Source organism: Cornus florida, unplaced genomic scaffold (genome assembly GCF_030987335.1).
Source record: "Cornus florida cultivar Cherokee Brave unplaced genomic scaffold, ASM3098733v1 CherokeeBrave_3.0.0_Hap2_Chr10, whole genome shotgun sequence".
Taxonomy (NCBI): Eukaryota; Viridiplantae; Streptophyta; class Magnoliopsida; order Cornales; family Cornaceae; genus Cornus; species Cornus florida.
This window is the reverse complement of record NW_026775580.1, coordinates 75,782,401-75,852,334: the sequence shown is the minus strand read 5'-3', so window position 1 is coordinate 75,852,334 and position 69,934 is coordinate 75,782,401. Positions and strand designations below refer to the sequence as shown.

General features: G+C 34.9%; 9 protein-coding genes across 14 annotated transcripts; 4 read left to right on the top strand and 5 right to left on the bottom strand.

Annotated features, from left to right (window-relative positions):
• The first annotated feature begins 1,585 nt into the window (after positions 1-1,585).
• Positions 1,586-8,792, top strand: LOC132275968 (probable prolyl 4-hydroxylase 3). The gene is made up of 8 exons (XM_059777193.1): positions 1,586-2,036; positions 2,140-2,230; positions 2,778-2,875; positions 3,038-3,135; positions 4,368-4,497; positions 4,629-4,816; positions 6,485-6,573; positions 8,260-8,792. Exons 1-7 carry the CDS (start codon positions 1,834-1,836, stop codon positions 6,556-6,558), a joined length of 882 nt encoding a protein of 293 aa, XP_059633176.1. The 5' UTR covers positions 1,586-1,833; the 3' UTR covers positions 6,559-6,573; positions 8,260-8,792.
• A 974-nt stretch (positions 8,793-9,766) lies between these two features.
• On the bottom strand, positions 9,767-16,693 carry LOC132275966 (RNA pseudouridine synthase 2, chloroplastic). Of its 3 annotated transcripts, XM_059777188.1 has the most exons (8): positions 16,168-16,690; positions 15,108-15,251; positions 13,861-14,121; positions 13,522-13,724; positions 12,276-12,354; positions 10,777-10,952; positions 10,547-10,649; positions 9,767-10,455 (listed from the first exon to the last, which is right to left on the bottom strand). In XM_059777188.1, the coding sequence occupies exons 1-8, from the start codon at positions 16,540-16,542 to the stop codon at positions 10,447-10,449; spliced, it is 1,350 nt and encodes a 449-aa protein (XP_059633171.1). In that variant the 5' UTR covers positions 16,543-16,690; the 3' UTR covers positions 9,767-10,446. The 3 variants fall into 3 exon arrangements, 2 of the variants coding, with proteins under 2 accessions (XP_059633171.1, XP_059633172.1); XR_009470809.1 differs by lacking the exons at positions 9,767-10,455; positions 10,547-10,649 and having other exon boundaries at positions 10,934-10,952; positions 13,526-13,724; positions 16,168-16,693; XM_059777189.1 differs by lacking the exons at positions 9,767-10,455; positions 10,547-10,649; positions 10,777-10,952; positions 12,276-12,354 and having other exon boundaries at positions 13,518-13,724; positions 16,168-16,693.
• Positions 16,694-18,683: 1,990 nt separating this feature from the next.
• Positions 18,684-23,576, bottom strand: LOC132275967 (probable nucleoredoxin 2). 2 transcript variants are annotated; one of them, XM_059777192.1, is made up of 4 exons: positions 23,191-23,576; positions 21,793-21,901; positions 20,413-20,913; positions 18,684-19,545 (listed from the first exon to the last, which is right to left on the bottom strand). In XM_059777192.1, exons 1-4 carry the CDS (start codon positions 23,226-23,228, stop codon positions 18,916-18,918), a joined length of 1,278 nt encoding a protein of 425 aa, XP_059633175.1. In that variant the 5' UTR covers positions 23,229-23,576; the 3' UTR covers positions 18,684-18,915. The 2 variants fall into 2 exon arrangements, with proteins under 2 accessions (XP_059633175.1, XP_059633174.1); XM_059777191.1 differs by lacking the exon at positions 21,793-21,901 and having other exon boundaries at positions 23,191-23,571.
• Positions 23,577-31,571: 7,995 nt separating this feature from the next.
• Positions 31,572-32,327, bottom strand: LOC132278710 (E3 ubiquitin-protein ligase ATL23). The gene has a single exon (XM_059780568.1). The coding sequence runs from the start codon at positions 32,157-32,159 to the stop codon at positions 31,755-31,757; it is 405 nt and encodes a 134-aa protein (XP_059636551.1). The 5' UTR covers positions 32,160-32,327; the 3' UTR covers positions 31,572-31,754.
• Positions 32,328-34,856: 2,529 nt separating this feature from the next.
• Positions 34,857-42,822, bottom strand: LOC132279202 (pentatricopeptide repeat-containing protein At1g20230). The gene is made up of 6 exons (XM_059781133.1): positions 40,359-42,822; positions 39,374-39,435; positions 38,341-39,047; positions 37,204-37,737; positions 36,310-36,554; positions 34,857-35,518 (listed from the first exon to the last, which is right to left on the bottom strand). Exon 1 carries the CDS (start codon positions 42,713-42,715, stop codon positions 40,442-40,444), a length of 2,274 nt encoding a protein of 757 aa, XP_059637116.1. The 5' UTR covers positions 42,716-42,822; the 3' UTR covers positions 34,857-35,518; positions 36,310-36,554; positions 37,204-37,737; positions 38,341-39,047; positions 39,374-39,435; positions 40,359-40,441.
• A 1,320-nt stretch (positions 42,823-44,142) lies between these two features.
• On the top strand, positions 44,143-47,732 carry LOC132277277 (uncharacterized). The gene is made up of 4 exons (XM_059779090.1): positions 44,143-44,476; positions 45,820-45,922; positions 46,943-47,104; positions 47,327-47,732. The coding sequence occupies exons 1-4, from the start codon at positions 44,214-44,216 to the stop codon at positions 47,486-47,488; spliced, it is 690 nt and encodes a 229-aa protein (XP_059635073.1). The 5' UTR covers positions 44,143-44,213; the 3' UTR covers positions 47,489-47,732.
• A 758-nt stretch (positions 47,733-48,490) lies between these two features.
• Positions 48,491-50,009, top strand: LOC132277276 (BTB/POZ domain-containing protein At5g48800-like). The gene is made up of 2 exons (XM_059779089.1): positions 48,491-49,224; positions 49,520-50,009. Exons 1-2 carry the CDS (start codon positions 48,622-48,624, stop codon positions 49,898-49,900), a joined length of 984 nt encoding a protein of 327 aa, XP_059635072.1. The 5' UTR covers positions 48,491-48,621; the 3' UTR covers positions 49,901-50,009.
• Positions 50,010-50,306: 297 nt separating this feature from the next.
• Positions 50,307-50,828, bottom strand: LOC132277885 (secreted RxLR effector protein 161-like). Its single transcript, XM_059779728.1, has one exon. The coding sequence runs from the start codon at positions 50,826-50,828 to the stop codon at positions 50,307-50,309; it is 522 nt and encodes a 173-aa protein (XP_059635711.1).
• Positions 50,829-65,002: 14,174 nt separating this feature from the next.
• LOC132278478 (uncharacterized) lies at positions 65,003-69,319 on the top strand. Of its 3 annotated transcripts, none has more exons than XM_059780266.1 (9): positions 65,003-65,103; positions 65,348-65,470; positions 66,520-66,600; positions 66,700-66,788; positions 66,934-67,008; positions 67,478-67,539; positions 67,628-67,696; positions 68,112-68,297; positions 68,957-69,319. In XM_059780266.1, the coding sequence occupies exons 2-9, from the start codon at positions 65,348-65,350 to the stop codon at positions 69,046-69,048; spliced, it is 777 nt and encodes a 258-aa protein (XP_059636249.1). In that variant the 5' UTR covers positions 65,003-65,103; the 3' UTR covers positions 69,049-69,319. The 3 variants fall into 3 exon arrangements, with proteins under 3 accessions (XP_059636249.1, XP_059636248.1, XP_059636250.1); XM_059780265.1 differs by having other exon boundaries at positions 65,010-65,103; positions 65,345-65,470; XM_059780267.1 differs by having other exon boundaries at positions 65,014-65,214; positions 65,345-65,470.
• The last annotated feature ends 615 nt before the right edge of the window (positions 69,320-69,934 follow it).

The window sequence follows — 69,934 nt, the reverse complement described above, 5'->3', positions numbered from 1 at the left end:
TTTGGTTGAGAGGGTTGGTTTGTGATTTGGGGTTGTAGTATAGCTCAACTTTTTAAAATCATTAAGTTAACCTATATAAAAATGCTAACCTACATAATAGTTTTTTCTTTCTTGTTTTTTCACACCAAATTGAATACCGATAGATTAAGGGAAAAAAACGGAGCATCTAATACCTACTGGGCCGTACCCTCCACTCATAATCATAATACTCGACTTCAAAAGCCATTTTTAGTTGGCACATGAGCAACAACATTACCTCCACCAGGCATCCAAGCCAAAGCCTTAAAAGTTTTTAAAGCCAAAGCCTTAAAAGTTTTTAAAAGAGAGAGAATATCATGAAAAAAAATAACACAGGGAGGTTGACCTATATGATAGTACAAGATAACACAGATAGGTTGACCTATCTGGTAGTGCAAGAACCATAAAAAAAAAAAATGCTAAAATTTGCCTTTGCTGAATATATCATTCTTACTGATGTAGTCTAATTATAAATGTACAAATAATTTATAATTAACTTTTTAAAAAAGAAAAAGAAAAAAAAAGTAGCATGTAATTACAAAATTAAGAAAGTTATAAAAAAGGACATTAAAGAGAGTGACTAAATTTATTTTAAATTATTTATTATTTTTTTAATTTTTTAATTATAAATTATTTGTGCATTTGTAATTGGATCCGTCACTAATCAATAGACAAGTCTCGTCTGTGTATTAAATTTAGATAATCTCGTTCATTTGTCAATTTTTTTTCTTTTTGTTTCTGATTAATCAAAGAAAAATGATCGTCACCGAGACAATCAACAGAAACCATAGTCTGCTGTAGCCATATGATGCAATAGAGTTGGACTTTCGTGGATTAGAGATTGTGTCATGACAGATAATTCAACAGTCAGAATATTAAATGATTTAGAAGGCTAGTTATAGACTTGGTCCGTGTTTACACCAATTTTTTTTTTTTTTTTTCAAATTGTTTTGATTTTAACAAAGAAAACCCAAGCAATAAAGGATTTTATTACTTTTATTCAATATCACTGTTGTATTTAAGTTTTTTCCTTATTGCGGTTCAAAGCACCCGAAAATGGAGTGTGATATTACAATTTTTTTTTTTTTTTTTTCTTTTCCTTAACAATTGATTAAGCTTTAAAACTTATACTTTGATTGGAACTTCGGTTTTGTTTGGAATCAAATCCTTTTGAGATTTAAAATTAGAATTGAAAAAGGAATTGGATTCTAGTTAAAATGGAATTCCATTTTGGGTGTGGAATAAACTTAAATTCATTTAAAAATAAATAAATTTTGCTCCATTTTACCCCTCTAGATATGTGTTTATATTTTTTATACCTAAATATGTGTTTATTTTATTTTTTATTATTTCAAAAATATGTGTGTATAATAATTTATTTTTGCATCAGTTTGCAAAAATCCCTTTTTTCCAAACACAACGTTTGTGATACTTATTAATATATTGATTTTTTTTTTTTTATAAAAAAGAAAAAAAAATAAAAGAAGACTAAATTCATTATTCAGGGGTGTATTTGTCATTCTAATCTCTCCGTTTAATTCTCCTCCATCTCATTTGTATGAGTCTCACCAGACCGACAAAAGGGGAGTTGGATGATCTGGGTTCTGCTTAAATTAAACTGCACACTTCGATGCGCACCTGTTACTACTTAAAACCGAACCACCTACCTCCCCATTGTTCATAGCTGTCCATACATACACACACATTACACACACCAGGGGAGTCTCCTTCTCGCCCGAAATTAGGGTTTATCCGATTGATCGATTGATCCATTTGTTTCTACTTTCTTGACTGATTTCACCTCCCAACGGATCGATGGCGAGAGGAAGGAGCACTCACAGTGCTCGGCTTCAAGGCAAGAGATCGTCGATGGTAGCTCTGGTCCTCGCAATGCTTCTCATGTTAACCATTGTTCTTCTAATGCTTCTCGCTCTCGGAATCCTCTCCCTTCCCATCAGCTCCGACGATTCTCCGCCGATCCATGATCGCATCAACTTCGGCCGTAAGGCCGGTGCACTGTATGCATTGTATCCATCATTTTAGATTCTTCATACTCATCGCACATATATATATATATGGCATATGGATGTATTTGATGATGTGTTCTTCTTTTTGTTGCAGAGATGACAGTGATTCATTGGAGGTGAGACCAGAGCAGTGGACCGAAGTGCTTTCTTGGGAGCCTAGAGCTTTTTTATATCATAATTTCTTGGTGAGTTTTATACGTTTCTTTGCTGAATTTTGAAAATGTGCACACAGTTCAAATTGCCTTTCTTTACTGATTTTTTTTTTTTTTTTTTTTTTTTCCGGATTGTTCAATATACTCACATTTGATCTAGTTTGAATTTACAGCTGTGCATATTGCTAAGGACTGGATAGATATTAAATTAAGGAATTGGAATTTAGGTGTAACTGAAAATACTTCAGATTTTTCTCACTGCAAGAAGAGGTTTTCATTTTTTTTTTTTTTTTTTTTTTTTTCCAGTTAGGCATCCAATGTTTTTATAAAGTACTCTGATTGGTGAGGTAGAATATTTTAAGGGGCAATGTTTTCTTGATTTGCTTGCATGGAGAATCAGTTAGGCATCCAATTTTATTTTTATTTTTATGTTAATAGAGAACAACAAATACTTTTGTATTGAACATTTATAGGAATATATTTCTTACTGTTAACATTTTGCTATAAGTGTTAAATTGTGTGTATATATATATTAATTCTATGGTCTGAAAATGCTGACTCTGGATGATATTTTCAACAGTCCAAGAAAGAATGTGAGTACTTAATGAGTCTTGCCAAACCTCACATGGTGAAGTCAACTGTTGTTGATAGCAAAACCGGTCGGAGTAAAGATAGCAGGTTCGGTTGCCATCCTTCTCACCAGTTCTCTTATTTCATATTCAATCAATTATTTTACCATGCACATTCTTGTTCTTCCTCTTGTTCATCCTATTTCTATTTTAACTATGGTGTTGTATATATATGTATGTATAACTGTATCTAACTTTATCATGTTTGCAGGGTGCGTACAAGCTCTGGAATGTTTTTAAAGAGAGGAAGAGATAAAATCATCAGGGACATAGAAAAAAGGATAGCATACTTTACCTTTATTCCTGTAGGTATGAGAATCAAATAAAATTTATACAAGTTTTGTAATTTCTTCTGGTATTTGTTTCAATGATCACGTGCACAAAAAAAAACCAGAGAAGTAGTTTCCTTTTAAACTATATCAACAGCATCTAAGACAACACCCAGAGAGAACTTTTCTGCAAATTTGAGAAGACAGATTAACACAGTCAGATTAGAAGTATTTTATGCCATCATTAGTTATGCGCCATTTTGTGATTATAAGTGATGTCCTAAAATAAGTGGTTTGGCCCTTGGTTGTCACTTGTCAGTCAGTTTCTGGTTGTAACCAATAAAGACCACTGGGTTTCTGACTCCAAACATTCATTGGTTAAAAATCACACTAATTCAGTTATTGAACTGCATATCATCATGTAATGATAGTTGGAAGCATACTCAACCAGCTCAGGAAGCACATAAATATCTCATTCACAATTTGTCAATCTAAACGAAATATTGGTTACAAAGGGTTATAGTACGTTCTAGAATATACAGGTTGTCGTAACATTTTTGCCATTATCTGTTATAAGGATATCATGTATCATTGTTGTTTATATGTTCCAGAATTTATAGTTGGTGTCTTAACATTTATGCCATTGTCTGTTACAAGATTATCCTGTTGTGGATCCTTGAAGCATCTTGTTGCATTTTAGTATTAGTAGGAGGGGTACACATATAAATGAAGTAATGCAAATACCGGTGGATTTCAAGTAATCTTAGTTTCTTTGATGTTACATTAAGCCATGTTCATTTAAAGGGACTGTATGAAAGACTGGGAGTCGTGACTCATAAAGGCAGTAAAGGCCCTTAATTATGAGCAAGACGAGAGACAAGTTCCCAATATATTTAGTATGTATTATTTTTAGAGAAAACTTTAGAATGTATATTCTTAATTTATATAACAAGTTCCATATGACTTTCTTTGATGCCGTTATGATCAGTCATATAAAATTGTTCCCTCAAATTGAATTTAGTTTTTCTGAGAAGTTACATTATTTATTAAATAGTTTTGTTTCATTTAAATGTTTTCTTTTCCAATTTTGGGCTAAAACGTTAGATCTCAGCATTCTTATAATACATTGTTTAACCATATTTGCATCTTTGATCCTACCCCCACCCAACCCCCGGTTTTCTGTAGTTTTCAGTTTGCATTGAATTACTTGATTTCACAGTTCCCCCTAATTAGGCTAACATTTCTATTTATGGATGCCATTACGATTTACAGAGCATGGAGAAGGACTGCAAGTTCTTCACTATGAGGTTGGACAAAAATACGAGCCACACTATGACTACTTCGCTGATGAGTTCAACACCAAAAATGGGGGCCAACGTATAGCTACTGTTCTCATGTATTTGTAAGAGTTAAAACTTCCGTTCCTCATATATTGGATCCGTGTAGGGCTAAAATTTGTTTCTAAAAATATCTTAAATAGAACCATTTGAATCAATGCTTCAATTTCTACCTTTCATTTGGATATTGATGCAGGTCAGATGTTGAAGAAGGGGGTGAGACCGTCTTTCCTGCTGCTAAAGGCAACATCAGTTCTGTGCCGTGGTGGAATGAGTTGTCTGCATGCGGTAAAAAGGGTCTCTCAGTGAAACCGAAAATGGGTGATGCGTTGCTTTTTTGGAGCATGAGGCCTGATGCCACATTAGATCCATCTAGTTTGCATGGTTAGTTTTCCTTGGATTCTCCCAAACAATTAATAGTGAATGGTCATGAAAAATGGAAGAAAGGGAAGGGTGTATAATATTTTCACGTATTGGTAGCAGGGGAAGGTGAAGAAATGGATAGATGGAAATGACGAATGTCTATATGAGTCCACCATATTCTTTCCTCCCAAAATGGGAGGAATGGATGACAGGAAGGCCTTTTATTTATTTTCCTTTTTTTTCAACATCTTTCTCCTTTGCAAGGCTCTCCCTTTATATGCAAGGGTATGATGGTAAACTCACCAACACCCTTTCCTTCCTTCTTTCCTCTACTTAATTACCAAACAAAAGAGATAGATGGTGTAAAAGTGGTTTCTTAATATTCTAAAAGTAAGCACTAACTTTATTAAAAATGGTCATTATTAAGCCAGAGTCGTATCGTAGGGTGACTCTGATTTTCATGGTTATTTGGGCTTTTCAATTTTGTACTATTGTGGTTATGGAAACGTGTGATCCATATGAAGGAGTGACCTTTGATCATCTGCATTGTAAATGGTTAAAAGCTTAAAATGCTTCAGGCCCATCTCTGCATGCAAGCCACTAGAGTGGTGATAGTTTCATCTGGGCCTACCATATTATTTTCTTCCAAAAGTGGAGGCAAATATCTAAGGGTGTAATGCTAAAAGTATGAATACATCTTTCTTACCTTTCACTTTTTCTTTGTTCTCAATCAAACAAAATGAGGAAAACACCCATTCATTTCCTTGGGGGTACCTTTTCCATCTTTTCTACCTTTTTTTCTTTCAATTTTTCAGCTTTCAGACTGAACACCGATAGGACTCGAGGCTGCACCTTGAATTGGGCTAGCCCAAAATTGGCAAACTCAACCTGGAGTTTTGGCTTGCCTTATCCATTGATTTTTAGATCTGGGTTGCACTTGGTCCTTATTTTTAAGCTCAAAGTTAAGTTTGGTTTATTTATAAATAAAAAAAAAAAGTTAAGTTTGGTTTGGGTTTTAGAAATATGCTGCCCAGTCCAAGCTCAGTCAATGATCCCAAACATTATTTTAGGTAGTGGAAGTATGGTGGAATCAGAAACAAATTAATTACCTCAATAAGGTATTCTAATAGAGAGTGCATTTTGGATTATGTATTCATTTTGTTTCTCCTTTCATCAACATATCACATTGGAAAGAAATAAAACTTTGTTAGCTTTGTAATTCATTGCCAAATGACTTTAAATACATGACCCGTCAGCTTATTTCCGTAATTTGTAAGAAATGTGTTACTGAATGTGTAGTTTGCTGGCCTAAACCTAATCAAATCCAGTGAATGTGGGACAGTCTGGGTTTGGGCTTAGCAAATTGGGTTGAATTTGAGCTGGTCCTAGCCCAAAGTGGCCCAAAGTCAAATTAAACATATTGAGTTGGGTTTGGACTTACCTTAAACCCAACTTCTTTTTCCCTGAATGCCTTAAATCCATCTAGCCTACCTGATTCTCAATCCTGACACTGAAACCTGCCGACAATTTTGCAGTTTGGTATTTTGTTATAAAGGATTGACCTATTTCTGTATTATTGAACTACATATTAATAATTCTGGTGGAATCTTCGCATTATTAGGAGGTGTCTCTTAGTCAATCTAACATTAAATGATCTATGAGTTAAACTAATATCATAGCTTATACCAGGTGGTTGTCCTGTGATTCAAGGGAACAAGTGGTCGTCTACTAAGTGGATGCATGTTGATGAATATAAGCTCTAAGCCGTTTTTTTCAAGGTATCTATCTCTTTTAACGTTTTTTGTGGCTACTGATAATGTGTGAAGTCATCATTTGCAGTTCTCTACAACTTCCATTTCTTATTGTAGTCACTACACTTTTGGTGGTTTTTTGTTTTAAACAAATACCTCAAAATAATAATAATAATAAAAAGGTTGAGGGAGCTCGCAGAAGGAGCTGTAACTAAGATTCTCCAGTAATGTTTTGTGAGAGTGAATATTTTTGAGTTTCCAGCTAACATAAGTTGCATATAGATGTGTGTCTAGATGCATTAATACAATTTTATTTATTTATTTATTTATTTAAAAGGAAGATATAATAGATTGTTGACATACAGTTACTAATTGATATTTCCTGACCCTCCTCCCTACCTCCACATTCTTTGCATTATATCTCATAATTTCATTTATCTCTACCAAATATAATTTACATGTACAACCTCCAAAATTGTTTTCTTTCAAATAAAGTTCTTTGTGTAAGTAATCATTGGATTTTTTAGCTATTGCTCATCTAAGTGGCATTGTTGCTTGAAAATGGCTTGCACATGCTAATGAGGCAACATTGAAATCAATTAAAGACCAATTTTGAAATGACAACTAAGTTCTTGAACTGATGATGTCAACTTATGTTATTCACTTTAATCAGTTTGAATTATGAGTGCTGTGAATTCTCCGACTCCACCACCCCAACGCCACCATTGTCTGCGTTATTTATTTTAACTTCATTTTTCTCTACCAAAGATAATATACATGTACAACCACCAAAATTGTTTTCTTTCTGATAAAGTTCCTTGTATTTCTCAGCCATTGCTCATCTAAGTGGCATTGTTGCTTGGATGATGCCTCGCACATGCTAATGAGGATCCACCGTTCTTGCAGACCATAAGCAATGTTGTAATTGATTAAAGATCTATCTTAACATAGACTGCAAAAAAAATTTGAGCATTACGCATATTGATGGTGATAAAGTTGGTTTTATAGAATACATGGAGTCCCCTCATATTTAATCAGTTATACTTTTTTTATTTAAAAGAACTCTGTTCACCTAGATTTTGTCCCACTTACGGTTGGTGCTGAGTGGTATGTCAAAGGGGGAAGTTAAAAAATTTTGATGTCAAATGAAACACGAACACTACTGGTTCATAGTGTTGACTACCATCTACTTTAAAAGCTCAAGCAGTTAGAGAGAGTGTAACTTTTAATATTTAAATCCTTCAGCACGCCCCCTCACGTGTGGCCTTTTTTTGGTCCAACGCGTGTTTTTCAATTTTTAATTGGGGTGACGGTAAAGTTTGAACTCGAAACCTTTGGCTCTCATACCATATTAATTACCATCTACTCTAAAAGCTTAGAAAATCATATATAAAGGTACGTCAAACAGAAACTAATATTTTAAATTCACACACACTGTCAGTTAGCTAATATATCAAATCTAGGTGTTACGGAGTTCTTTTAAATAAAATAAGCAGTATTAACTGATTAAATAAGAGGGGCCTCCATGTATTCTATAAAACCAACTTTATCACTGCCTTGAAATAACATTTTACGTCATCCGTCTCTCTAATATTTGCTGAAGAATAGTTCTTTTTCAATTAGCATCATGAATATTTATATTGCTACTATATTTTCTGTCTTGCAATTTTTCATATTTATTGGAATTGCATTTTAAAAATATTCTTCTGGCAGGGTACATAAACATTTGTGTGGTGACGGTTTTAGAAATCCTAGCTGATGGTGCTTTCCTCATAGCTACCACATAAAACTTTACGACTCAGGTGCCTCGATGCTTGTAAATTTCAATGAGCTTCTGTGTCTTTCAAACGGTGCTCAGGTCAGGACTTGTTTCGTTCTTTAAAATCTGAAGAATAAGTCTAGTTTCTTGCCCGGTGAGAATATATTCTTCATTTTAATCATAGATTTAATAGAGATTAGAAGATGAGGAGTAAGTAGTCATTGACAGCTAATTGTAACTTTAAGGTATGTGAAATACTAGCTATGATGATCTTTATAGGTTTGTTTAGTCCCATTTCTTTGATAGTTTATGAAGAATGTTCTGTGGTTTTATAAACCAGCGCGTCACTGTTTTAGTAATGATGCTGGACATTCTTGAAGTCTAGCACTCTAAAACATGTTTGAGGCACTCCATTTACTCATGGTATATCTCAAGAATTAGAATGTAGCAAGTGTTTCTTTGAAGTGCCAATACCATTTTCCGTGTATGTGTTCAACTTTTTCCTACATTAGTTTTGCACCGGACTTTGGAATCTCTGTTCAGCTGGAAATGTGTGCCACCACCTGCCTAGATCAAGCGCTGTATGAGAAGGTAAGAAGTGCCACTACAATACTTAAAACTACTGGTAACATCGTGCACCATGTAATCCACACTAGGGGTAACATGCATAATAATTTAGAACAAATATTTTTTTTTTAATGGCTAAGATGGCTGTTTATAGATACGGTTTTAGCTACGTTCGGTTATTTTGGGACCTTGAACAGAGGAAAGTCAGGATGACTGCCTCCAATCCAACTCTCCTTGAGCTTGATGCAGATTGAACCAAAATTATCTCACCAGAGCCATGGAGGTGAATCACTCTGGAAGTATTTCAACAATTGACAGAATTTGAAATTTGGTATATTCGTTTGCTATCAAAGAACTGCTAGATAAAAGTGGTTTAAATTCAGATCACTGAATTCCTGTTCGACATATCAGCACAACGTAACACCTTTTTGTCGAACTAAGCAATAAGCTTGGCATGGAATTCCAAATTAGGCTTTGTCTTCTCCAGGTGGTGAGATGGCAAAGGCTCCATGAACACAAATGGAAAAATGTGATTGGCATTTTGTTCCTGTTACCTTGAATAACAATGGATCCACGAGATCAAATTCTTAAACATCTGTTTGGTGCTGTGAATTTTCATTCGTGACAGAATCCACAGGCATACTACAAGTGTTGTCATCCATCTGGCCCGGTGGGTGGCAACCGTTCTTGTGGCATTGATCACTCTAAATTTATCATGATCAAATCCAAATTTATCATAACTATCACAAGAGTAATGATACAAAAATCGAATCAGTTTTTGTGGTAATAACAATGATTGTTATTTGAGTGTTTTAGCTACATAGCTGGCACACGTCATCCGCAATTATATGATTTTCCCCGTCACAAACCTCAACATTAGCCATGAGAAGCATCAAATTATAATAATACTACGTATATCTCTAGTTGCAATTATTATTATTATTATTGGGGAAATGAACAAAGGTACCAGTGAATTTCGTCCCCCCGTCTAAAAACATGAATCAAATGATAGATGTACGCCTAGCAAACAACCGCAATGTTGCTTTTACACTACTACTCTCCAAACAAAACCAAATCAGTTTTACAATTATGCGTCCCAATCAAAAAATGGTGTACTTACCTCGTCACCTGTGTTGTCTTGAGTGTATCCAGTAGGAGCGAAACCTCAATCACAACATTGGACTACCAAAAATCAGCCACAATACCGGAGTGCAATTCACCACCCCAGAAGGAAGGGCAATGTGCACAACAAATAGCAGATTAACATGGCATACTCTATTGAAATTTGCAATTATTTTACCCCTCCTTCAGTCCATGTGGATAGAGACGACACCATGCAAATGGGTTCTTACTTCTTCGGTGAAGATATTTTACCCCTCCTTCAGTCCATGTGGATAGAGACGACACCATGCAAATGGGTTCTTACTTCTTCGGTGAAGATGAAAAGAGCCAATCCAATCCATGACAATAGACACATCTCTTTCTGATTGTTAGGCTGAGAATCCATTATAAAGATGGTTAATATGATCGGAACCACTAAATTAGTTCCTGGGTGAGGTCTCAAAAAGATTTGCCTAATGGACCTGCACAAAGGCCACATCAATGTCATATTTAAGTTATATCATTATTTACAAGGACCATATAAAGAATTAGATAAGTCCTAGAGGTAATCACCTTTTCTGTCCTGATTTCACGAAGCCCACTCAAAATCTCAGCAAAATCTACGGGTGGCAGGCAAGAAAAGTGCATGTTCTCCCCAGTACATGGATGCCTAAACCTACGAAACAAGGGATATAATCATCATGTACCAACAATGGTACTTGTTGAACCTAAACTGAAATATTAACACATATAGCAGGATACGAGATTCACAGAGAAGTAATAATTGAAGCTTTATCTTCTACCCGAGAGCCAAAGCATGGAGGCTGGGTCTCTCTAATCTAGAAACCAGTTGCGTAAGTTGGCTGTGGAAGTTGGTCGGAGTCCTAGTCCGAAGCAGTGACATGGCCATGGACTTAGTCCCTCCATACACTTCATCTCCCAATAGAGGAATTCCAAGGTACTTCGCATGTGCACGAATCTACATCAAAATAGCAATCCAAGACATGTAATAGAAAGTTTTGATAGGTTGTGAAATGCTTGCAGAGATTAGTAGTATTGTGATGCAAAACATTGCAGGAAGCAGCTACTTGTCGTATATGGTGTACCTGGTCCAGCAGAGTTCACAGGCTATGCATGCCATCGGAAATAAAATAAACCATAATCAAACAATGCGGAAAGCTACCCTCAATTTTTTAAGACTACCCTTCCCATGTCTCCATTTAAGAAATAAACCTCCTACTGCTATTGGTTTGTTTCAGCTCCCAATGGGAGATGATGCATTAAGATCTAGGAAGCACGGATATGGATACGGGACACTGGTACGACATTATATAGACACAGCAATACGAAAAATCTCAAAAAGGTAGTACACGGTTATGGCATGGATACGTCAAAAAATAATAATGTAATATATTATTATATATATATAAATAATATTTTTTGCCATTTTATCCACGTAATCATGATTAAAATCACTAATTTGAAATTTAGATTTAGATGCTTGTTTTTTTTTTTTTTCCTTAAATTTTATATTATTATTCTAATTAACCCAAAATATATTTTAAATTGCATTAAATCACATTTGTCCAAAAAAATAATAATTACAAAACCACCCCGCCATATCCTGAAAGTGGTCCAAAACGTATCCTTGCCGTGTTGAACCAGAAATAAAATATTCATTTTTCAAAATGTATTCTAGTCATATCCGACTCATGTCCGAGCCGTATCTACGTATGCGAAAGTGTCTGATACCGCCACAGCACTGTAAGAAAAGTATTTGTGCTTCCAATATTAGATTAGGGGTGGCAATATACATTACATTGCGTCTACCCACCCCTTGGTGACCTGCCCCAACGAGACAAATATGGGGAGGACTTAAAATGGGGCACCAGAGCTTTGGGTAGAGGCACACTGACCTAGCTTCAAGGCAAGGACAGGGTTAGCATGATATAAGCCTGATACAACAATAGGGTGGGTCTGAGAGGAAACAGTTTTGGAGCATTCATTTGGGATCTGTAAAGAACAAACATTCGATGCCCATCGAGGGTACCATACCCACACATTTCCAACCCTAATTAGGATGGGAAGTTTCTTCCATATAAGGAAAGCCTATTTTTAATGATTTAGTCAAAAGAAGTCAGTGTGTAACTAAAAGATGTCCTACTGAAGGTAAAAGAAACTATTTCTGGTGCATTATACATGCAGTAAAAGGTTACAGACATAATGCCACTTATTCCGTGGATGCAGTCATTCAAAACCATTAAAGATCATAATGAAGCATCTACTATAGGGAATACAGCACCTGATGTGTGCGCCCAGTTTCTAGTCTCCACTCAACCAATGCAGAACCACCACCAGCAAGTATTTCTCTTACTCTGTACCTGATGAAAATTCAACGCATTGGACATGGATCACAACCAGAAAAACATAAGAACTTCATTATCGATTAAGAGCTTATGCATTCATTTACAACAGATAGTAATGAAAAAACAGAAAAAACCAGGATATACATGTAAGCTCTTCAACATGTGATCTTTAGGACCCTCATGGAGGCTACTTTCAATTATGAGATATAGCATCGCAAGAATATTAGATCCGTCAATAAAATTTATTGTAGAAATGATGAGTTTTTAATGCAACACACTGCACAGGTGAAAACTACTTCCATTCATACAATCAAATGTATATGGTATTATACATATTTAATTTGAGAGAACAAATTAGGGTTTCAAGTTCTCTCTCAGCATAAAGATTTACAACAAAGCAAACATGAATTAAACTTTGTTATTCAGCATAAAGAAAGTTCAAAATTCCAGTAATGTTTTACCACAACAAGAGTCCAATTTTCAATGATTTTCCCGGTGCCAACTATAGTACAAAGTTTCACTATTTTAAGCATAAAAAGTTCAATTCTGAACAAATAGACAATTTTTATAAGCTCTCAAAACCAGCAAAGTGGCTTCTAAATGCCATGTTACTCAACTATCTAGTATCAACTGTTATAAGTGATACAGGATCATCAAACCAGCAGTATCCTACTCCTTCCATACTGTAATCCATAGTCTTAGCTGCAAGAAACCCTGTGATCATATGCTTAATGATATTTTAAAGAGAAACTCAACCAAACTTTGGGTTTCTTTGCTGATTTAGTGATATTGAAATAGTATCAATGCAAATAAATAAATAAAACAAAAAAATAAAAATAATCACCATTCTCTATCTATTGTTCCTTGGGGTTTTGCATCGATAATCCGCATCTAGTGTTTTGCATATATATGCTATACCCTCACTGTGCATTTTTTGTATTTATGCCTTTTTCTCTTATACTCCAAGATTTATAATTCCAATACCAAGTTTGATCAGAACCAATTTTACTCATTTTTCAAATTTCTTCCAATTTTACCATGAAAGGAAATGACCTACACAGAAACTAAAATGAGGATATCTTAATAACAAAGGATATTTTCTGGGCAATTGGGTGTGAACCCCACCTTAAACTCCTCTTTAATCAGTAAACATAAATATAATAAAGGAGAACCTTAAATCACCTACTAGCAGCATGACGGGCTTGTCCACGGGTATTAGATCCAGGAACAGCAACCATGCGGATCCGATTGTTCAAGTCACGACCTATTGGAATGTCAATACGTCCTGAAAGTGGTGAGGGCAATCCACACGTAAGACTGATGTATACTCTCTGGATAGTGTGTTTCTTGAATTGTTCAGATAAATGAGAGTGAGAATGCTCATCCTGCAATCAGTGCGGAAAGGAGATAAATTTGATGAGATTGTATTTTAGCCAAATGGCAAATCAAAGTGCAAATACATGAAGTGCAACTTGGACTTAATCTACTCATTTCTGGAGATTCGGAGAAAGAAAAAATCACCTTTGCAACAACAAGCAATCCACTGGTACCTTTGTCTAATCTATGCACAATTCCAGGCCGTATAGATGCCTCGCAAATGCCAAAACCAATACCTTCATTATGAATTTGTTCAGGAGAAAAGCTACTAAACTCGTCATCAGAAATCTCCTCTTCCTCACAAAGTACTTCCTGGTTAGGTAATGCAACCATGGGAAGACTGCAATGGTGCAGAATGCCATTTACGAGAGTTCCAGTAGCATTGCCCGGTGCTGGATGAACAACCTAGATCATAAGAAACCATTTTCAAAGTTAGCCAAAGGTTAGAGTGTTAATTGCAAGCAAAGAACAGCCACAGTTCAATATATATTGCAATTTACTATTGTTGTGTCTAATGTGAGAATAACCCAGTGGCACAAAATTATTAAGTCCCAAGTCCAGGGTTAGCTTCCCATAGAACTTGACTCAGTAACTATGTTTTTAACTGTAAATTTTAATGTTTAAGTTGCAGTTACTAGAAAAGATGCTTCAATCAGTAACAAAATCTTGTAATTCTAAAACAATTACTGAAACCGTCCAATTCAATAAGACTGCGTAAGGAGAACCGAACTTCACGCACAACCTTATTCTGTATTTTTACAGGTGGCATAGCCAGACTTATCATAAGAGACTAACACTAGGGAAGCAAATATATTAGATCAAAAGATGTTACATTGAAGATAACACCATTTATGCGTGGTCCAGTCAACAAATCCACCAAACCTAGTATCACCGGCTCTATGTATGGCTGTATGTGTGAACAAGCACATGCATGCATTCAGTGTGTGTCAAATTTGTGACAAATACCTAATACTAAGGGTAAAATACAAGAAAAAATTCATGTTTGCCTCATATGACATACGAATATTATATTTTGACCGATATGTCTTTTTTGTGGATTAAATTACTTTTGGATAAAAATATATGGACTCAAACACGGAGAATTTTGTCAAATTATTTCAACCGTACATCCTGTGGTTTTAACTTAATTTTGGACAATTTTTAAAAAATCATTTTCTTAACTCAAAACTTTCATTTCTACATAAGGGCAGTTGTGTTATTCATTACTATGCTCACAGCTAAATGATGGAAATGGGGTGATTTGCAAATTTTTAATAATTTACAGGGATTTTTTGAAGTTCAGGCATGTTATTTGCAAATGCGATATATATCACACACAATGATAATAGAACAACATCAAACTCAAATTAAATATGGAAGTAGACCCTTACCATGTGCGCAGGCTTATTAACAACTAGCACATGCTCATCTTCGAAAACAATATTCAAAGGTATATCTTCTGGTTCAGCCCTTAAGGGTTGCAACTCGGATATTGTGCAATTAACCTTATCTCCATCTCTGACCATGTAAGCAACCTGCACAGCCATATAAATCATATTTAGAATAGCCCAAACCCACAGGCTTATCTATGGCAGGAAGAACAAGCACCAAAAAATACCTAGAAAAACATGTACCACAAAAGAAAAGTACGTTTTAGGCAGGTAAAAAAGCATAATCTCAAAATTATTAGTTATGACTCTCATTGTTTTGATGGAGAACATCTCCTAAGAAAAATTTTGCCAAGAGCATTCGTTTTCTCAAGACCCCATTTATCTTGATGGACATTTTGTGATCAAGCCTGAGATAGTTCCTCTTTTAATTAGCTTCAGTTAAAGCATCACTTTAAACATAAAATCCTTTCTTTTTTTTTCATTGTTAGAAACAAAATTTCCTGAAACACTTCTCACATAGAGTCTAAATCAGAGCTCCAATTGTCAAAATAGTATTGATCAAAGCAAAACCACGCTCTGCTGGGTGCCATTAATGATAATATTCTCAAAGCTCCCAAGAATCAAAAGATTGATCAAAGCAATATCAGATATGGAGTGTCCAGGTTGCTCTTCTGTTTACATACATTAGATTATTATATGTACAATTGCCAGCTTTCACCTTAAAGATAGAGTGAACTCTAATGTAATTTTATTTGCTAAAGAACCAGGGGAACAAAAATAGTAATTAACTTTATACTTAATTTACTTTCATTTCATGTAAAAATCAAAATTATTTAAGCAATTTAGTTTCTTTTGATGCAATTTGCTAAAGTTAATACTTGTTTTCCTGAAACTTTTACGACAAAGAAAGATGAAAATGTCAATATTCTTAGCCTAATTTTCTCGGCCAACAAACAGAGACACATTTCCGGATTTAAGTGAAATTCTTCACGATTGAAATTTAAACAAAGCCAAATATAAATATATATTCAATCAATCAGCGATATGAAATGAAAGTTACCTTATCGATAACACGGCCATTAACACTGACCAGTCCTGATCGAATGCTCGACTGCACGCGAGCTCTGCTTATGCCATTTATGCGAGAAGAAATCCATGAATCGAGCCTGAGCTTCCCAGATTTGGTGTCTACGTTCTCCTCCAACCGGACTCCTGCGTAACTGGTTCGCTGGACGGAAGGAACTTCTTGAGCTTTACAAGAACGGATGATTCCCGGAACCCTAGAGAAACTTCTAGGGTTTCGACGGAAGAAGCAGAGAGACGAGGAGCAGTTTAGGGCTTTTATGGAGATAACGGAAGTGCAAGAGTGGAGTGAGAGCATCTCATTCGTTCTCAGTTTTGTGGATTTTGATAGAGACCTGTTTTGAAACTGCATTTGGTTAGTTTTGGGTGGTGTCCATTGCTTGGCACTCAAAACAGAACTCTCAGGCTCAGTTTGGTGGAGTGGGTTTGAAAGGAAAAGGAAGGGAAGGTGACGGAGGGTTATAAAAAAATTGTGTTTGGGTTAGGTGAGTGGAGGAAAAGGGAAGGAGAGGGAAGGGTTTGGAGGGGTTCTTCATAATAATGTACAGTAATTTCTTTAACTTTTCAAAAAATGGGAGGATAAGGAAGGAAAGGAAAGGCAATAACTCATATAATATTTGTCATGTCACTTTTACTCTCAAAATTGCACTTGATATTGGGCATGTATTCAGCGTGGGAAGCTTGCAAATGGCGGACGACGAACCTGAACTGGAACAGCGCAGGAAACTGAAAGATGTGGGTTTTGATTTTTTGAGGCGAACGGCGAACCCAAACTGGAATAGCGATGGAAACTGAAAGGAAAAAAAAACACACACTTGATCTTTATTTCAGTAGCTAAAATTGGTTCCCAAAATAAATTTTTTTGAAATGAGCCGCCTCCCATTTTTGGGAGCCTGCTCTATTCATATTGGAGTCTCCTCTACTTAAAGTAGAGCCTGCTCCATTCATATTGGAGCCTCCTCCACTTTTACTTGAGTCGGCTCCTCTTGGGACAAAAATGTTGTTGCATATTTAAATCTCAAAATTCATCTTTTAAAATACAAAAAGGGCATAGTAGTAAATTTATTATTATCCTTCCTTTTCCTTTATTTTCCCAAACATGATTGTTATCATTCCTTTTTTTTTCCTTCATTAATTAACCAAACACGATTGAGGATTAAACTTATCCTTCCCTTCCCTTCCCTTTTCCTCATAACTAATGTTATCCTCTCCCTTCAAGCCCATTCTACCACATATAGCCTCAGTATCAGGCCATGTAGACTTTCTATTACTATTATTATTCTATTATTTATTTACAAAAAAATAATAATAAATAAATAAATTCACAATATTTTTGAAAGATTTAAACCTGCTTTTCAGTTTAAATTTAAGAGTAGTTAATTTAATGATCCAACTGTTGGCAAATCTGGAAGGCTAGCAATGATTGGCATTTCAATTCCACTCGCTGTAATCCCAAAGCTATTCTGGACCGAACCATACTTTAATGAATTCTCTAATATCTCCACCTTGGACACTCGCCTCCATGCTCATCTCCGCCCTTCCTCTCCTCCTCAATGGATTCCTCCTACTGAAGGATTTTTTAAGCTTAACGTTGTGCCTTAAAGGATTTTTTTTTTTTTTTTTTTTTTTTTTCTTCATAAAGCAACAAGAAAGGAAACTAAGGAACAGTGATGTTCAAGACCCCAAGGAGTTGTAACTCCATTGCCCACTCTATCTGCAAATGGGCTCTCAATTCCTGCAGCAGTGATGTTCACTGTCCTGTGTGGCCTTCTTGGTTTATTTAAGCTCTTGAGGCTGAAGCTTCTTTATTTTCTGTTCCTTAGTTTCTTTTCTTGTTGCTTTATGAAAATATATATATATATATTCTTTTCTTGTTGCTTTATGAAAATATATATATATAAACTCTTGAATTCAATTTATGTAGGAGGATAGTAGATCCCATCACATGATACATCAATTAAATTCAATAATCTTATTATTTTAAATTTAAATATCACTAAATCTTATAAAAATAACACTATAATAGTAGTTCATTTAGCTCATTACACCACTGTTTTACTTTCCACTTCTTTTTCTTCCTAAAACACATAAAACACCAATCAGTTTGGTTGGAGGGTGATGGAAGGAAAAGAAAGGAAATGTAATAAAAGGTAATAAAATATTATGTTTGGCTACGCATCATTGAAGGAAAATAAAGGAAATAGAGGAATTTAAAACAATTTAGGCATCTTCACTTGTTTTGTTATTCTTTCAAAAGTTGGAGGAAATGAAAGAAAAGGGAAAGAAAAATAATAATTTTTAATAAAATTTTATTAATACCAATTTTACCTTTATTTTTATAGAAGACAAAATCAATAAAAACCAGTATAATAGTAAATTCATTAAAATAGTTTCATTTCTCTTTTTTTTTTTTTTTTTCATGCTTTTTTTTTTTTTTTCATGCTTGTTGAGAAGGATTGTGTGACATATTTTTGGACCATTTAAACCCTGTGATGAGATTCAATAATTCTCCTTAATTCAACCCATAAGCATCAGGGCAAGAATCCATTAAGATAATTTTCAAAGTTTAACTACGTGCATAGAATCCAATTCCATATACATAAGCAACTAATTTTTTCTTAAAAGGGAAGACACAATCCCTTGTACTTAGGTTAACAGATAAAACCCCGTTGATTTAGCTTCAAGAAGAAAACAAACCAGTAGGCTTAATTAACAACAACATCAATCACCTATCACCAGTTTGACTATGATCCTTGGACCTCACACACTTGGGGTGCACCTCGTACCCACACTCCATGCACTGGTACGCCCAACCGGACCCTTGTTCATCACAATCACAACATATAAAGGGGCCTCCACCCGTGCCTTCGGATACCAATGTGAGCTCATGGTGGTGCCCGGCATGGTACTCCAATAGGGGGAGGTTCTTAGCCTCTTCATCCATTTGCTTCACTAGTGCCTCCACTCTGGCCTCAGTGAAAGGGTATGCATTTTCTTTATACAAGTTTACGAGGTTCCTCCCTTGCTTGGTTATGGTTTTGCCATCCCCGCCCAAAATTACCAAACTTGGGATTCCTTGAATGTTGAAGTACTTGGTGAGGTTTTTGATGGTTGGGTCACCAAAAGGCAATGCCAGCCATGGCATGGCACTGAAGTACGTGTCGAATGCCATTTGGTCACGATCACTTGACACGAACACTATTTCGAAGTCCTCATCACCTTGACCCTTTTCCAGCGTTTGCTTAATCTTATGATAGATGGAGATAAGTTTAGGAGTGAACTTCATTCCTGGAAGGCACCACTGAGCTGAGAAGTAGAGTCCAACGGTTTTGCCCATTAACGAAGCAACTGGTACCTGCACTACAGAGACATCCGTTTAGTCAATCAAGAAAAATGCATTTTTTTCCGACCATCCCAACATTGTGGTCATCATATACTCAATTTTAGCTATACTAATATCATCATAGAGATTCTTGGGACTTTATCAAAATATAGAAAATCCACAATGAACTTGTACTATTGAAAATTTATTGCTTGGTGACTAGTATGTCATGAACCCTTAATTATAACATATTTTCATGCCAGAAATGGGGCATCTTCAATAAAGCTTCATGGTCACGCATGCAAGAAAATGGAATTTTAGACCCCATTGAGTACCTTCCCTACCTTGTACAGAGTTGATCACAGGTGGCCGTTCATTCAAGAAAATAAAATTTCCATGGCTCTTTCAAGAAAAACAAGTTTCATTGGCTATTAGAAGAGCGAATTCTAAATTTTATAGCAATAAACAAAAGTTTTGAGTTGGTAAACCAACAAGTCTTGGATGAAGCCAGTCTATAATGAGTCCAATAGTACTTTAATATGTGCAGGCAAGAAGTGTCTAGAGAATTGACTGATCAACGGCGATGCAAAGCTCTTAAAGATTTTGGTAGAATTTGATAGATCGGAAGCAGAGATAGGGTTGGTAAGGAGTTGATAAGGAATGAATGGATGAGAAATCTTTTTCTTCTTTCTGGTAACCAGTGTCATGAACATCACAAGCTAGACCTGTTCTTTTAATTTAAGGTCTTGAGAAAGCTAGAGTAAAATTGAGCCAATTTGTCCTCCAGTTTCTCATGAAATTAATTAGTACTGTAATTTTCACTAATGATTACAGATTGACTCAAATTAGAGTTAATTTAAGACCCAAGTCAAGTAGAAGCTAAGTGATACAGAAACTGACCTGCTTAGGTGTGGGATGACTCAAGAGGAAGTCTCTATCATGGTTTGTTAGCAAACTGATTACGGTCTGCTTTTCATGCTTTTCCCTCTCTTCCTTCTGCAATTCCTCCAACTTCTCCTTAGTAAATGGAAATGCTTGTACCCCATACCGGTAAATGAGTTCAACTCCATCATATAATGTTGAATCGTCTTTGGTCCAGTTCGGTTGGAGGATGATTAAGCAAGGAATGCCTTCGATATCAAACCTTCGGTTCAATGCTTTCTTCGTCTCCAAATCAGAAAATGGAATTGCAAGCCATGGCATGACTGAGCGATACTTGTTAAAAGCATCCAAGTCTTCATCAGACGAGACAAAGACAATCTCAAAACCCAAACCCAATCCACAGCTTTTAAGCTGCTCGTAAGCATCAACTAAAACTTGGTTGAAGTTTTGACATGGTTGATACCAGTTGGCTGAGAAGTAAAGGCCAATAACTTTTCCTTCAAGGTCAGAAATTTTAACCTGCAACAAATCGCATTACTCACCCATAAGTGACACAAGTCTCGGAACATTACATCAAAAATGAGATAAAACCATTTTCTTTCAAAAATTACTCATCATTAGTACCTTTTATTATTATTATTACTCTTTCAATGAGTGTCCAATTGCATCATAGTCATTTTCCTGTTCAATTTATAAGCAATTAAGGTCATGTAAAAATACCACGGTACAGGTACTAAGATTGATTCTCAAAAAGATTATGCTAAAAACAACATAAACACAAAATTACTAGCGCCACCAATCTTCTCCGAGTTTTACGCAATCTATATCTTTCTAGAATACTCAGGAGATTTGTAACTTTCTAGAACACCCTTTAACAGATTATAGCAGATTATAGACGATTAATGTTCTACGACTAAGCAATTAAGGTCATGTAAGAACTTCTCCGAGTCTTGCTCAATGCTTATCGTTCTAGAATAATCTTAACAATTTTTAGGAGATTTGTAACTTTCTTCAATACTCTAGCAGATTTTAGGAGATTTAAATTCCATTTCTATTTGGATAGCTATGGGATATATATATACATATATATATATATAGGCATCTTTTGTACAAAATGATTTCTTAAATAGGGGTAAAAATAAAAATTAATGGGAAAGTGACATATTACTCATTGGTTTGGTTGTGCAGATAAAAGTAAGACATAAGAATAGAGACAGCCACAAGTTTGTCTTGTTTTCCTCGTGACAATTAAAGTGTGTGATGGATAAAATGTTCAACACTGCAAAAAGAGAAGGAAATAGAAATGGAGGGAAAAAAAATCTGGAAACTTTCCTCCAACACAATCATTTGTTTCGAATAAAAATTTCTAGTTTTTAAAGGTGGTTTCGATATGTGTACCATTTTTAGGATGTCTTGACTCAAAAGATAATGTAACTTTGATGTTGAGATAATAGGTAAAATGGGATTCAAATAAGCCCCGGAATGTTGAGGTTGAGACACCCAAAATCTGGAAAACAATTAGCTTAATTAGCCAATCTAAATATACAAGAAAATAATTATAAAACAAGATTTACAGAATCCCCACCTCAAAGAAGATATCATCCTGAAAGTTTAATAGACTGACCTTAAAAAAGTAATTTCATTATCTCAATTAAATCATACTGGATGTCATAAAATTGAACAATGATTTGGAGTCCGACAAATCCGATTGATTTACGTCAATAAGGGTGACATCATCATTATGTCATTAATATCCGTGATTAATATCCGTGATGTCATGACGACGGAAATACATAAAATTAATCGAATGGGTAGAGGTGTAGGAATCTCTATCATTACTTCATAAAATTACAGCTATACTAATTAAATACATAATGCGTAAAAAAACATTAGGTCCCAACAATGTGGTTATACGGTTTAAATGTATTCCAAGTTCCAACCAACCTTAATAAACAGTAAAAAAATTTTAATCTCTTGTCAAAAAAGTTTTGGATTATTATTTTGAGAAGCTAGCTAGTACTAAGAGCTGTAGCCATCTTCTGCTATTGTACTGATCAGTACTCAATACTCATCTTTTAAAGCTCATCAAGTAGCTAGATCAAACAAACCCATATACAGCAAAACTATATATATATATACCAAACAAATTAACAACCAGCTTGTTTCTGACCATCTTCAGAATATATGTGAGTGTGTGTGTGTGTGATTTGGCACCAGTTAGTCTTAGATCTCATCTATGATAGCAGTAATAAAATAAAAAAAGAAAAAAGAAAAAGAGAACTAGATTACGAGGTTATGGTGACAACTTACAAATCATTTTAGTGTAGGACAAGCCAATAATCAACATATTATACTTATTTTAGGGAGAAAACAACTGGAAATCATAATAAATTAGTTTATAAATTATACCCAATCTTTTTCGAGTATGGATCTTATATAGTTAATTTTTGTAGTATGTGTATATGATAATCCAAAAATCAAAGATGTAGGACTGAAATAGTAGCTAGCTAGCGAGAGAGAGTAAAAACAAAATCAACAAAATAAGAATAAGGGAGATCATTAACTACTTAAGATTAATATTAAGTGGTATTATATTTAATTAGACTTGAGTGCATGTTTTTAACAACTAATTTTTATATAGGAGTATTCAAAAAAAATTGGAAGTTTATATACATTCATTCATATTTCAAGTTTTCAACCAAAATAAACAGCTGATGAAGACTAAACCTGGTTTTAGCTCGTTAATTGTTGACAACTTTTAAAGAGAGAGAGAGAGAGAGAGAGGAGAGAGAGTACCTGAGTTCCAGTCTGAGAGAGAAGAAAATCACGATCATTGGAAGTCAATAGAGACAAATATGTGGAGCAAGAGACCACCTCGTGAGATTCAACTTCCTTCACAACCTCGAATTCATCTTCCTTGTTCTTGTCGTTCTTCACCTCGCTCCTCATCTCTCTCTCTCTCTATATCTCTCTCTCCTCTCTCTCTCTCTCTCTATATCTCTCTCTCAGCACATAAACACGCACTATATGATCATTCCTTTCCACAGAACCATATTCTTTTCCACATCATTGCATACCCAATGCCAACTTTTTTCTTTTTTCTTTTTTTTTTTTTGTGAAGGTGATAGATACTGTGCGAATTAACTTCGTACATTCATAATAATTACTTGTACACGTAGCAAATTGGCAATCAATGCCCTCCTCCTCTACTTGAAATTATAAGCTACTTCTAACGATGATGGTCCTCTATGCCCCCCACCAACGGATCTGACTCAGAATTTGACAATTACGCTCACATTTATTTTCACTCAAAATTTTCTAGCTTTTTTATTATTTAATTCCAATGCATACGTATTTAAAATATTTTGACTATTTATCTTAATTAAAAGCTCTCCATTTTCTATTTTATCAAGGAAAATAATAAATTTTCATTGATGGAATATCAAGTAACAAAATACTCGAGATATTATATATTTTCTCATATATATATACACACACATATGAAGTTCAAAATTATAAAACTGAATTGAACTAAAAGAATAAAGTTCAAAATTATAGAACTGAATTAATCGAACTAAAAGTATAAAGTTCAAAATTATAGAACTGAATTGAACTAAAAGGTGATTTCATTAATTTAAAGACAAAGTGAATATCCTAATGTTTACATTTTGGACAATTAACACATATTATTCATGTTGTATATATTAACTCCGTAAAGTTTAAAAAATGAGCAAAGTTCATTAAAAATTTAGTCATGTGCATTTAGAGACGGATCTAGAAATTCATAAAAATAGGGGCAAATTTATATAAAGGGATTTTTTTCATAATTTCAATGGGGCCAATTTAATAAATTATGGGGTATAAATAGGGATGGCAATAAGGCAAGGTGGAAAGGGGATCTCATTCCTCATTTCTATCCCCGGTCAAATTTTTTCCTCCCATCCCTTCTCCCATACCCGTTTAATTTTCAACCACATCCCCCATCCCCACCCCGCCCTGCCACATTAGCCCCCATCCCCGCCCCGCCCCGCATAACATTTTTTAAATTCCAATTCACCTTCAACAAAATCAACACAACCATAATATTTTTCAACCTAATAATTAAATAAAGATTCAGCACAATTATAACAATTTAAAACATGATAAGATGTTTGATGCACAACGACTATATTTTTTTTTTTTTTTTTTTATGCTGCAAGGGAATAGATCTAAGGTTTCACTTTTAGAAGTGAATATATTATACATATAGTTATGTAATTTAATAATATTTTATAACATATAAGGGTAATTTTGTAAAAATGCACTATAAACGGGGTGGGGCAGGGTTACCCTCCCCTTGCCCCATCCCCTGCCAGGGTTTCAAATACAATCCCCATCCTCTCCCTATTTATATAAATGGGTCCCCAAACTCGCCATAAACAAGGCAAGCGAAAACTCGTCGGGTATGGGGATTTTGCCATCCCTAGATATAAATGTAAAAAAGTATAAATTTAGGGTGTGAAATGAAATAACAAACCCACTAAGCCCACAGTAGATCTGTGCCATTGTGCATTGCATGTACATGACATTTTGAAGATATAAAATTCCGAAAATGCTCATATGTCTTTTGATAATGCCCTTATATTATACAGTGAATCGAAAAAGAGACACTTTAGTCATTTCATATTTAATTAAATTTTTTATCTAGTTTTTATTCAATTATTGATTGGCACTCTAATTTTTTCAGCATAAGTATCTATTTGCTCCAAAATTAAATCTTAGAGATTTTTTTAGAACATATAAGAGTTATACACTTTATATTCATACCATATAGGCATTTTTTACTCATACCTTTAATTTAAATAGTTGAACTCCTTTTTTATTATATATTTATGAAATTGTTAAGACAAGTTTAATTTTAATTATTCTCATACCATATCAATCGTATGCACCCCTAATAATAATAATAATAATAATTGGCCTTAACACTCCAAATTTAACGAGCTATACTCTATATTTTTATTAAAACAATACTATTCACACTTAATAATATAATATTTTAGTTTAATAATTTTTTAAATGGCTGATGTCTCAATAGTGCAGGATTAGTAGTATTAAGTTTAGATTTTCTCAGCATCTATTAATTTAAGTTTTAACACTTTTTACCTTATAAAAAATATATATGTTTTTTAAATTAAAATTTAGAAGTTGACCCGTAGGTCAACCCGTGTTTAAAACGAGACGCTGCCATGCCACGTGTATGGTGATGTTGAGACTTTAGTGTTTTCCGTGCAATGGCGTGGTCCGTCTTGTAATGGAACACTCGGCTGTCGTGAAAGGTTCCCGAAACGCCAAAATTCGGTGGACACCTGTCTCTTTTCGTCTCTTTGCTCTCTCTCTATATATATATACAGCATATATATATATACTGTATATATATAGAGAGAGAGACACACACACACACTAGTAGTAGAATTTGATTTTGAACGAGCCAAACAAACAAAAGAGTTCAAATCATTTCTCTGGTTGAGCTATATCCCTTGTTCGACTTGAATTGGTGCCGAAATCATTCATCATCTACCTATCCTTTTATATGCAGTTATGTTTTTAACTTTAAAAGGGAAAAAAATACTGTGTTTGAAATGGGGAAAATTCACTCTAATTGGAATTAGAAAAGGACACTGAATTGAGTAGAATAATGGTTGGAGTTGCTTGGAATTTCTAAGATTAATTTTTTAAAATTTAGAGAATAAAAAATTTTTTAAAAAAAATTATAAAAACAGTTATAAAAAAATAAATCTTTTAATAACTGATTTTTTAAGAAACTGAACTAAACATAATTCGTACAATTTTATATTTTTAATAAAAAAAAAAACTGTTCCCAAAGTTACAAACAAAATAAGTCCTTAACCAAATTTAAATCTTTTGGAAGGATGCGAGGGATTTGAAAACTGATTATACTATATTTTTTAACTTACCAAATTACCCTCATCTTTTCATATATTTTCCATGTCTTACACTATCACATCTCGAACACTCGTATGTTAAGTTAAATAATTTTTCTTAATAAATATCGCTCTTATATTTCAAGTGCATTTTAACTCTGTGTGCACATTTTTTTTGAAATTTTTATTATTTATGACATAATTAAATTTTAAATTTCATATGGACCCTCAAGGATGAAGTGGGTGCATGCGGTGTTCTAATTAAGTTAAAAGGGATACACATAATTCTGAAACACCTAATAATTTTTTAATTTCATCAAGGGACTTCATCCAACGGTTGAAAGGACACGAACCCCACACTCCCACCTGGTTACTGTCAATAGTGACAACTGTGACCATCGTGTCTATCATCTATCTTATTTGTTTCAATAGTTCAATTATTACAATTGCAAGGAAATGGGCCCCACCACAAAGGACCTGTAGCCCGATAATCGATGCACACGTTCCCAAAGTGGGACCCACCCTGTCTGGACCAGCATTGCCGCGTGTCCCTTTACACGTTGCCGTGTGGGAGTGAGTTAAGTCCAAAGCTCGACGACGGTCACGTGACGTCCCAACCTATTCCTTCTAAGTAGGGACTCTGATGGCGACCTACAAAACGTGTCACCTTCAGATTTGACCACGTGTCATGTCGTGTGTTGAGCACCAACGAACCTGTCCTTTATTTATTTGATTTATTAAAGAGTAAGAAAAAGAAGGAAGAGACTCTTCAACCTTAAAGAGCAAAGTCTCAGTGTTTTTGCTTTGTGGTGTTTGAATATTTATTGTGTAATTTGTACTTTGAAAAATGGTTTTTAAAGTAATTTGTCAGTGAAGGATCAAATCGAAGTTTGTGTTTTGTCTGTTGGATGAAAAAATATCCTAAAGCAAAAAAGCGAAACACACGTTGGGTTTGGTCGTTGTTTGGTTGGTCTTAAATAACAAAGTTGTTGAGCTGGTAAATATGATAATTTTTCAAGGAGTGAAGGACTTATTTTAGTAATAAAAATAATTATAATATATATTTGATAAATTCATTATTATTGTAGAAAACTTCGTAGTATTATTTTTAGCAAAGAGATTAAGGGTCCGTTTGGCAACTATTTTATTATTATTTTTTTTTTTTGTATTTTTGCTTTGATTTGAAGTAAAAGAAATGTTTCTGTTTTAGAGTGTATTTAACACTATTTTGAAACTTATTTAATGACGTAAATTTATTGTAAGATAATTGGAAGCAAAAACACAAAAGAATGTTTGATAAAAAGTGTTACAAGTTTGAAAATTAAATGGTTAATTAAAAATATCATTTTAGTTTTTTTTTTTTAATTGTCCTTTTGCTGTATTACAGAAGTAACTAAAAATATTATTTTTATACTTCCGATTTTGGCCTTGTTTTTCTAAAGTACTTTGCTGACAAACGTTGCAAGACATGCTTTGTGTTTTTGGTTCGCTACAATATACTAAGAAAAAAAAAAGTACAAATAATTGCCAAACAGGCCCTAAATCACTTGCTTATCAAGATTAAAAAACTGTGCAAGATTTTCACTTTGGAGAGATTCACCAAGTTAAAGAGGGGGTTGAGCAATGAGAACAAGAACTCTGAATTGAGAGAGAAGTTATAAAACCAATAGAGATATAGGGAGGACACAAAAATGAAAAAGATAATGTTTTCAATTGTGTAAAAAATAAAAATAAAAAGATTTACGATAATTTTGAGAAAGCAATTTTATAATTATAAAAGCTATTAATATAAACTCAAAACAAATCAAACAAAAACTCACTAATTGATGGGGTTATCTATCTATTACATATAATAGCTAATTAATATCACCTTATATTTTATTATTTCTGAAGAGAAAATATTAAATACCCTCGAGATATGGTACTCTGGGTCAATCCAGCCTTTAGATGTGGTGGGACTCACGACCACATCCATGATTCAACAGCTCCCACTACCTCAGGCACCACAATTCCAAGCACTTGTGTAGTCCGGAACCAAAAAAAAATTCCCATATTAGGGTTCACATCAAATCACCATAATGCTCCCTAATGTATCAAATAATTCCACCGAATTAATTTCACCAAACTCTCAAGCTACACAAAACTCAATACCCCTAACTCTCTATACACTTAATAGAGTTTATTGCAGCTCTCTACTAAAGTGAAATCACCTGTTAGATTGAGAAGTGGCAATAAAAACTCCATTCAAACTGTTGTGGACCGAGCGTGCTACCAAACAATCCGACCTAAGAGCTCAACATCTTCCTTGCGGCCCACACCCCTATGGTACATCCATTTATGCTGTTGGCCCAAACCTTTGTGAAGTACCTGTTTGTCATATTGATTTGCAAATTTGTAAATTGGGCTTGGAGAATACGAGGCCCACAATACATTACCAATTGTCCAATACGTTTACATCTGGGGTTTCCTCTATTATTATTACTTGTATTATTTGCCTCTTTCCATTTACAGGAAAGCCATGTCCTCTTACTACAGAGAGAGTATTAAATGTTCCGGACTCATCCCAACCCTTAAATATATGGGGCCTACCATCACATCCATGAATCAAGGGCTGTCATTGCCCCGGTACCATACCTATTTATTTATTTTCTCCTTTTACTATACACTGGTGCGTAAATGGTATTTTCGCTTTGATTAAGTTACATTAAAAATATATCATAAGTTACATGTCGTTCTCATGTTCTCCATCTTTCTATTGACTTATTTTACGAATTACCTTATAACGAATTCAAAACACTACCATATACCGTGACCTTCAAAATATATCTATATCTATATGCATATATATATATCAGTATATATTAATTCACACTAACAACCGTCACCACCCAACAAAAGAAGAAAGGAATATCCAATGAATATTCAACGTCAAATGAATATTCATTCAATCTCGGTAAAAACAATATTAAATGCTTTTGCATCTACCTTCACGAGCCCCTCCTAATTCCGCTAATTTATTTGACTGATGCATCATAGATATCGATGAAGAAAACATACGCTACCAAAAAAGAGGCCTCCAAATAAAATATACGCATATATATATATATATATAGACACGCGCGCGCGTAGTATTATGTATATAAAGAAAAGAAGAAAGAAAGAAGATGCACCCACTGTCCACTTTGAGACCACTTTTCTTGCTTGCATTAGGCTAGCTGAGGCTTTGTTGTTTCTTGAGCTGGCATGGGGATGATTTGTTATGCGTCACATTCTCATATAGTTCCAGGTGAGATTTGATATACACTTCTTAATTATTTCCACAGATTTTGAGAAAAATTGTGAGCACTATAAAGAGAATGTGTAAAGTAAAAATACTGAGGAGTTGTGCCATAATTAGTTATTATTTTGGGTAGAATTTTGAAACTTATTTACTCATATTTTTAGCATGATTAAAAATATGAAAAATGATTATTTCACCTACTAGTTGCAGTGAATTATTAGACCTACTCTTTTAATTGGTCAATTATGTAACAAATAAGGAAGTGAAGCCCTCCACTTAGTTATATTTGATATAAATAGTCAATTAAAAATTATTGTGTTAGGCATTTCACTGCAACAATTCGGTGAAAGAATCATTTCCCTTGAAAATATAACAACTTACATACATATATTGAAAAGAAAGGCTACCGACAGGTTAAACAAAATTCATTAAAAGTAAGTATTTTAGCTTCACACTGCAGAAGAAAAAAAAAAAAATTATAGTTTTATTTCGTGGGTGAAAATTATCAATGGTGAATTCTGATGTCAAATTCACCCAAAGCAAATAGTAATAAAATTCTATATTAGTATAAGAACAAAATTCACTGTGAGTGAATGGAATCAAATAAAGTGAGAATGTAATGTTTTTGTTTCAATTCTTTAGTTTGGTAACTAACTTTAAAATTAAAATAATGATTCTTGCGCATTTTCCGAGAATGGTGATTCTCACTAATTCATTCCACTTTCTAACTAAATGAATGACCATTCAATTTCTACTTTAAAAAATAAATAAATAAAGCATTTGATGAAACGTCGGCTGCACACACACATATATATATATATGTTTTACAAAAATATAATATTTTTTTGTACAACCAAACATGGGAATCACATTTCATTCTCATTCTATTCTTTGATTCATTCCATTTCTATTTTATTTCATTCCACCAAACTAACTAGTCTAGAATGAAAGTCCCAAAATTCACAATTTGAAGAATGTTTTCCAAACAGTGCCTTACTTTTTTTGGTAAGCACAAAAGATGTTTTCCGTGGCATAAATACACCTGGGAAACCGTGTGACAGCAAAATTGGGAGTTGCAGCAGCAGTTGCTACACCCATCGATGCATCGCCAGACTGTGACCGACCCAGTCACTCCATATGTATAAACTTTAAGGACCGAGCGGTCATTTCACACACTAATAGTTTTTTAAGCCAGCCCTAATAACGTGTAACAACTTAATTTTTAGAAACAATTTTGAAAGAGTCTAGGCTGGACAAACAGGTAAGAGTAAGAGCGTAAGACTATTGTGCTATACTGTATTAGAACGAATATATTAGAACGAATTAATTGTAAAAATTCCAAAAATTTTGATTTTTCTTTGTCATAGATAGTGTAAATGAATTTTGAAATAAAATTTAGCTTTATGATTTTTATATGTTTGTCTCAATAATTATATGAATAATTAATTAAAAAGAAAATAGTAAAATAAATACCTTTTACTCACACAATATATTCTCCCCCTTTGTCAATGGAATAATTGGATTTGCATGTGAAGTGAACTGGTCCATATTGATATATTTATTAAAAGGTGTTCAATTTTGATTTCGTTTTGCCATGACTCTCCAATCAAATCAAATCAAATGGACCAATATAGGTTTGCAAAAATACCTAGTGGCGGTACATTATTCACCAGCTAGCTATTCTGCAGACTCAAAATCATACACCAAATCTCACCAGCTAGTTATTTCGTCATGTCCAACAAATATATTACTGTAATGACAAACAATGCAAATCTGAATAAAATAACCTATTTCACATCGGAAAAATATTCCGGTACTAAACTCTCGAATATTTCAGCCGTTGAATGTGGTGATAGCCGCTTTCTAACTATTCAAATATTGAAAGATTTTGAATTTTGGAGATTATAAATATGATATCGGGATATTGTAAAGCTTTTTCCTCTTATTGCTGAACAATTCAACAACGATTACTAAAAAAACGTAAAGACCAAAGTGATCAAAACAATACGTTTATAACTTTATACATACATTGAACCAAAACACATCCAACTATACATACAGATATGAAGAAATATGTATTTTGTATAATCGTACTAGCTTAATACCAAAGCCACAAGAATTGGAACGCGAAACAGAGGAGAGCTCTGTGTTTAGGCTTAGCATGGATTGTTTTGGGGAGGATTTAGAAACTCAGGGTCGAGCTTGGCTCGACAAACAGGGCAGACCGACTTCTTAGAGAGCCACGTATCGGCGCATTGTAGATGAAACCCGTGATTGCAACCGGGTAACAGCCGAGCCGGTTGGTCCCACTCCATCTCGTCCAGGCACACCGCGCACTCCGTCCCCAGAACCAAGTCTTTGCCGGTGATTCTCGGCAGTTTCTCGAGTTCCGAGGCGGAGAGCCCTATCCCCGCCGCCTGTTTTACCGGCAACCGGGTGTCGTCGTGATCGGTGTCGCGGGCGAGGCTGGCGGCGTACCACAAGAGGCACATGTAGACCACGAACACTGCGCTCATGCCGGCGCACGGTAGAAAGAGTGCGAGGAACACCGAAAGCAGCATTTGTTTTGTGGTGGGAAAAAAGTGGAGGAGGGAGGGAGGGGTTTATAAAGGGGGGCGTAGTGCGCACCATAGCGCAAGGTAGGGTTTTCTGGGAAAGTGGGAAAAATAATAAGAGTGGTGGATTTAAGTGCGTGTTTGGCTGGATGGAATCTGGAGTGGGAAATGAAATGGGGTTGGCTGTTGGTGAGGTGGCGGCTTCTGTATTTATTTTGAGGAGGTAACGGGTATTATGGGGAAGCCAAACAAGGAACAGAAGTTCATTAGTGACGTGTTTGGCGTTTCGTGGATGACAAGAAAGAGGCATAATATGGGTATTACTGACTGACACACTTGCATTTTCTTGACCCACTACTCTCGTTTATTTGTGTTTGGAGCCAAAGAAAGTAATGAAACTCGGTGGGGGCAGTGGGATTCTCGATGGTGTTTGGTTGTAACCGTTACGCATTCCTTTCCGTTTTACTACGTAATTGATATCCGTTAAAACTTGACACTTTTTGAGTGGAAATTCAACCGTTCAAAAGAAATGCTTTTCATGGTGCAATTGTGAAATATGAGGCATTGACTAAATTCACGTGATTTTATGATTGAAATTGCACACCTAAGCTGTATAAGAGTAATTTTGCTTAGCAATCCTCTCTATTAAACCAAAGGCAGTAAATTGGTGTAATTTGAGTTTAGAATGGACGGACCTTTCTTATTTTTGCCCCCATGTGTGTGTATATATATATATATATATATATATATATATATATTTCAAGACAAGAAAATTAAATTAGAAGTTATAAGTGTGATTTCCGTCCTCAATTCCGTTTAAATTCTCCTTTCCCATCCCCACATGTCCCACCTCGCATGTTCACTTTTTGCTCCTATGGAGACCTTAGCCCTCGACCTTCTACTTTGAAAAGTAAGAAGATACCAATAAGAAGGCCTTGGTTTTAGTGTTTAATATATAAAAGAGTGCTTAAGTATTTGAGAACTGCAATCAACACACGTTAACGCGAATTCATAAACACTTCTCTTAGTATTTTTAGTATTATTCATGTACATTTTATTATGAAAAATGATTCTTGTACTGAATAGTTACAATGAATTGATAAATTTACTTTTTTAATTAGTCAATTATCTAACAAAAAAAGAAGTTAAACCCGATTGAACTCTTCATTTAATTATATTTGGTATAAATAATTAATTTAAAATTATTCGATTAGATAATTTATTATTTAGCGTCCGATATTACTATTACTATTCTTTAATTAACTATTATACAATATAAATAAGAGAGGAAGGGTAGCAATCACCCTGACAGCCTCACATCCATGAAAGTATTTTGTCGACTCTATTTTCCGGGTTAAATATGACTATATTGGAGTACGTGGCGTAGCCTTTCCTAAAAGCAACAAAGAGTGGAAGAAAAAACTCCAATTATAATTTTGTTGTACAGAGAAATATATGGCACCATAATTTTGCGTGATTGCTGGATCATAATTTGGGTCTGAATGGGCCCCGCAAAGGAAAAAGATTGGGCTACAACCTAAAGTACTGAAAGTGTTATCAACAGATAACATATCTTCAAATGATAAACCCCACTTAGTGACTTCCAGTTAGATATTTTGTACGGACATGAAACCCTTATCTAATAAATTAAATACTAGTATTTGTTAGACTTCATCTATAAGCCTAAAAAAGTTAATGGAACGTATTATAACTTGGGCCTTTTTGTGTCTGCCATGCAAAAGGAGATCTGTAATATTTATTTGAATCCAATGATGATTTAGAGTCTAAAGTCCTCCGATAATTCCGACTAATTCATATAGGTGTTAATTGATGCCATCATGATATTTTAATAATAATATTATTAATTTTTACTTACATAAAATTAATTGAATATGTTCGACCATTGAACTTTCTATCATTACTCATTTATATACACAGCCGTCGTTAGCTTTTGTCACAAATACCTTGTCTCAAAAGCTATTATGTGATATCAAATAAAGGTAGCTGAAGTAATAGAAATTAATTGGGAATTGCTATTAATAAAGCAGGCAGCATGGTATAACATATGCAAGCCTATATGGATACACACACTCTGGAAATGAAAGTGCCTCTGCAGTAAAATCCACCATGTAGCATTGAAATCTCACTGCCATCACCAAAATCAACCATAATTTTTGGACCTGCAAGAGATGTTCCAACCTCTATGCAACTTGTCATATTGATGAAATTGCATTTGACATTGGTATTACAATAATAATGCAAAATTTTCGTTGCCTGTAGTTGGTGACACTGACTTGAGCCCGGTTAATAGGAAGAAAATTCTGACTTAGACCATCTTCAATGTAAAATGTCATTTTTGCATGCCAAATTTATATTTTGAGAAGAATTACAGTGTCAAAATACTATATTTTAACAATTCTGCTTTAATGGTGCATTTCATCCAAATGTTATTTTTTTACATAATAACCATTCTTTTTCAACTACCATTCCCAACTACCAATTTTCAACAACCATTTTTTTTTTTTTTTTTGGTGAGTGTTATTTAGCTTATTTGCCTCATTAAAAATAAATAAAATATAAATTATATATTTGATTATATTATTAGTAACTCTAAACCAAAAAATAAAATATTTTTAGGGCAAATCATTAAACATTTTTAGGACACATCACTCAAATAATAAATCAACTAATTCACCACAAATCTATAATAAATCAATCATCCTCGTGCAACCAGCAAAAGTATGTCGACATTAAATTATGCCATCGAAATTCAGGAATTCTCAATCTTAATTGTGGATACAGAGTAAAAGAGATGAACTATATATATATATATATATATGTGCGTGTGTATATATAGAATTTCAAGGTTATATATATAGAGAGATGAAAATAGAAATTGGAAAGTAAATGGGGAAGTGGGTTTTGCACATAATAGCATATTTGGCAACCGCTACAGTTTGTGTTACATTTGGCACAAATTTGACAAAACTATATTTTGGCAGCTCATTTGACATGTCATTGGAGAGCCCATTTTAAACCCACCTTTTATATTTTGAAATTGACAGCCCATTGGAGTTGCCCTTACTGGGGTCATTTAGGAGCCTTAGCTGGTGGTCTCGGCTTTTTCCCTCTCGACGATAAAGCTTATCTCCCATCGTTTCACAGTTTGCCTTGACCCCTGTTATTTTATTTTGAGGTCATATCTAGTATTCAGAGTTTGTCTCGATTTCGTACCGCTTTCGCAGCTCGCACTGAAACAGTGTTTTACCCCTCTTCGTTTCTCCTCTCATATTTGTACCCCAACTAAAGTTTGTCTAATGAAAGCCAACCACTTGCAAGAAGGAAATACAACATACTCTTGGATCCTGCAGAGGGAAACAGACTATTAAGTAGACTGATCACCTTTTGAAAATGTAGGTAGAAAGAACAGAAGTGTACTCTTAAATTCAGAATGCTTTGGACCAAAATATGTTGGTAGGAAAGATACAAAACTCTGGGAAAAAAATATATTAAAATGATAGTAAAATAAGTTCAATTCTTGATTTAGCATCAAGGGAAAAAGCCTAGAGAGTCTGCAGCTTCCTTGCCAAAGAAAAGCGAGACTGCAAATACTGAGATGGCTCCACCAAAGAAGTTGAAAATACGAAGAGAAAGCCCTGCTTTGCCATCTTCCCTAGAACAGACGTACCGGCAAACAGCCCTGGGCACAGTCACTACAGGGAACGAAGCCTACGTTGTTATGGAATTAAAGAAAAAGGGACATCTGGCTACTTCCAGAAAAGGTCCAGAACAACCACCCGAACCCCGTTTGGTTTTATCTGAAACCAACTGCCTTCTCCCAAGGTGCACGAGACACTCTCAAAGGTACATTTAATATGTTTCAAAATATTTTTTATAATGCTTATAATTTAAACTAATTATTTTACTTCATACTCTCCCTATAACAATCAAGTTTTAAATGTTTCACATGTATATGCATGTTTTTTTAATAGTTCACACTAGACCTGATTTTCGTGATTTATCATTATCATTTTCCCAACAAGGTGCTCATTCTAGATTGCATGAGATGAGGACTGAGTTAAGTGACTCACACTTTGCAAGTCATATGAACACCATCTCTAATTATTTAGCCTCTGGATGTTGCTTAATCACATACCTGAAGATATGAACAATACTGTTTTCCCATGTGGTTTCGCAGTATGACTCAGGTAATATCAAGAAGCCCAGACATTGTACGGACTTTTCCAATCCCCACTGCCTATGCCTTCGCCATTCAACAGTTAGGAGTAGTAAAGGTCTCCGATCTGACAACAGACTTAAGTGTTATACCTTGTTTTCCTACAGTCGGCCACACTAATGGAGTGCCTGAACCACACAAGTACGTGGAGTTCAGATTTGTACCTGCAAGCGATGGAATATACGAGAAATTTAGGAATACAATTTAGTATGGTAGACCTAAAGGTGAAAGATGGAAATGCACGGCGGTTATTGAGGCAGCATTATGATGAAGGCATGCTTGAGCTGCAATGTGTTCTTCCAGAATCTAATTACACAGATACTATGGCAGTTGCTCATTGTTTGTTTCTGAAAGAGAGTGATGGTGACCCTAGCAACCAGTTTGTGGATCTCACTAGCTTTGGAGACACAACATATGATATGATGGTTTCAAACCCTCATTGTGGTGTCAAACTCAGTTGCTTTGAAGCAATTTCAGAAGGAGCTAATCTTATGGTCAAATGCCTGAATGAAGTATTGTTTTTGAGATTAAACAATGTACCTTTTTTCCTAATGAGAATCCTCCTAATCGTATGTTTATATCGAGATAGAATGCCTTATAACGAGTTATAACAACTACAATAATTTCATCAGAATTGATTTTCTTAACAAAATAAGGAAACAAAATAAAAATAAAATAAAAAAACCCCAAAGAGGAGCCCAAAAAATAATAATAATAATAAATAAGCAAATAAATAATAAGAAGAAAGAATAATCCTCAAAGCTGTACAAATAAAAGAATTCACTTTTAGATGAGGGCAAGGTGAAAAGGTACCCATCAACTATTTGATGTCCATAGAATCCTAAAATCAGGGGGTTCAGGTCCTGTTGACCCCAGCCTTGTTGATGCTGCTTTTTGGTGAATACTGATAATCAACTTCTCAACAACCTACAAGTTGGACAAGCCTAATTTAGCACAACCATAAATAGTGAACTCGTGCCTCTCAAAAGTCATCTGGTGCAAAAGACCTGTGCTTAGGTTTAATACAAAAGCGCGGAAGAGAGTTTCAAAATTTTTGTTTCCATTGTAGCAAAAGGTAACACAGAGAGAGCCCGGCTTTGGCAGAATCGATGTGCACCAGTAAGAAGAGATACATAATATAGACAAAAAGCCAGGAATATCCTCGAGGACAGAGAATCTACCTCAAGAAAAGGTATTCAATTAGAAGCACCAAAAAGGAAAGAAAGAGAAGTGGAAGGTGCATCTTTTTGGAAGGACACAAGTAGAGATCTTACCAGCTACCAACTCGGAGCAATTGAGAAATGGTAGAACGATAGCTGGATGGTTGTATGGCTTCAGCTGCAGTGTCTGTTTCATGGCAGCAGAGAAATGGAAGAATCAATCTATAATAAGGCTCTGGCAGTGAACTTCATGGCTAACAAACCAGATTATCTTTTTGTCATGGCAAACAACACCAACTAATTGAATTGATACAGATGAAATAGAAACAAAATTTACTACGATAGAAAAATGACTATGTTATTCATGTGAGCAACAACACAAACAAAACCCTAACATGAATTTGGACTCACATCTGCAATCAAACGTCAATCATACTTGGGAAGTCCAACAATCTGTAAGATTCATCTACAATGATGAAACATAAAACTTGTGACAGAAAAAAAAATAATAATAAAATAAAATAAAAAAAATCTAAAGACATACCAGCCAAACTTCAGAATATAAATGCAATTTTCCATGCTACATGACTAACTGTCCTAGACAAATCATATTTTGATGTATCAAAATTTTCAAAAAGGTCTAGAAGAATATGATAATTGAGATGTATACCAAATGTAAATACATATCTGGTACAGAATAAAATTAAACCAAAATAAAGGAGAAAGAAATCCAAAAAAAAGAGGCCTAGGGAAATATAAATAAAGACAAAATCAAGCAGAGCTCACCCACCCTCTTTTATGCCAACAGCACCCGCAATATATTTCAATTTTTCCCATCCTATCATAAACCAAGCTCAGTAACGTGGAGCACATGAAATCACCAGGAACAGAAAAACACCATCGGTTCACATGACAACTAAACTATGCAACCAGATAATCCCGCACAGTTTTGCGAGATATTCCCCAACACTTCCTTTTCTTTCTTTTCATTTTAGAGAAGTTAGCTTGGGTGCCTGTGTGTGTATTCTTTTACTTTCCTGTAAACTGCCAAAACATGGGCTTTGTCCAAGAGAAAATCAAGGAAACTATGTTCATAAACCTTCCAAAGCAATATCCTCTCCCACCTTCCAATCCAAGAACCATATAAGGAAAACTGTCCCAGCCTTGAATGAACAAACTACATTTTTAAAAGCGTGAATTTGTCATATCTGGCTATAACATTCTTCTTCCATAAATATTCTCCCCATTAGACAATTTTGACTGGCCAATCAACTCCACAGATGAACACTTGCCCGGAGCTACCTTTTTATGAGGATCTGGCCTACCCATAATAGTATTACACTTGGTAGTCACTGCATCCTATGTGCCCTTCTATAAAGAACTTGCTAGCGAATTGTAATTTGATCCACCATGAAATTGTGAGGCCAAGTCAGCAGGAAACTGATTAGAACTGGTTATCCAATTTCCCCACTCTTTACGCCTCCTTACCTTGCTACCCTGCAACATGAGGAGTACAGTAAGACCATATGGACAAAAATGACAGTAAATCAGCAGCTTCATGCTTTTTATTTGCCAGAAAAGGCAGCAGTAACTCATAACACGTCCAGTGACAGGTAGTACACTGCTTCACTTTTACTATATACAGAAATATATTCAATGTCTAATTGAACACCTCACACGATTTTTGTTAACGGAAATCAACACATTAATGAAAAAAAGCACCTCACGAAATTACAAACAGATTGCAGGGAGTTATAATCTCCTGTGCAATATGAGTATATGAATATGAGCAGATTACTTAGTGCTATTAGATGAAAAGCTACCTGTACTTCTACAACTGTTGAAGCTCCCAAGGAATCCAATATCTGTTTGTTAAATGCTGAACCTGCAAAAACCATAGCCATTGAACAAACTTGATCTGTGAATGTACAATCACTAATGCTAATGATAATAATATAAAACTAAATAAAAATACATTGAGCAGTGGATCTTGTTCTGATGTGAGTCACATGACAGGTATACTAACAAGCAAATATTGTAAATACAGGATATTTTAAGAGAATGTAACCCCCAAAGTAACCAATCTTCTAAGGGTTGGTATATTATTATTATCTGCCAATCATCTCAAATCATAATTTTTACCATCCTTGAGGGCATGAGGAACAACAGGCAAGGACAGTGAATAGGTTGACATGGTCAGGGGTTTGGTATATGTCAGTATTGGAAAGGTGTTGTTTCATCCTATACATATGGTTTTGTCAATAAAATACAATAGTCACCCATGAAGCCATGACGAACCACTCAGACAAGTAAAAAGATTAAATAGATATAGGTCATATAGCCTAAATAAATAATAGAAATGCGACCAATTCTTAGAACCAAAAAAAAAAAAGTCACCTGAATGAAATATTTAAGTATTACCTTTAGTATCGTATCTAAGAATCATCTCGAGAGAGATAAAAAAAGATGCTGAAATAAAGGTGCAAAAGATTGAGAAAAGAATTTATGAATCAAAAGGTAAGGAAATTGTCGTCTGAAAAATACATTTAGTGTAACAGTCCAAAATCAGTTGAAAAGGGTCAAAGCAACAAGAAAATTTGCCAAAACCTTACTATTTTTACCTCAGACCTCACAAGCAACATAAATTATTACAGCAGACAGCAAAGAATTCCTCAGTCAAGAACTCTAAAATGTTATCTCCACACGTTAAGGAAATAACACAGTATATGGGGACTAGAGAAACAATCAACAGAATATGAAGTTTCTACAAAGGGATGTAAATGAACAAGAGAATAGAGTATTTTCTACCCATAGTCTGCATGGGTTTGCACATTCTGCTTATATCTTTTTGTAGAGTAGTAATAGCATGCCTCAGAAGACCATTAAAAAGATCACCAATAGTCCCCACACGAACACATCCCATCTTTGAAGTGATGAAAGCGATTCGTGTCTCTGACAAAAATTTCCCTCCCTTCAAAGCTGGATATAAATTTTATAACAGCATGGCAGTCCCCACAAATCCTAAGGTTCTTTATAACTTGAAGGGGAGACCCTGGGCTAGTGTTCAGAATCCCAAACACTACAGCCAACTTCTCACTGTGCCCACACAAAATCTCCTCCTTGTCATGTTCTTCAACATCTTGCAGCACAAAGTCAGTAATTGGAACATAACCTGATTTCTTCATCTCCATGCTTAATTGATTCAACTTTTTAATGATTTCACTCATTTGAGGATGTGATTTGTCTCCTGCTAAAAGCATATGCACCTTGTTCTTGACCTCAATCCAACTGCAACCAGGATTTTTCCTCAACCCCATATTCTTCATCCTATACCTCACTTTGTCTACTTCATTCCATTTGCCGTTAGAGGCATATATATTGGACAGAATAATGTAGTTCCCAGGATTTCCAGGTTCTAACACAAATAATTCCTTGGCAGCGACCTTTCCCAAACTCAAGTTATTGTGAACTTTACAAGAACTCAGTAAAGATCCCCAAACACAAGCATCGGGCTCCAATGGCATTTGCTGGATCATGGAATATGCCTCTTCGAGCTTTCCTGCACGACCAAGAAGGGTCACCATGCAAGCATAATGCTCCACTCTAGCTTCAACCCCATACTCTCTGGACATGCTTTTAAAGTAGTACTGACCTTCTTCTGTTAGGCCACTCTGGCTGCATGCAGATAACACACATGTGAGGCTAATGGAGTCAGGCTTCTGTCCACTCCTCTGCATCAAATGAAATATCTCCATTGCTTCCTTAGCCTTTCCATGCATTGCATACCCACCCATTATCGCATTCCAGCAAGCCAAATTTCGGATCGGCATCCCATCAAAATAGAGCCGAGACGTCAGAATCCTTCCACACTTGGCATACATATCAATCAATGCACTACCCACATAAACATCATTGGACATCCCGATTCTAAGAGAAAAGCCATGAGCTGCCTTCCCATGCATTAATGCTGCAATATTGCCACAGGCTGGTAACAAGCAAGGGATTGTTACAAAGTTTGGCTTCACCCCAGCAATCTGCATCTCTCTGAAAAGGTCCAGAGCCTCCATATCTTTGCTATTTTGAGAGCAACAAGCAATCACTGACGTCCAAGACACAACATTCAAATCCATCCCTTGGTCTTTGAATTGCCTAAAAACCATCAATGCCTCATCCGCAAGACCATTTCGTGAGAGCCCGGCCACCAGTGCATTGCAAGCACCTATATCCGATTCATCCATTTCATTAAACACTTGCAACATCTCTGACGTGCAGGCACACTTACCATACAAGTCAATAAGAGCTGTAACCACACACTTATCAGAATCAACACCCACCTTGATCACATAAGCATGAATTTGTATTCCCAATTCAAAATCCTCCGTGTTCCCCACTGCAGGAAGAACACTGGAAATAGTAGTCCCATCAGCCTTAAAACATTGCAAATGCATCTGCCGGAAAATATTAACTGCTTCCAAATAATGACCAGTCTGATTGAATCCTGCAATTATCCCATTCCAAGAAACTAAATTAGGTTCAACCCCTAAATTTCTCATCTCAGAAAAGGCTTCCTTTGTCTCGCTTACACATCCTTGTCGTGCATAACCCGCGATTAAAGCACTCCAGGACACCACATTTGGTTCAGGCATTTCGTCCAACATTTTGTGGGCATCCATGAAGTGATTACACTTAATATACATATGAACCAAAGAGGACTGAACAAAGGAATCCGAACAAAACCCACATACCGAAGCAATGCCATGGACCTGTTGCCCCACTTTGAGAGCCGATAGTCCAGTGCAAGCCTTGACGGCACTGGGTAGGACATGACTATCCGGCATGAGACCTCGAGACATCATTCGAGAAAATAAACGCAAGGCATTACTGAATTGACTGAGTTTTGCATAAGCATAGATGAGAGTCGAGAAAGAGAACACATCGGGTTCGGGGACCGAATCGAGGACAATCTCTGCGTCGGCAAAGCGGCGGTGATTGGCATAGAGCGAGAGCATCTTGGTGGTGACATGGGTTTCATTTGATAGACCAGTTTTGAGAAAGCAGGCATGAGCTTGTCTTGCTTGTGAGAGAGAAGACGTGGATGAACTGAGACAGCTGAGAATGGTGTGCTGAAAATTACTATCGAAGAGATTGAGAACTTGTCTTGTCATGGCTTGGTCAACATGTTACGTCCCAAACAACTACCACAATAGATTAAACCACCAAAATTAGAGAAATTTCTACTTCTAGAGTCAAAACTTCTAAGCAGAATATGAATTTTTAGTGTATGTGTTTAATTTCTTTTTACTATTGAAGTACTGGCCTCGTGATAAACGTTCACTTTTATTCAACTCCGCAGTATTTTTATTTATTTTTTCTTTATTTATTTAATTATTATTATTATTATTATTTGTTAATTGAAGAGAACTCACGCACACGTTTGCCATGGGCTCAAATCAAGACAAGTAACAATAACAAGAATATGATTTCTCCATACCTAACCAAGGCAAGTGAGACAAAATTTTTTCTTTCTTTTTAGATATGTAAAAAGGCAAACAAAAATTAAATGTTCCCTCTTTTTTAAGAAAATACCAAATTATCTTTTAAGTTTGAATATATAGAATATTAAGTGGTTTTTTTATTAAAAAAAATTTTAAAATATTTATGAAAAAATGTACTGTAGTTTTTATTTTATTTTGACTTTTTTAATGGAATAAAAAAAAAAGAAAGAAAAAAAAGATAAACTATATTAAACCAAGACAAAGGGAATAAATACTACTATTATAGGTCCTTTTTTTTGTCTTTTTTTTTATTTATCATACAGTCAAAATTGGAGTGGAACACCCGCATTAGAACACCATCCACCAAAGTAGTTGTTAAGGGATTGTATGCTTTGTAACTCTAAAAACAGTTATAAAAAATTCAAAGAATAGAAAATTGTTTTTAAAAAATTATAAAAAATAGTTAAATGAGAACATACATTTTTATACCTGAATTTTCATTAAATAGTTTTCAAAAAATTGAACCTAAGCAAAGTTTTTTTTTTACAGGTTTTTATTTTCAGTTGTCTTTAAATAGAAAACTGTTCAATTTTTATTACTTAGACCAAATTTTATAAAATAATAATTTTACCCTTCATGAAAAGTGTGAAATTCCTTTGTATAAAAATTTGGGCAGTAATGATTTTTCACTCTCAAAGACACCTTGCATAACCAACAAATATGTTTATTGTTTAAGAAAGATCAAAGTAATAAAGACTAAGTTGCTAGCTCTGTGTTAATTTGTCTAAATATGAGAGGTTGGTTTAATTTATTCAGTTTTATTTTGACTTTTTAAATTCAACAATTAATAGAAAGAAAGAAAAAATAAGTGAGAAATATTACATTCCCCCGAGTCACATAAAGCAAAGAGCATAAGCGAAATTGAGAACAGAAATGTGTGAAAAGTTATAAATAATAAGAATTTGAGTCAGAATACACGCATACTGTAAGTGCATCGATGCGAATGACGTGATTTAGGTTCTTGGATAGTCTAAATTGCACTGGACCAGCAGGTGCGGTCCAGTACTATCCACGCCACGCTAGTTGCTAAAATATTCTCAACGCTATTTGTCCTACACACTCTCTCAGATTCGAAGAACCAATCGTAGAGAGAAACAAAAAACCAGAGATGGAGAGACTGTCATCTCTGTTATTCCTGTTAGTAGGACTATTTGCTTCCAAATGGATCATCGTTCATACTCAGGTCTCGATCCCGCCAAAGCTAGACGGCTTCGCCTACAAGAACCGGCCGGCGACCACCGATTCGGTGATGATTGAGGCCTTCTTCGACCCGGTCTGCCCCGACAGCAGGGACGCCTGGCCCCCTCTCAAGCTTGCCCTCCAACACTACGGCTCTGCCGTCTCTCTCATCGTCCACCCCTTCGCTTTACCGTTAGTAATTCTATCTCACCCTTTTTATTATTGAATGTTTTCTCTGTTTGGTTGCTGAGAAAGCAAAGGAAAAGAAAAATGAAAAGGAAAATTATGAAGGATATGCTTGCTTCGTTATGATGTCCAGAATTTAAGAAATCAAGTCGATGATTAGGGTCTAGGTCTGTTTCTTTGTATAATGTTTGATTATTAGCTTAGTGATCATGTATTTGTTCTTTTGCATATGATAAGTCGAAGAATTAAACCAATTCTGGTGGAATATACTTCAGGTTGTTGACTTTATAGATCATTGTGTTAGCTGAATTGAATATATATATATGTGTGTGTGTGTGTTTGGTATGTATATTGAATCACATTGATTATCTGGTCTCTTTTGGACCTACGCGCATGGTGGAAATGAATTAATGACGCCGTACACACATGAAATGTGTGGCTTCTTTTCATTGAAATTAGTTAGCCAATGTTGTTTTGTCTTTGTCTTCCATGGAGCATTTTCTTTTGCGTTTGTGCATAGACGATAAGAATTAGGTGCTGCTTTTCCATAATTTTACAAAAATATTCAATACACAACTTGAAATTATTTAGATTTTGTATTTAATTTATTTTCTAATGTTATTTTGGAACCTTTTATATAGTGTATCTTCGGTGTCTAACCGCAACCAATTCCCATCTCTCGAACCTGATACCGGTTCCTCCACTTTGAACCATGGCCTTTATTGATCAAGTTTGCTCTCTGTGTCTCTTATTGAGTTTGATAAAATCCAATCCAACCTCTTATTGAATTCCCAATTGATTGAAATCATGAGAATAGTTATAGAACCATAATATCATAAGTTGATAACTACTATATTAATGACATGATATCTCCTCAAATACAGCCTTCAGTTTTACAAATTTTATTGATTTTCTAGGCCTCTCTGGCCCTTGGAGGAAATAATATGTGAAAAATAGGTTTTTTTTTTTTTTTTTTTTTTTTTTTCCCCTTTCGATGTTTCCTTTTTTATTTCCAGTGTCCAATTTTTCATCCTGAGCCCATAAAAAGTTAGGCATTTGCTGTGAGGAGGCAGCCTAATTATTTTTTTTAGCAAACATCATGAAAATGAATATCCAGGATATGAAATCTTATGACAATGGTATGGTGTATGTGGGTTTAGATATAGTAACATGGAAAAAAAGGGATTTGTGTAATGATTCCAATTTCCAAGTTGATCAGATTACGGTTTTGTCCAGTTAAGTTCAAATGTGAATTATCTTTTAGATGATGTTTTCAATTATTATTTCAGTTTTATATTAAATCATGGTTTTAAAGAACGATTAACAATTTTCTTTTTTGGAAATTGTAGTTACCATGATAATGCGTTTGTTACTTCCCGTGCCTTACATATTGTAAATAAGCTGAACTCTTCTGCTACGTACGACTTGATGGAGTTGTTCTTCAAGCACCAGGTAAGAACTCTTGATTCTCAAATGTCTATCTCAAGTTGCAAAATAGTCAACCAACCACAGTTTATCATAGTCCTAATCTTGAGTGTATAAGCAAACTCGTAACGAGTTGACTTTGAATTTGCAGGATCATTTTCACCTTCCATTCAATTTTTTGCTTCTAATATCTGGAAGTAATGTTTTTCACGTGATTTAAGATATTCAAAACTCAGTTTAAGTTTCCATTTTTTAGCTGTGAAGGATGCAATTTTGGTTTATTGCAATTATGAGTGGAGTTGTGCTATTATTACTTTTCTCAATAACAGCATGCCCTTTATTGAAATATAATTTTTATGTGAAGTGAAATCAGTTGTAGAAATAATCATGTAAAGGTATGCTCAAGATTTGATATGGGATCCTTTCCCTAATGCATATTTGCCTACACCGGAAACTTTTAGAGGGTCATCAAATAAAATGCACAAAAAATTGAAGTGTCATATTTGAGGGCTATAGGTCAATCTTTAAAAGAACCACCGCGGGTCTAGCCTAGTGGTGTCTCCTTTTTCTCTCACAAGCCCAGTTCCTCTGCAATACACATGATAGCCTGAGAGGTAGAGGGTCAAGTCCTCGTGATGACAATAGTTGGTGTGTGTTACGAAATAAATAAAAATTAGAAGATATTTTTCATATCCAATTATTCTGCTTCAACCATGACTAGCAGTTATTAGTGTGAGGTTTGTCATCAACTTTTTAATATGGCGGTCCAATAATTTTTTTTTTTTTTTTTTCATAAATGAAAAAAGAAAAAAAGAAACACACACAAGCATATGGCGGTCCAATATGTTTGTGTACATTTCTATTATTACTTTTTTTCAAGAAAGATGTATTTATGAGATACTGGAAATAACAAATTGCATATGAGTTTTTAACGGAGTACATGGTTGCATGGTTGTTGATCGGCTAGATGGTTGTTAATCGGCTAGATAGTTTTATTATGGACTGGAGTATTATGCTGACTAAACTTGAAGAATAATTATTAAACAGGAGAAGTTTTACAACCCACCTACCTTCAACATGTCCCGGGCATCCATTGTGAATCACATAGTTAAGTTTGCAAGCGAAGGAATTGGAAATTCTTATTATTCTGCAATTGAATCTGGCTTTAGTGACCGCAGTACTGATCTTGCAACAAGGGTTTCTTTCAAGGTAAGACCGAACATTTTTTAGGTAAAATGTTATGCACGACTTGAACTATAATCGCACATAAATTTTTGTCCTTTAAGATTTTCATTCAGCAGGCTCACTCATCGATTGCATGAAACATCAATTCATGTCATTCCTTAATGACATGCACGAGCCCTGTTTTATTCCATTATACCATTAGCTCTATACAATCTTAATTCATATGGGACTTTCTTTGTTGTACAGTATGGTTGTTCGAGAGGGGTGTCTGGGACGCCTTTTTTCTTTGTTAATGGATTTCTGTTACCTGATGGTGGCTCGGCCATACACTATGAGGACTGGAGAAGCATCATTGATCCTTTGATTGGCATGAAGAGGGAGGAACCACCAATACATTTCTTCTTATGAAGAATTGGGTCTTGTGTTACACTGTATCAGATCTTTAAGAATTTATTTTGATTTTGTTTGTTTGAACGCTAAGAACAGAGCACCCGGAAGCTACAGTGAATAAGATTTTGCCAAAGGAATGGTAAGTCAATCGAGAAAGTGTATCAAAATAATTAATTCTTGAGAAACTTTGGTGCAGTTGCTGTTGTTTCTTGGGTGAAATGTCATGAATTTTTAAATGAACGAACGAGTAATGGTTGACTTATGACTCGCGACTGTGCTAGTGGCCTCGTGCAATATGTTACCGTTATTACAGCTCTCCTCTCCAACAGGATCGCCGAATAAGACGATAACATATGTGCACTTCCCCTTGCACGGTATCCTTTACCGAGATTGCCCTCTAATCCTTCTCCGAGATTGCCCTCTAATCCTTCTCGGGAACCCAGTGTTTTTGCAAGTAATTTTATATTCTCGCATATGCTGACAGAGTATAGGTTGACAGAGTATAGGTTTCTCTATTGCTATCGCATACTGGACCAGTTTTTTTAGAGGATGTGGAGCTTATACGCATTGTTAAAATTTTCACTCTAGGTGTGAACTACAACTGTATCATTTACAGGGATTTAGGATTTACTCTAAAATTTAATTTGAATAGGTACTATATCTAAGTTATCTATAATTTGTTTTTTCTTATAATTATATTAATATATCAGAGAAATGATTTACAAAGAAAAGTAAAAGAAGCAATGATTGAGAAGAGAACTAAAAGAAGTTTTATTGCTCTGTGATATATCTCAAATTTGTTCAGCAAACACACCTATATATAGTGGCAGATCAAGACATAAGATTTGTACAAAGCCTTTACTTGCTCCACAAGTCCAATTTCGTGCTCCCCACTTTGCCTGACCTCCAAGACTTTTAGCTTATGCCACAATATTCAATGGGTGGATCCCACAATCACAACACTCCACCTTAGAATCCACCCTATTACATTAAGAACATGTTCGTTAAAACTTTGCTAAGGAAAACCCAGTAGGTTTGATTAAGAACTTGTATATCTGAAAATGGTATTGCATGGGTTAAAATTGCCTCGTTAAGACCTTGCCAAGAAAATTCAGTAGGACAAAACCTGGACGAAAGAAAAAGAGTACAGTATGCCAATACCACAAGTGGACATGAAAGACTTGGCTAAGAAATCCAGCTTATGGAATCCATCTAGCCAACCGAAAATTGATTTGGTTGCTGGTTCAAGTGGACATGAAAGACTTGTGGTTGAGACACTTGTTAGCCTTCTGCCTGTTGAGAAACTTGCTGTTCCCATCAATTTTCTCTTTGGGCTTTTGCGAAGTGCTGTGATGCTTGATTGCACAGTTGCTTGTAGGCTTGATCTTGAGAGGCGGATTGGGTCGCAGTTGGATATAGCTTCTCTAGATGATCTTTTGGTCCCCTCCTTCCGCCACGCTGGTGATACTTTATTTGATGTTGATACGGTTCATAGAATTTTGGTTAATTTTTCCCAACAAGATGATAGTGAAGACGATATGGAAGATGCCTCAGTCTTTGAATCTGATAGTCCTCATTCACCCTCCCAGACTGCATTGTTCAAAGTTTCAAAGTTGGTAGACAATTACCTCGCTGAAATTGCACCTGATGCAAATCTCAAGCTCACTAAATTCATAGCAATTGCAGAAACTTTACCATCACACGCACGTACTATTCATGATGGGTTGTATCGAGCCATTGATATTTACCTCAGAGTACGTTCTACATAACTTTTCTTGTGAGATTTGTCTAGATAAGACTATTATGTGATTTGGTGCCAGCTAATTTTGGAGGGAGGGATTGGAGATAATTGGTTAAAAATAAAGTTGACAATAAGCTGCTTTTCTAATTGTTTCTTTAAACTTGTATTTTTTTTTATAAAATATATATATATATTTTTTGTTTTCCTTTTAAAAAGGCACAAGATTGACCAAAACCAAACAAGGATCCTGTGTGCTGACCATTGCTATATTCTTTTCCTGACTGTTTCCTTTTTAATACAAAATGTAGGCGCATCAGGGTTTATCAGATCCAGACAGGAAGAAGCTCTGTAAGCTGATTGATTTTCAAAAGCTCTCACAAGAAGCTGGTGCACATGCGGCACAAAATGAACGCCTTCCTCTTCAATCAATGGTCCAAGTGCTATATTTTGAGCAGTTAAGGCTCCGAAATGCCTTATTCTGTTCTTACCCCGAGGAAGAACACAAGCCAATGCACCAGTCATGGAGGATTCTAAGAACTTGTATATCTGAAAATGGTATTGCATGGGTTAAAACTGTCTCATTAAGACCTTGCCAAGAAAATTCAGTAGGACAAAACCTGGACGAAGGGAAAAGAGTACAGTATGCCAATACCTCTTCGATCAATTGTTCCCCCTCATTGTTGCATTAGTTCAACCCTGAAGATCATTTAGTTGACGCATTCCAATGTTGTGTACCCGCTTTTTGAATGTTGTAATTGGAAGCGTTTTAGTGAATAAATCTGCTAGATTTTCAAATGAACGTATATTCTGAATATCAATATCACCATTTTTTTTGCGTTCATGTGCATAAAAGAATTTTGATGAGATGTCCTTGGTCTTGTCACTTTTAATATATCCTTCTTTCATTTGTGCAATGCATACCGCATTATCTTCATATAATACTGTTGAGTTATCTTTTATTGATGATAGATTGCATGTTGTTCGAATACGTTAAATCATGAATGTCAACCAAATGCATTCTCTACTTGCCTCATGAATTGCGAGTATCTCTGAATGATTTGAAGAAGTTGCAATCATTGTTTGTTTCATAGATCTCTATGATATAACAGTGCCGTCACAAGTAAACACATATCCTATTTGTGAATGAGCTTTATGTGGGTCAAAGAGATAGCCAGCATTTGCATATCCAATTAATTGAGAATTTGGTTCTTTTGAATAAAACAATCCTATATCAATTGTACCACAAAGATATCGCAATATATGTTTGATTTCATTCCAATGTCTGCGGGTTGGTGCAGAACTGTACCTTGCTAATAAATTGACTGAAAATACTCTGTCAGGCCTTGTGCAATTTAAAAGATACATAAGAGCACCAATCACACTGAGATAAGGCACTTCAGGACTAAGGAGATCTTCATCATCTTCTCGAGGACGAAAATAATCTTTCTTGACATCAAGAGAACGAACAACCATTGGAGAGTTCAATAAATGGCCTTTATTCATATAAAAACGTTTCATAACATTTTCTGTATATGTTGATTGGTAGATAAGAATACCACTCGAAAAATGTTCAACCTGCAGACCAAGGCAGAATTTTGTCTTTCCAAGATCTTTCATTTCGTCCTCTTTTTTTAAATAAATGGTAAATTACAGTAAGACCCCCTTAGGTTAGGTCATTTTTCAGCTAGATGAAAATTTTGGTTTTAACTTTCACATACACCCCAATTTACTTTTTGGCTTCTGATACATGCGAATTGACCATTTTACCCTCAAAATTTTAATTCAAAATATTTGTAATCTTAAATGACAAAAAAGCCCCTATATATGAAATGCATTGATGAGTTGGTAAATCCAATTTCGAAAAATAATAAAATAAGAGTTTTATTTTTTGTTAATATTACCGCTTACGGTTCTAGTCAAAATCCACCGGTTCCGGCGGCTTCTTTGTCCCCAAACAAGTTTTCGATCTTCCTAAAGGCAGTATGAACCACAACAACCACCACTCTGATCAAAAGCGCAATCAACGCAATCAGTATGTTGCCCGTCGCCTGAGTCAGGAACATAAACAAGATCATCATAATCGAGAGCACGATCAGCACAACTTGGTCGTCAATCGAGCGGCTCATTACGGAGGAAGTAGAGGAAGAGCCAGGCGGCCATTATGACGACAAAGACGATCAGCGAGATAGGGTGCCGAGGAGGCTGAGGAAGAGGATCAGGGGGACGACGATGGCGTAGTTCATGCGGAAGTAACTGACGTTCGTTCTGATCCATCCACTTGCGTCGCGAAAACCGGTGGAAAGGTTCACGTACTGATCGAAAGTTGCTCTTTCCATAGCCATCACGTGTGTTCGTCGTTCCGACCTCCACCGCCGCCAGCGATGGTGACCTAAACCCAGGCCGTCTCAAATCACTCAAAATATTTCGACTTCGAATATAGCTTCATCGATTAACGGAATAGCCATGACTAACTCCATAACCGCTGTCGATGTGCCCCTACATTTTTGAGCTCTCTGCCGCGATTCTGCTGCCACTATAGAAAAATAGAGAGGGGGCCGTGATGTAGCTTTAGTTGTTCAGGCCCACTGGCCAGTAATAGGTTTTTGACTTTTACATGTTGTAAATAATACAGTAATAAGGATAAATCATCTTCATGCCAATGCCATGGATAAACCACCTTTTGGCTGGCCCACTAACGGGAACAAAGAGAGCAAGCATATTACACATTAGTCTTATGTTTGGGGTAGTTTGGTCACAAGAAATAGTCAAAAAGGAGGTCAAAGGGTAATATAGTCATTTTATACTTAAAAGTAGTCTGACATCACTACAAATTCACATTTGGGATGTAAGTGAAATACGAAATCACTCTTTCAAATATAAGTAAAAATTAAAACTAAAATCTTCATCTAGGTGAGAGATGACCTAACCTCAGGGAGTCTGAGTGTAATTTACCCTTAAATAAATGGCCGTCTTTTCGATATCGTATAATGTTCCCACAAGATTCAGATCATCAACATATACTGCAACAAAAACAAAACCAAATTCTGATTTGTTAATAAAAATGCATGGACAAAGGTGATTATTTACAGACCCATCTTTGAGTAAGTAATCGCTAAGGCAATTGTACCACATTCATCCAGATTGCTTCAATCTATATAAGGATCGTTGTAATTTTATCGAGTACATACTACGTGGTTTTGTTTCAGGCATTTTAAATCCTTTTGGGATTTTCATATAAATATCACTATATAATGATACATATAAATATGTTGTAACCACATCCATTAGATACATATGTAATCTTTCTATGACTGTCAAATGTATTATGAATCGAAATGTGGTTGCATCAATCACAGGAGAGTGTGTTTCCTTATAATCAATACTAGGTCTCTGTAAGAAACCTTGAGCTACTAGTCGGACTTTGTACCTTATAATTTCATTTTTCTCATTACATTTTCATACAAATACCCATTTGTACCCAACAGGCTTGACACCCCCAGTGTTTGGTATACAGGTCCAAATACTTCACGTTTAGCTAATGAATTTAGCTCTACTTGTATAGTTTCTTACCATTTTGGCCAATCATTTATTTGTCGACACTCTTTGACGTTTTGAGGTTCCGGATCCTTATTATCAATATCAAGAGTAACGACATATAAGAATATGTTGTCGACAACAATTTCATTTCTATTTGGTGACTCCTTGGGCAACACACAAAAATGGTGTACTTTGGTGTGTACTAAAAAAAAATGTATAGTGGGCATCACATTTAAAATTTATAAAACCACTAGACACTTATACTATGTAGTATGAAGTGAAAAGGGATCGTCCGAAGAGATTGTAAGGGTACTTGGAATAAAATTCGGATTAGTAGGTCAAGTGATCAAGAAAGTGGTTTGGTTTGGTTTAATTAAACTACAGTTGAACTTAAAAACATGCAAATAAAAACAAGCTAAATTAAGTAGGGTTGAGAGAATAGGAGAGATGTCTTAGGGTATAGGAATCAACACTAAGTTCTTCATCTAAACCACTAACCTTCAACAATCTGGGAAAAATCAATGTTGTAAACTAAGTGTGTGCTATTAATTGTAACAATGAACATGGATATAAAAAACAAGCATGAATTGTCTACTTAACAAAAAATAAGCTATGATGTAGTACAACTCATCAAGTTAAAGCATAAACCCATAATTATAACACACATCAATTTAGAGAAATATACAACTTGTCACAAAAAGCATGAATTATCAAACTCAAGCATGGATGGTTTACCTAATCTAAGAATTGAAATGCAATTACACTACAATTAAGTTAAGACAATGAAATTAAACCAATTAAACTAAAGGTGTAGAACAATCCATCAAGCATAAGCATAATCCATCAAATCAATCAACAAATGTATCCAATAATAACTATATATAACCATCACTAGATTCTCAATTTAATCACACATAGACATGCAATAAATCTAAAGAAACTAGTGTAGAGACATAACCCTCAATTTAATCACACATAGACATGTAACAAATTTAGAGAATTAATTGGAAGAATTGAACCATACAAATCATAGACAAAATCAAGATTTATATATTTACAAGGTTAAAACATTCATTATAACAAAAAATCCCCAAAAAGTCAAAGATCTAGGGTTTAAAGTACAAGCCTAAGGCTCTTCCAAGCCCTAAGATGGTGTTTAGCCATTCGTGGATATGGTCATGGAACCCTCACGGGCTATCTTCAACCTTGGCTCCATCTTCTTCCTCTTTCTTAGTAGAAACCCTAAGGATGATGATGTTCTTGCCTCTTTTCTTCCCAAAACCCTAATTCTATAGAGAGAAAACTATGTATCTTAAAGTGTATCTAATCTAAAATTAGCTAACTACTATAAAAATGGCTCAATTTGCCTTTTATACAAGACCTTTTTAGGCCAAAATGGGTCATAAACATGCCTAAAATTGATGCAATCCTGCAGCCAAAAGTTAGGTGAAAATCGGGCGAAGTCGAGAATAAAACAGCTCACTGCCAACAGAGTTGCGATTTATCGTAATGATCTGCGAACGATTGTGGATTTCTGCGATCGATCGTAAATGACGTGGCAGTCTTATTTTGATAACTGGAAATCCTATCCGCTAAGTTGGCGCTGACGTAGCATTGCGAACGATGACAGTTGGCTGCGATCGATCGTGAATTGGACGAACGATGGCGTGGCAGCCTTATCCAATGCTAACATGGCTGCGAACGATGATGTGGCTTGCGATCGATCGTGAATGTTCCAGGGCAATTTTTTGAACTTTTTTTTGAATTTTCTGCTTGACTCTAAAAGGCCTTAATAGACTGTTTTTAACCCGTTTGAACCTTATTGACCTGAAATAGACAAAAACACGAATTATAACTAAAACGGGAAAGTAAAATAGATGAAGGGACTAAACTACCACAGCTTAGGTGCTAAAATGTGCAACATTTGAGCACTTATCACTATTCCATTTCATTCCATAATTTATTAATATTTCATCATTTTTAGGTACCGTGCCTCATTAAGGGCATGTGCCTCATCAAGGGCCATATCATCATTGATTTTATTTGCGTCATTAATATTTATTATTTCATCATTTTTAGATATCTAGGCCTCATCAAGAGCCTCTGCCTTATCAATGGGTATAATCTCAAATTGATCAATAATATATGTTACTCTTTTGTGGCCTATTCAACAGTGCCAATTTTTCTTTACGATTTCCTCTTACGAGGAACAGTATTTTTTGCACCGATTGGTCTGCTACGCTTCAGGCGTGTTTTAGATGCATTTGCTGCACTGCTGACAGAACAACAATTCGTGTTGGAATATTTGCAGCTGATGTATGTGATTTTATTACTTTTTTTGTATCAGTAAATACATCAGGTAATTGATTTGCAACATTTTGCAAGTGAATGATCCTCTGAACTTCTCTTTTATATTGATTTGTAAGAGGATAAAAAATGAGACAATTCCAGGGCATTTCAAGCAATATTACGTTGCTGCTGTGCCGTTTTTCCCCCTAATGGTGGGAAAACAGCCTCATCAAAATGACAATCAACAAATTGTGCTTTAAAGATATCACCTATCAGGAATTCAAGATATCTAATAATAGATGGAGAATCAAAACCAACGTAAATTCCAAGTTTACGTTGATGACTCATTTTAGTGCATTGGGGAAGTGCAATTGAAACATATCCAGCACAACCAAAAACTCGTATATGAGTGATATTTGGTTGTTGACCAAAAATAAGTTGCAATAGTGAGTACTTATGATAAGCAGTTAGTCGTATACGAATTAAGGATGCAGCATGTAATATGGCATGTCCCTAGGCATAAACAAGTAATTTTATTCGCATAAGCAAATGATGACTAATTAATTGAAGTCTTTTAATAAAAGATTCTGCCAAACCATTTTGAGTATGAGTGTGTGCAACAGGATGTTCAACATTAATTTCAACTGACGTGCAATAGTCATCCAAAGCTTGAGAAGAAAATTCAGCGGCATTATCAAGACGGATTGTCGTAATTGGATAATCAGGAAAGTGTGGCAGCAATTTAATAGTTTGAGCAAGAATTCTAGCAAATACAACATTACGAGTATAAAACAAACAAACATGTGACCATCGTGTTGAAGCATCAATTAAGACCATAAAATAGCGAAATGGTCCACAGGGTGGATAAATTGACCAACATATATCCCCGTGAATTCATTGTAAAAATGTGGGAGATTTAACAATGACTTTTGAAGGGGATGGTTTAATAATCAACTTGTCTTATGAGTATACGGTATATAGATGATTATTTGGTAAGGTGATTTTTTATCCTTTAGTGGGTGTCCATGTGAATTTTTAATAATTCAACGCATCATTGTACTCCCCAGGTGATCAAGTCGATTGTGCCAAAGTATAAAAAGTTTTAGATCACAAGATTTTTTTATGTGTTACAGCATTTGACTCAATTGTCCTAATGGTTGTATAGTATAACCCAGAAAAGAAAAGAGGGAGTTTTTCTAGTATCAGCTTCTTGCATGAGATAATAGAAGTAATGTAAATATATTCTACATTTCTTTCGTTTGCGGTCTCAATATAATACCCATTATGACGCAAGTCTTTAAAACTCAAAAGATTTCTCCGATATCTTGTAGAATATAAGGCATCATTGATTTGTAATCTTGTTTCATGTGGTAAAATTATGTTGGCTCGTCCAGAGCCTTCAATTAAGTCGGTGGGACCTGATGTTGTACTGACACTAACATCTATCAAAGTTAAGTAAAAAAATATTTTTGATCTCGAAGGATTGTATGTGTCATTCCACTATCAGCGAGACATATATCTTCACCATTTATTTTGGAACCAGTCAGATCCATTCATATTCATGCAAATTTCTTTGTTAGAAAAGAAACAGTTATAACAAAAGAAACTTTAATACAAACTTGAAAAAAAAAAAACTTTAATACAAGGAAAATAAAAGCTTATTGAAGATAAAATGGAAGAAAGAATATGAAAGTGTGAACACTTCCATCACCAATCAATTGGTCAATCTTTCCATCACGGTCCTCAAAAAAATCTGATACATCCAGATTTGTGATGTCTATTGGCTCATTATAATCAATAAAATTCATTTCTTTATGTAATATTACCAATTTTTTTTTTTTTCCATTTTTTCATTTTCTGAGATTTTTTTTGTCTCATTTTGCGTGCCAGGCACTGTGAGGTGTGCCAAGTGAGTTGCAGGAGTCGGTTTGGGGCATTTCCTTGAGTTCAGGACTCTTGAAAATGCATCAGTTGCCATTTCGACATTTTTTCGTTTTTTTTTTTTGACCGGGAGGTCCCAAGTGGGACCCGTTATCGAAGTCGTTGAATACGTGGATTTTATTTTGGGTTCATTACACATCATGCATATTTTTTTGATATGCAATTATATGGATGCATATTTATTTATGGTTGTTATTTGGTTTTTTTTTGTGTGTGTGTGTGTGTGTGTATAAATTAATGTTAAAAGATAAATATAAAGCCATGGGACCCACCCTTTTAATATATCACCACATATGGCCATAAGGCCATTTACTGACTTTACCTTTCTTCTTATCTCACGGCAGAAGCTCTCTCTCTCTCTCTGGTATCAATTTTTTTTTTCTTTTTCTTTTTTTTTTTTTTTTCATTTAGGCCTATATTCAAGCTCTATCTTTAGGAAATTAATCTTGCCACTTAAGGCAAAGTTAATTAGCGTGTCGAAACCTTCATTTTGATCGAAGCAAAGTGTTGTTTGGCCACTATTTGGGATTTCGAATTTTGGGTTCAAATTAAGGCTTTTCATCCTTATTGAAGTAGGGGTGTTCTAATACATATTTCTTTAATTTTTGTGAATTTTTCTTTTTGAATTTTATTAATAGCATGTTCAATTTGTGTATTTTGTCCTTGGCAATTAGGGTTAAATGTATAAAATATGATGGATGTGCTTTATGGATTAAATGTGTTGTCACAAGTGTATTTATTTGAAAATTATGAATGAGCATGCTTGGTACTAAATTGTGATGTGCCTTATATTTACAATTGCCATGAAAAATGAAGTTGTAATTGTGAAAGTTAATACTTTGAATTTCTTTCAATTATGTGAGCATGATGTAGATAAAATGTATGAGATTTTATTGTTGAGTTGGCATTTAGAAGCATGAAGCATTCATGCATTCATTGGGAAAGAAAAAAGGGATTTTGGAAAGAGTTTGAAAATAAAGTTTTTTTTGGAAAAGTTGTTCTTTGAAAGGGGAAATATCTTTTTTAAAATGAACCGGATTTCGCGAGTTCAGGGCTAGCTTGATCTAGAGGGAGCGTGGCCCAGTGTAGGGCATGAAAAAGTTGATATTAGGCCCTTTAACGGTTGTCGGCTTTGGAACTGAGGATAGTTATCAATCTAAACTCGGTAAAGTTAGTTAGCGGATTTTCGAAAAGTGAGTGATGGGTCAGTATAGACCAAGTTTAGGATAGGATGCCTCACACTCCATATCATGTGCATGGTTTTGAAGAATTGTGATATGTGACTATGTGTATTGATTTTTATGTCATAAATGTTGTACGAAATCCCATTACATGATCCCGTTTACTTGTATTCTATTCTTTGTGTGGATTCATGGGGTCATTAAGAGGTGTGTCTTAGACACCTCCTACTGAGCGGCTGACTTACCCCTATCATATTATTACATTTTTCAGGTCACGGGAAGGAAGTGGCGGACAATGCTCTTCCACAAGTTGATGGGTTAGTAGACTGTTTTGACATATTTTGTAACTATGATCTCATTTTATATATTTATTTTTTATTATTTCTTTATAAGCCTTGGGATGACATGTACATTATGTATCGACCTTGGAATTGACCATAACGCCTTTAGACGACGTCAGGTTCGAGTAAGAACACGGTTAGCAATTCGGACCCTCGGATTCAAGTCGTTACACTTTCCGTTTCTCCTTTTTCTTTCATGGAGGCTTGGTAAAGTTCAAATGCTTAGGCGTACGACAAATGCTTTGCCAATGCCCTATCATTTCACACCGATAACAAGTATTATCATATGCCATAGGAGGTTGAGTCACATCCTTCCCTTTTACTTGTTTCATTTCATTATAATATCTCATTGGGGGATATGATGTGGATTTCTGATTGCAAAGTTTAAGGATTGATATCCTTCACGGTAATAAGAGTGATTTTTACCACGACCATATTCATTATTGTGGTAGTTATTTTTACCATGGACGTATTCATTATTGTGGTAGTTATTTTTACCACGGCCGTGTTTATTGTTATAGCCATTTCTACCACTACGATCATATATATTACCACATCACAAGTAAACATGATATCAGATCTGAATATTTTTCAAATTTATGCTCTCGATATTGTTGTTGTAAGAGTACATTCGAGGCGTGAAATGTAGTGAATGTTTTTTCCAACAAAAGTTCATCAGTGATGGTATTACCACACAATTTTAGTGTAGATCTGATTGTAAATAGGGCAAAGTTGTATTCAGCTACAATTTTAAAATTTTGCAACCGCAGTTTATAACGTCGTAAAAATTTATAACACAATAATTACATTAATAATCTCACATACATAAAAAAATTCTCCTAGGACCTAATCAATTACATCAAACATCCTCAATATACATAAATTAATACTAAAAATACATGTCCAAAATAAATCTCCAAATACCACATTCTTTCCATTCCTGAAAATGTTAAGGAAGGGGTGAGCAACACTTGCAGTAGAGAGTGGCTAAAACACATATTCTATAACCACGTGAGCTACACAAACAAAGAAGAGAACTAAAGGGGAAGGGGTCATACTTTGAAAGGGAAAGTCATGTTTCATCATATGAGTATTGTAATAAAAAGAAGATGATGATAGAAATAACAATATCAATAGTAATTCCAATTTAATTCAATACAAGATAATCGGTCACAAAGCACAATTTAGTAATGAACATGTATGATATGAATCATGATGTATCCCATCCCAAATTTGGTCTATACCGACCCAACCTTCACTTTTCGAAAACTCGCTAATTAAAAGCCTAGTATAAACTTTTTCAAATTTGGCAATTGTTAAAAGGCCTAGTATCAACTTTTTCACGCCCTACACTGGGCCGCGCTCCCTCTAGGTCAAGCTAGTCCCAGACTCGCAAAATCCGGTTCATTTTTTTTAAAAAAACTTCTCTTCTATTATCAAAAACTTCACTTTCTAAAAAGAAAATTTTTCTTTTCAAATCCTTTCTAAAAACTTTTGGAAATCAATACTTCATTTAACCAACCTAAACCAACCACACCATGCCAATGTGAATGCCATGAATGAAATGGGCTCAGCACACAAACCACGACACACACACCCATACCATGCATATGTGATAAATGAACATGGCTATATAATGTCCCAATTTTAGAATTTAAGTATGATTCTATAAATTTAGCAAGCATACAAGCATAAACAATAATTGTGAACATTATTTCATACAATTCACATAATTTTCACAATATCTAAAGAGTCCTCACAAAATAATTCATAGATAATTCATTTTAAAACGAAAAGAGGCAAACCAAAATTCTTTGGAATCTAAAGTCAGAAAATAATATGAAAAATTCACTCCCAATAGCTTAAGCATTTCCAATGAATTCAGATTTTACAAGTAAAGCAATAATCCTCAACTAGAAGAAAATCTGGGCAACTTTGAAGAAAATTTATAGAAAATTCATCCAACACCGGAATGTGGGAAATACAATTAATTTTGAATGCTAAATCATGGGAGTATAAAACTAAAATTTTTTGTAATCATTCGATATCGGGATGTCACCCAAATAATTTCATAAATATTTGTTTTCAAACTGTGGTAGAAAATTGAGTAGCGACTACTGTCTGATTTTTTACAAAACATAATACATGGTCTAAAATCATAAAAATTGGTAGAAACTCACTAGACTGGTGTTAGAAATTGGGATAAAATTTTGAGAATTTTTATACATTAGGAAGTCAGCCAAACAACTTTGTCAAAACCTGTTTTCAAACAGTGACTGGAAACTACACAACAACTACTCTCCAATTTTTATAAAACTAAGTACATGGTTTAAAATCATAAAAAATTACAGAACCATACTAGACTGATGCGAGAACTTGCTATAAAATATTTAGAATTGTTCTACGTGAGAAAATCAGTTAAACAATTTTCTCAAAACTTCATTTTCCAGCAGTGACATGAAACTAAACAGCAGATACTTCCGGATTTTTAGAAAAATATGCACGAGCTCTAAAATCATAATTTTTTTTATGATATGTACTAGTCTCAAAGGATAAGTTCTAGTAAAAATTTAGTTTCAACTGGAGTAACACAACATTTAAATCAAAATTCATTTCAAAGAAGGTTGACATATTCATAAGGTAAGATATGTCATCAATAAGTGAATTACAGTAAGCAAGATTCAACAAGAATAGGGCATGAATTCGTTAACTAAAATCAAGAGAACAATGAATTTAACCACATAGGAGATTGTCCAAAGCAAATAACATAATTATCCTACACTTAAGCATGCTTTGACATGAATAACAACTAATTTACTCACAATAATTAAGGAAATTGTGGGTTAGACACCCTTACCTCAATTAGAAGAAAAAGCCCCAAATTGCACCCAATTTTTGAAAATCAGAAATTGCTCCAAACTAAAAATTGCTCCAATCAAAACAGAGTTCTCGACGCGCTTGTCGACTTTGCCTTCAGTGGCAAAGTCTAAATCTCAATAATGGAGTGTGGATGTGAGCTTGAATTTGGTGAAAAAAATAAAAAGAAAAAAAAGGGAGAAAGAGAGAAGCAGAGTGAGAGAGATGAGAGAAATGGTCTGATAATGGCCATTGGTGATTATAATGACCAAAGTTACTTGTGGGTTCCATGTGCATAAATAAAAATTATTTAATAGTATATATATATGTGTACATACACTAAACACAATACACCCACTCATTTAAACACATAACCAAATAATTATGCACAAAATAATAGTGCATGAAATGCAATGGACCCGTAACTCAACCCCTATACTCAACAACCTCGGTAGCGGATCCTACTTGGGACCTTCCGGCCTAAAAAATAAAAAATGCTGAAATAGTAACCGATGTATTTCCAAGAGTGGTGAACACAAGGAAATGTCCTAATCAACACTCTGACAGATCCGGCACACCCCACGGTGTTCGATACGCAAAACGAGACAAGACGAAAATACCCTCAAAAAATCAGAAAATTCCAGAAAATAGAAAATGGTAAAAATGAGGATCATTACACAGTTGCTGCCAATCAGCCCGAGCTTTTGGGAGAATGACTGTTTTTTTATGATCATATCTTTCTCTCAAATTTTTCCACAAACTCAGGGGATTTCTTTCAGTGAGATATTCAGTTTTTAGTTCTTTACTAATATGGCGACGAAGAAAAATCATGGCATTTGTTTTATCTTGTAATGATGCATCACTCTCTTCTTTAATTGTGTTTCCAAGACCCATGGCATCTAAATGGATTTGAGGGTCCAGAATCCAAGATAAATAATTTTTGTCAGAAATGTCCAAGGCCACAAATTCTAGCTTTGTCAAGTTTGACATTTTCAGAATAACTAAATGTAACAACAATATAAGAATACAATTTAGTATAGTCTAAAAATAAACATATATCTTAATAATAAAATGGCATTAAGTGAAACAACAACATAATATGAACTATTATAAGTTCAGTATAATTAAACAACAAACACAGTAAAACCAGTCATAATGAATAAATTATTAAACAATAAAGGTGGTAAAACCGGCCATAAATAATTAAGTAATAAAGGCAGTAAACCGACCATAATTAGTAAATTATTAAATAATAAAGGTGGTAGTACCGACTATAGTTAGTAGATCATTAAATAATAAAGAAGGTAGAACCGACCATAGGTAGTAGATCATTTAATAATAAAGGCAATGGAACCGACCATAGTTAGTAGATCATTAAATAATAAAGGCGGTAAAACCGGCCATAATGTGAGCACATATATCACTTAAGTGGATAAATTAATTCATGAACAATAATCAATAATTAAGATTTTTTTACCCTTTGAAATCAGAAATATAATTTTCTTCAGTAAAACAAACAAACTCAATAATCTATCAAAATTAATATCACAAAAAAAATATATAGAGTTGAGATAAAAAGAAGGAGAGATAGTTTCTTGTTCAAATCTCAAATGATTAGAGCTCATGCTGATAACGTCTTCTAATTATATTAAGACATCGGAGAAATAATTCACAAAGAAAAGTAAAAGAAATAATGATTGAAAAGAGAACTAAAAGAAGTTTTATTGCTCTGTTTTGATATATCTCAAATTTGTTTAGCAAACACACATGGCAGATCAAGACATAAGATTTGTACAAAACCTTTACTTGCTCCACAAGTCCAATTTCGTGCTCCCCACTTTGCCTGACCTCCAAGACTTTAGCTTACGCCACAATATTCAATGGGTGGATCCCACATTCACAACATTTTTCAAGGAAATGTATTTTACTGGCGGTCTTCCTCTATTTGTTATAGATAATGTTAAATAATGATTAAAGAACCTTCAAAACTTGAAAAACTTAATTTCAATTTACATATAGTCTTGTCCATATTATATTCGTATCTTATATCTATAACACGTTAAAATATCTGAGTCATATTGTCTCCATGTTTATGCAATTTAGGTGGGTTTTAAATCAGAGGGGAAAAAAAGAAAAAAATAATGGAGAAAACATAATGAAAGAATTGTTTTATTTTGCGATTGATAAGGACAATAATATTTTACTCATTACAAAACAGACGTAGAATTATTTGTTAATAAAAAAGACCCGAGCATGTAATTAATAACTTTCTTATCATTTTCCTCATTTTTGTTCACTTAAAATTGATGGGTGACTAGTTCAATGGTATAACATTTCTAAAAAAGAAGATGACAAGATAGAGCTTTAAAAAAATATATATATATTTCACTAAGCACGGAATTCTCCTTCCAAATCCTTTTATTTCCCTTGGTTTCTTTAACACAAACACAATTTAAGGTATCCTTCCAAATCATTCCCTTTCTTTTCTTGTCATAATTTTCATCAAAACAAACGAACCCTAACTCCTAAGAGCAAGTCCAATGGTGATTGGTTTGGCAATTTTGGGCCAATTTTAAAGAGTGGGCTGCTCCAATGGAATCTTTAAAAAGTGGGTCCCATTAACACAATCTTGATCCAAGTCTCCAAAAATCAAGATTGGTTTGGAGAATTGCGGGCCTGACATGGGGGCCCGCATCAAGTTTCTTTTTTTATTTTTAATTCTGACCTAAATAGTGTTTTAGCGTTTTGGGAAGGTTTGTTTGGCTAAAAAAAAAAAAAGAAAAAAAATTAGTTTTTTGATTGATTTTGGTCTTTTTTTTTTTCTTTTTTTTTTTCCTCAAATTAATTGAACGGAAGAGCCGTTAAGGCACCGTTTGGTTGACACAAACAGTGTCTTAAAGGCTTTTTTGGGCAACAAAAGTTTAAAAAAAAAATAGATAAAAGTGTTTTTTTTTTAAAAATTTGCTTTTTTAAATATTCCTACTGACATATAGCTGTTTTAAGCACTGTTTGGCTGACCCAAACAATGCCTTAACGGCTATATTGGCACAAAAACCTATTTTTTGAATTTTTTTTTTGAAAAAATTCATTATATATATATATTTATTAAAAAAAAAAACTTTCATTTTTCCTCTATAAATACATCAACCCCTATTATTATTCACCTCATATCCAACCAATCTTCTCTAGTTTTCGACCTACAATTACAATCACTAAGTCATTTTCTTAATCTTTTATGATATTTTTTACTCAAATTTAATTCCATGTTTAAATTTTTTTTATGATATAGCCATTTTAAAAATATAGCCGTTAAGAAAAAGTTAAAAAATAAAATTTATTAAAAATTTAAGATAGATAAATTTTGGAGATTCTAAAATGCTGACGTGACTATAAAAAAATACTGATGTGGCAAATTCGGAAAGTCCATTGGAGATACCCTAAGACCAAGGATGAAAATGCTATCATAATTCTAAATTTCTTCTTATAAAAAAAAAATATAAAAAAAAAAAGAGACTCAAAATTTCCTATTGGAAGATTAGGGCTGAGGGCAATCTCGTCCGGGTAAGATTGGCCCATGCCCTAGGTCCACCGGTTCGACCCGATAATATAGGGTATTAGGGCAGTAATGAAACCGGTGCTATAAATACTAGAAAACTTTCACTAAGGCGGTTAGGGCGTAACGAAGAAACGAAGCCGTAGAAGAGGGCTCTTCCTTCGTGGAGCTTACAATCTTATCCTCGCTAGAAGGTAATACAAATACCACAATCAGATCAATTGAAACCCTAGTTTTTCTCTGCAATTTACCGAACAAACAAAACCCTAGATTTCTCTATCCGATCGTTGACCCAGAAAACCCTAGTAGGTTTTGGTTGCCACTTCTTATAACTATGATATATTTTTCAGTTTTTTGCTACGATTTTTTGTTTACAAGTTTATTTTGTTGAGGTGTTCTCATTGTTTTTGTTGTATTGGATTTGTTTTGGTGAAGAAGATGGATAGGTACCAGAGGGTCGAGAAGCCGAGAGCGGGTACACCAATTGATGAGAATGAGATTCGGATTACAAGTCAGGGAAGGATGCGTAGCTATATCACATATGCCATGAGTCTGCTACAGGTATTACTTCAATTTGTCTCAATGAACATGTGATTCAATGTTACTTCAATTTGATTCGATTTTTAACCTTAACGTATGTGAATTTTTGTTTTTTCCTTTGTTTTTTTCTTTTCTTTTCATGCCTAGTTTGGTGAATGTTAAAAAATATATCTCATTTTAAATGAATGGACTTTACTTCTCAATTCTATAATTGTCTGGTTGAGAAGGATCTACCAGTCATCTTGGTTGATTCAAGTTGATGACTTGATATATATTATGTTATAGACTGTTGGGATTTGTTTGGATTAGCTGGTGGGGAAGGAATTGGGAGGAGGAATCGATAAAATTAGTTGGGAGAGAAGAGTAAGGAAAGTACAATCTTAAATAAGGATGAAAAATAAGAGAGGGCATAGATAAAGCTTTCATCTTTGTTGAGAGGAAAGAAAGGATATGGATTTTGTAAAACAAGAATTTTCAATGAATCACAAACTAACATAGAAAATAGTATGCGGCTATCTGGAAAGTTCAGTAAAAACAATGCATAAGTATTAGTCTTAGTAGCTTGCCTACCCCAATTACCTTATATCTTGATAGGTGATTGTTGTATGTCCTTTTTTTGGGCTTGTCTAGAGTCGGATGCTTTGGTGATATGGAGTCATTCCTGTGGTGTGGAACTCCTTGCATATAATTCCAGGAAATATATGCATACAAATCACTAATGATACCACATACACTTCTGTAGAAGTGTGAGATTCTAAATGTCTGTTTTTGGAAACTTTTACTTCCTGAAGCTCGTGTCGTGAGAGCTACCATACTAACTAGTTAGAACTTGTCTAGGTATGGAAAAAATAGCCACCTGGGATCCGAAAACAAACAGCCATCTTGTGTCCTGTGTTTAAGAACACTAGATTTTCCTTGCCCTCTCAAGGAAAAATATTATTTCTTTGTTCTAATAAATTTTTGAATAATGAAACATGTGTAATCTGGATAATTAATTATGATTATTTCTATGTTGGAGAGTATTTGATATCTTGAGTTCCTCCTACTTGTTTTTGATGCAATTCTTGTAGGAAAAAGGTTCAACAGAAATTGTTTTCAAGGCAATGGGTAGAGCTATCAACAAAACAGTTACAATTGTGGAGTTAATCAAGGTTTTCTTCTCCACAAATTTCTATACTTTCAACTTCCATCGAATTATTTGGCTTGTATTATCATGTATTAAGCATCCGCTCATTGTAACTGTAATGCAGAGGAGGATTGTTGGTCTTCATCAAATGACATCAATTGGTTCCACTGATATAACTGATACATGGGAGCCCCTGGAGGAAGGCCTCCTCCCGTAAGAGCACTCTGAGCCTTATATGGAACAAGATAAATTTTTTTGTCCAAAATTTCATGATAGGCACTGTGTCAGGTTTCCTGTTGCAAAAACTTTGCATCCTCTCTTATTGTGGCTCTCACATGGATATTGTTCTCTGCTACAGTTTGGAAACCACAAGGCATGTTTCAATGATTACTATAACTCTCTCAAAGAAGGAGCTGAATGTATCTTCCGTGGGGTGAGTCAGTCCTAGTAGCTTTTCTCATGCCTGTTTGACTTGTTGGATGTTTGGAAGATCATGCTTGTGTTGTATATGATGCTAATTATCTTTTTCTTGTTTAAGAATATTGAGATTTGGGATCTTCGAAAAATTTGGGAAGGTGGATCTTTGTCATTTTGGAGTTTATTCTTGTGGAAAATATCTATAAACTGTCAATTATGGAAGTTGTTTACTGGAAAGTTCCAATGATTTGACTCCCCTAATTTTTTTCTTTTGATAAGTAATTTGACTCCCCTAATATGATTAATCTTCTCAAATGTGCAAGCTGATAAGTGGAGTATGACCTTAGAATGAGCTAAATGATAAAAAAAAAAAAAAAAAATTGTGTAGATCTGAACGTGGAAAATAATTTCATACTAGTTTGTGACTGTTCATGAAATACATGATATTTAAAGTTTCTTCTCTCTTGCATTGCTACCTGTTGCAGGTACCAACCTCCATTACCAGCTGAACTGGTCAAGGCATCAACGGATTTTGATTATGACGGAGGTGGGGGGACAGTTCATCATTTTTGCACTTTTTGAACTCAGATTATTACTCTTATTGGCATTTTTCTTGACATTTTCTTCTTGTGCAGAGGGATCACCTACTGGTCGAGGTAGGGGGCGTGGTGGTAGGGGGAGGGGAAGGCCTAGAGTCCCATATGGTATAATATTTGATTGCATCCTTTTGCTTTTATCTCCTTAGTTTGCTGTTGACATGAGGGTGGTACATAACTACATACATTTACTGCGTGAAAATTGGGTGTACTAGGGGGAAAAAAAAAAAAAAAGAAAAGAAAAGAAAAGAAAAGAAAATTGGTGAATGGCTCCTATGCATCAGTACTAAATGGAGCTGCATAGTCTTATTGAAGCATATTTTATTTGAAAATTATATTTTTTTGAATAGCAAGCATTAGGATGCTGCATACTTATTGCATGGAGGTATTATCTCAATCTAGATTTTCCGAGGAGTGGTTTGAGACCATCATGATTGCTTTTGAGAGCATTATTGAAATATGAAGCTGTTGGTTATTAATTTGTCACAACATTGTATGATTTGGAAGTTTCACCTAATTTCAGGGAACGGGTTTGCATCTGCTGAGTATGAGGATGGAGGCTGGGATAGAAATCGTGGCTATGCTAGGGGCAGGGGTCGAGGGAGAGGTCGTAACTTCCGTGGTAATGGAAGAGGATACAATGGCCCTCAGTTTGACACCCACCAAGATGCAGGAGGTTACATTCAGGAAGCACCTGTTCGAGGCCGTGGTAATGCTTATATGTTTGCATTATGTTTTCCTGAGTATTAACTGACCCATGTGGAAATAGGTTTTTGCATTTATTGCTTCGCCCTGGTCTCTTTTAATTTGGTGGTTGAATTTTAGTAACCTTAACCTTGACCCTGGGTTGATTTTTTTAGTTTTGAGATGGCTTCAGTTTCGTTTTGGGTCACATATACATGAACTGATGAAGGTCAATTAGGCTTTGGTCAATCTAGAGTTGTTATGATCGGGTCCATCTCTTATACAATTGGTCCATGATCTAAACTGCATTGTACAGTCTCAATTCCTGATGAGTTCTCTAATGTCTTGGTAGGACTCTGAATTGTTCATTCTTGATTGGGACATAAAAACCTGGAAGAAGCATGATGGGGTTTATTGTAGTTTGCACCTGGTGTAATCAGAAAATTGTCTATTAAAGGAACTTAATGTAGTTTTTATATTGCGCGGTGTGCTTGTTTGCCTGTGCATTAAATTAACAATAAAAGAATGTCTTTTCCTGACCAGACCACATGGCAATTCTTGAATCCTTTTATTCATATTATCTGCAAACAAACGCTAAAGTTACTTGCCACATGACTTCTAGTAACCTGTGCAGACTCTTCTATGCTAGTATGATATTTATATCATGATGTGGTCTCCTTGTAGGTCGTGGCCGTGGGCGAGGTGGAGGAAATCGTGGAAGGGGTCGTGGTTTTAGATCCAATGGTCCGGTCCATGTTGCAGGTGGTGGTGCCTAAACTTGTCTTCCCTTGGACGCAATGCCGAGTTTCTGCTTTATGATGTGTTATGGATGCCTGCTCTAAATCTATCTATGTTATCCTATTTTCCTTCCTTACTAATATTAATTGTAGCACATCCATGTAGGGCTAATTTTAGATGCTTTAGACTGCAGGTCATATGTGGCCACAATTTTCTGTAACTTATTTTAGTTTATTTTATTTATTTTTATTTCCATAGGGGTTGGTTGATGTTTGATCTGTCTATCTATCTATCTATCTTTAATTTTTATTGTCGAGTGAGCAGCACATTCTTTGTCGTCTTTGTTTGGGGAGTTTGTGTTTAACAGATGATCTATCGTGTAATTCCTTGAACTTATTCGGTATATATTGTGCATTTTTGAAACAGATGATCAAATTTTAGTTGAGTTACTGGGAATCGAAGGTTATTGATTAGGGTTGTATTATATTTGGCCCTTGTAGCATGGTTATTAATATCCTTATGATTTAACCAAAGGTATTGAAATGGTTTATGAAACAGAAGTCTGAAACAACTAAAAAATTGATACTATTTTGATATGTTTTAATAAATTATATAATCCAGGAATTATAAGTATTTTGAAATGGAGTCCAAACCAACTTAAATATCCATTATTATTTTATTCTTATTCTGACTCTTAAGGTTGTTTAAAACAATTTATTTGTGTCGTTCTCATTTTTTTAATTCGACGTTGCTACTTTTTCTTTGAATTTGTTAGGTAACTTATGTGAACAAAATACTGTAACGGTTTGTGTTTGAAGGGTTGGGAAATGTAGATTGGCCTCCTGAGCTGGGCCGAATGCAGCCCAACACGCCCGACCCCCGACCAACAAAATGTGAGGCGCACACCTCTCCCAATCTTTCATC

What these genes read in the sequence shown, in the direction of transcription:
- LOC132275968 (XM_059777193.1), top strand. Translation starts at nt 1,834, where the DNA reads ATGGCGAGAGGAAGGAGCACTCACAGTGCTCGGCTTCAAGGCAAGAGA. An exon ending in TTTTATATCATAATTTCTTG is followed by an intron (nt 2,231 to 2,777) that starts GTGAGTTTTATA and finishes TATTTTCAACAG; the next exon opens with TCCAAGAAAGAATGTGAGTA. An exon ending in CTTTACCTTTATTCCTGTAG is followed by an intron (nt 3,136 to 4,367) that starts GTATGAGAATCA and finishes TACGATTTACAG; the next exon opens with AGCATGGAGAAGGACTGCAA.
- LOC132275966 (XM_059777188.1), bottom strand. Translation starts at nt 16,542, where the DNA reads ATGCAGTTTCAAAACAGGTCTCTATCAAAATCCACAAAACTGAGAACG. An exon ending in AAACTGGGCGCACACATCAG is followed by an intron (nt 10,953 to 12,275) that starts GTGCTGTATTCC and finishes ATTTTGATGTAG; the next exon opens with ATTCGTGCACATGCGAAGTA. An exon ending in CTCCATGCTTTGGCTCTCGG is followed by an intron (nt 10,650 to 10,776) that starts GTAGAAGATAAA and finishes CTTGTTTCGTAG; the next exon opens with GTTTAGGCATCCATGTACTG.
- LOC132275967 (XM_059777191.1), bottom strand. Translation starts at nt 23,343, where the DNA reads ATGAGGAGCGAGGTGAAGAACGACAAGAACAAGGAAGATGAATTCGAG. An exon ending in TCTCTCAGACTGGAACTCAG is followed by an intron (nt 20,914 to 23,190) that starts GTACTCTCTCTC and finishes GATTTGTTGCAG; the next exon opens with GTTAAAATTTCTGACCTTGA. An exon ending in GTCATCCCACACCTAAGCAG is followed by an intron (nt 19,546 to 20,412) that starts GTCAGTTTCTGT and finishes TCTGTAGTGCAG; the next exon opens with GTACCAGTTGCTTCGTTAAT.
- LOC132278710 (XM_059780568.1), bottom strand. Translation starts at nt 32,159, where the DNA reads ATGCTGCTTTCGGTGTTCCTCGCACTCTTTCTACCGTGCGCCGGCATG.
- LOC132279202 (XM_059781133.1), bottom strand. Translation starts at nt 42,715, where the DNA reads ATGACAAGACAAGTTCTCAATCTCTTCGATAGTAATTTTCAGCACACC.
- LOC132277277 (XM_059779090.1), top strand. Translation starts at nt 44,214, where the DNA reads ATGGAGAGACTGTCATCTCTGTTATTCCTGTTAGTAGGACTATTTGCT. An exon ending in GTCCACCCCTTCGCTTTACC is followed by an intron (nt 44,477 to 45,819) that starts GTTAGTAATTCT and finishes TGGAAATTGTAG; the next exon opens with TTACCATGATAATGCGTTTG. An exon ending in AGTTGTTCTTCAAGCACCAG is followed by an intron (nt 45,923 to 46,942) that starts GTAAGAACTCTT and finishes ATTATTAAACAG; the next exon opens with GAGAAGTTTTACAACCCACC.
- LOC132277276 (XM_059779089.1), top strand. Translation starts at nt 48,622, where the DNA reads ATGCCAATACCACAAGTGGACATGAAAGACTTGGCTAAGAAATCCAGC. An exon ending in CCATTGATATTTACCTCAGA is followed by an intron (nt 49,225 to 49,519) that starts GTACGTTCTACA and finishes TACAAAATGTAG; the next exon opens with GCGCATCAGGGTTTATCAGA.
- LOC132277885 (XM_059779728.1), bottom strand. Translation starts at nt 50,828, where the DNA reads ATGAAAGATCTTGGAAAGACAAAATTCTGCCTTGGTCTGCAGGTTGAA.
- LOC132278478 (XM_059780266.1), top strand. Translation starts at nt 65,348, where the DNA reads ATGGATAGGTACCAGAGGGTCGAGAAGCCGAGAGCGGGTACACCAATT. An exon ending in ATGCCATGAGTCTGCTACAG is followed by an intron (nt 65,471 to 66,519) that starts GTATTACTTCAA and finishes CAATTCTTGTAG; the next exon opens with GAAAAAGGTTCAACAGAAAT. An exon ending in GGATTTTGATTATGACGGAG is followed by an intron (nt 67,540 to 67,627) that starts GTGGGGGGACAG and finishes CTTCTTGTGCAG; the next exon opens with AGGGATCACCTACTGGTCGA.